At 44.2% G+C, this 72,089-nt stretch overlaps 1 protein-coding gene across 1 annotated transcript; it reads left to right on the top strand.

Annotated features, from left to right (window-relative positions):
- The first annotated feature begins 21,640 nt into the window (after positions 1–21,640).
- Positions 21,641–71,875, top strand: SRPRB (SRP receptor subunit beta). The gene is made up of 7 exons (XM_086943939.1): positions 21,641–21,947; positions 28,993–29,087; positions 30,304–30,381; positions 53,904–53,986; positions 59,495–59,631; positions 67,198–67,252; positions 70,521–71,875. The coding sequence occupies exons 1-7, from the start codon at positions 21,710–21,712 to the stop codon at positions 70,735–70,737; spliced, it is 903 nt and encodes a 300-aa protein (XP_086800065.1). The 5' UTR covers positions 21,641–21,709; the 3' UTR covers positions 70,738–71,875.
- Positions 71,876–72,089: the final 214 nt, after the last annotated feature.

Below are 72,089 nucleotides of genomic sequence, written 5' to 3'. Positions count from 1 at the left end.
TGCGGTTAGTGACTTCATAGGTCGTCCGCCATTTTCTTTCTGCCTTTTTGCATAGCAGATGCGCATTTGTAAGATCTGGAGTGAACCAGGGGGCATTGATTTTGGTTTTGCCTCGGGAGGTGCGGGGGCGCGAGGGCGGGATTCTGGATTTGATTTCTTGGGTGATCCAGTTGTGAAAAAGATCAACGTCAGTCTCGACGTTGCCGGAAAGGATGGGGGCTTGAGTTTGCATTGTAGGATTGAGGGTGATGTTGTCCTGGATCTTTTTCCAATTAATGTAATTGTCAAGGTTTGAAACAGTTTTGTTGCGCCTGGATAAGTTTTCTCTTGGAATGTGAAATGGGATCAGGAAGTGGTCAGACCAGATCTGAGGTAAGGGGGGTAGGGTGATCAGAAGGGGGGAATTTGTGCAGACACCATCGAGGGTATGACCAAGGGAATGGGAGGGTGAGGAAACGAGTTGCCTAAAGTTGAACATCTCGAGAGTTTGTGTGAAGTTAATGGTATGAGTGTCTGTTTTCGATTCTAAATGGAGGTTAAAGTCGCCGAGGAGGGTGAAGAAAGGGTATCTAAGTGAGAGTAGGCCTAAAGAGTCGTACAGTGAGTCAAGAAACTCAGATGCGTTCCCAGGTGGGCGATAAATAAGTCCACCTGAGAATGAGGTGTGCTCACTCAGTTTAATAGAGAAACCTAGTCCTTCGGTCTTTTTTAGAGGCTCTAGGCTGAAAGTGTGACAAGGAAAGGAGTCTTTAATGATGATTGCCACACCTCCGCCTCGGCCCTTGGCTCTGTCAGCCCTGAAAAGGGAGTAGCCCGGGGGGAGAGCAACAGCAATATCAGGGTTGCTGTCTGTTGTTAGCCATGTCTCGGTAATCATGAGGCAGTCGAAGTCGGACTCCAAGATCAGATCGTGTAAATCTTGGTTATGCCTGCACATAGAGCGTGCGTTGATCAGACCACCTTTAAAAAGAGGTAAAGGGGCCAGTGGAGTGTAGGCCGCAGGGGCAGCAGAGTAGAGTTCAGTGGACCATTGGCAGAATTTGCAACTGACTGGGTCTAATATAGACGTTGGGTCAAATGTAGCAGGACAGTGCTTGGGGACTTGTAGCTGGCGGAGGTCGTTGGGGTGATAGGAGATGCGAGAGGTATGTTGGGCAGAGTGTCCTGCGCCTGTCGCGGTCTTGTCGCGGACGGGCGCAGACGGGCTTGCCTTAGGCGCGCCTTCGGCGCGCAAACGGCGCTCCCGCTGCGCTCGTCCGCTGCGCGTCCTCTGCACACACATTTATGTTGGAAGGCGGGGGCGTGGCCTGCAAAGGGGGCGGAGCCTGCGCGCACGCCGGAGGCTATGGCGGCTGCAGGTAAATTAGCAAGAAGGGCGCGGTGCAGCCCAAGTGAACAGCTGAGCGCTACGTTGTGCTTAGGTTACAAGCATTCTTAAAGTGACATCCGACGAAAAGTACAATTTTGGTTAAAAATACAGTTTTGATTAAAAGTTCAGCAGAGTACCACCAGTGCCCGGCTTCCGCCTCAGGCCTGGGACCAGTTTATCACGTTGCCGCTGTTATCAAAGCCCCAAGAAGTATAAATACACTGTGTGGTTCTTTTTTTACTTAATCTATACCTATAAGATTGTGTTCTGGTAAAACAAGCTGCTTTACACTCCTTCTGGACTAAGCCTGAAGGCTGCTCTCCACAGCTACCACTTAGCTTTTTAAGATTGTCTAAGACCACTAAAATCACCATAAGGGTTGCCTGGATCAGTGCAAGGTGTCTACTTACATCATATAGTGAGCCAGTGTCTCACAGCCCTCATGGGCCTGTGATAGCTTTCGGTCCTGTCATCAACTTCAAAGTCTTTCAGCCTCGCTGCGATGATTTCACTGACGAGGATGTAATCAATTGTCAAAACATTCCGGAAAGTTAGTTACAAGGCACCAGGATGGGAAACAAGATTCCTTTAGTGAGTGGGTGCAGCTTAGCTTGTGATTTTTGAAAAGAGTGTGGAGGGTTTCTGTCCGACCCCAGCACCTGGGTGTAGTTTCCATGTTGTCTAAATCCCTCAAAAGAAAACCCCCCACTATAAATACTTCATGAGAATTATATTTGGTTAATAGATTGTCTAATGTGCTTGTCAAGGAACCCATGAAGTCGTTCCTGTTAGTCTGTGCAGGATTGATGTAACAGTTTATTAGCAGGAGGCGAAGGGGTTGAGAGTTTCAATTCAGGCCTTTAATCAGTAGGACCCAAGACTCTGGTGTTCTAGTTTGTATTTCGAGGCTATGAGTTTACAGGCATGCCTTAAAAAGACAGAGAGACCTCCAGTTGGACGGCCAAAGATGTTCTGTTTGGTAGCTGCCACACGATACTCATAGTACCCTTTCAAGGGGATGCTAGACATGGCCCATGTTTCCTGAAAACATAGTATATCACCCTTGTCTAAATAATCCTGTATATATTTTCCCTTGTCGATTTTATTGATCCTTGCAATGTTCCAAAAAATTATAGAAAATTGTTGATAGGGCGGTGTTTTGTAAGCCCCCTCCCTCCCTGCCACCATACTTACCATAGCTGTTGTTAGGAATAATGCTGCAGCATTCTTTGCACTCCTGTGGCTTCCAAGGCAGAGTGACTTGAGTGTACAGCTCGTTGGTTGTTGCTGTATTTGACCCTAATATTTAAAGGCGAGCATAGGCTGAGATAGCTGCTGCGACGGGCTACACAGCTGTTGGTGCCGTGCAGGACTGAGCCAGTCCCCCTGTCACCATTGTTACCAGCGAGGACATGTGGGTATTTTGACTCCCTGAGGGGGAGCGGGCATCTATGCCCCACTTAGCTAGTTGTTGTAATTCACCCAGTACCCATTTTGGAGTCACTTTTGCCTAAATCCAACAAGGGTCGAGTCGCAGTGGGTGTCCCCCTGAAGTTTCAAGAATTTGTCCGATTTTAGGTATTCTGATTGTATTCATTCCAGGGGGGACTATTCGTTTGAATAGGCAAAGAATATTGCTCCTGTTCAAAATGTCATGCTGACCCTTAATGTGGAATCTAGGAGTAAGTACTACCTCGTAGATGTTCATAGTTGCCTCTGAAGTTGATGCGCCTCCTGTTTCTTGATCCTGGTCTTCAGGGGTGGTCACGGAGCATGTGCTTCCTGGATTTTTCAGAATGGTGCCTTGTTGGTTGCTGGCTGGCCGCCCTGGAGTACTCGGCAAGCTTGCCTTCCTCTCCGCTCCCAGCTGAGGCTGCGAGTTGGGTCCTTCTGGGCTTGCTGGATCAACATTTTTTAGTAAAGCGAGTGCCATTGCCTGGGTGCAGGCATCTACCTTCACGGCGTGGCCCTGTTGCTATTTTAGGACCTAGGTTTATATTTGGTCCAGCGAGGGGTAGGGGGATCCAGTGTGTTATTATGACTTGGTGGAGTTGCCTGCCCCTGGATTTTTCCAACTGGTGAAACTGGTGAGACCCAGCTTGACCCCTTGGTTAACTGTGAAAATTGGGTAAAGATGTCTATCTTTGATTTCAATTTGTGGAGGTGGCTGATTTATGATAAGTGACTGTGGTAGTCTCCTTTTTACTTTGGACTTTTTTAGTTGTTTCCTCTGCTTTTTCTTTGCTCTCCTTGATAACGGCTTCTGACGTGACTAAAGGACTTGGTGCTCCCAAGTCTTGGCTGTTTCTTGTGGACACGTCCCTTTCACTGTTGCTGGTCCTCAATTGGCTGGGTGTAACTTCTGGCCCTTTCACTGAGCACCGGGACCTTTGTGCAAGGTCGTTTTCTGGACGTGTTTTGCTTTAGGGCTTAACGTGGCTTCTTCCTTCTCGCTTGGGGCCAGGCGATAGTTGCAGGGTGCAATTGGCCTAAAAGTTGGTCTAAGTGTCAGAGTTTCCCTTTGCCCTTTGGCTATCTCTACTATGTCCCCCGGAATCGCCGGAAGGGTAGCCCACTTATCGATAATTGTTGCACAAGAACATGAACAAGGTTTGATGGCCAAGTTCCTGACAATCTTGTCTTTCAATGCCTCCACCCTACTACTTAGGTTGACTAGTCTGAGTGCTATCAATTGCAAGAGGTCTATTTGGACCTCCATCTCCATCTTGGTAGACTTCCAAAGTAGGGCTCTGGTTATGGAGGTATGTGCTTCATTTGTGGGCCTGTTGAGGATTTTCCTTGTCGTTGTTGATGCAGCAGTAATATTATCTGGTAATTTCCCAATGCAAAACCCTCATGCTACCTCTATTTACCGCTGAAAAGGTGTTGGGCCGTTGACACCATGTATTACCTTCAGGAGACTTTAAATAAACATGCCCAGTCAAAATTGCAAATATTATTTAAGCCAATGAAGAAAGTTGTTGAGTATTTTAAAGGATTTTATTTTCTAGTCAAAAGTTAAGATTTTCTCTAACCCTTTATTTATTAGTAAAATATCAATCAGGTTACAGAATTTGGAAAAAAGGAAAAATAGCATTAATACAGAACATATTACAGTCTGCATATCAGTATCACATGTAGAAAAGAAAGTGTGGTGCAAAATGTCAGTCAAAACTCTTAAAGAGTTTCTAATAAAAAGAGTCTTGCAAGGCTAATCAATAACTAAATAGTTTGCAAAAAGCCCCCATAAAGAAAAATAAATGCATAAGACAAATAATTCTTTTCAGACCTAGTTAATTAGTCAAAGCATAAACTTAGAATTTTAGCATCTAAATCTGCCTTCTGCCTGTCTGTGTCTAAAAGAGCAAATAGCCCCTCCTTCACCAGTCCTCAAAGGAATGTGGCCTGCCGTGCCAAAAACATGCTGTGCCAAAAATATGACGTGCAAGGACTCTCTGAAAAAAAAAATGAGCAAGGAACCCCCTCTCTCCACGGAAGCAATCTCCTTCCAAGGCTGCAGCTATCTCCTGATACATTTCTTGTACCTAACCCATATGAATGAAGCAGAGCCTAAAAAACCTAAGCCAAAGCCAAATGAGCCTAAAGCCAAAAGAGCCCAAAAGCTAACCACGCCTCCAAGAGGTCATTATTTATACTCTAATTCTTGGCAGACTACACAAAAATGTTTTATATTAAAAAAAGCTTGTACCTGATTGGTCAGCCACGATGGCATGAGGTCTCATTATCCTGACTCATTGGAAATTCTAAACTATACCGGATTTAACAAAAGAAGCATAAATGATTAAATACATGTATATGCCTTTGCAACATTTACTAGGATAAAATGTTTCTGTTTGATTTTCCTTCCTGTCATATCACAGGCAGGAACGATACTTTAACTAACACTGGTACATTGGCACAGTAACAAGATTGTACAGTTCACAGTGGCCTTGACTACTTCATGTCTTGAGGCAAGGTGGTGTAATCTGCGCATGCTCTCTTCTTTTAATGCAAGTCACAGCCTTGCTGGATTCACAGGCGGACATATTTTCTTAGGCATAAAAAACAAACAAACACAAAAGAGTATTAACTTTATGTAAATCAGCTCATTATGTTTTCCCAACTCCATACTAATACCCTTGTATTATTTTTCCCTAGCAAAAGCTATTAATTTAAAGCAGCTTTTCTTATTATTTGTACTCCACCTGCAAAAATATAAATGTGCAACATAGCATTATTATGCATTAGTGTACATTTTTAAAGCGCACACAGTGTATACATACATCCTTTAATGTTTTTCATGCAAAAAAGCGTTTAGCCCCATGTGTAGTGTTTGGTGCATTATTAATTCACACACTGTAGCAGGGTTTCCGTTCTCCCACAGAACTGTGCACAGAGATCTAGAACCTGGGTGAATTAGGGTGACCCAAAACTCACCTTAGTATCAGAAATCCCCTTACCGAGCTAGCTACAGTGTCTCATTGGTCATAACAAAACTCCCAATGACTTAGACAAACCAGAACATGAACTTAGGGTACCTCAGGTATCGTGGAACACATGAACACTCTTTCGCTCTATAATCATTTCAAACCAGAGCAGGGAGTAAAAGAAGACACGTGCAAGTTTGAAATATTTATTTTTCAATGCAAGGTTCTTAAACGCAGTATCTTATATAATACCAACATACATATTATAAAAATCAGAGTTATCAGCATAGTCACTAGTCCATAGTAAGCGAACAGTGATAACATATTATAATGCAAAAATCTATAGAAATCTGTATATTTCGCGCACCCTATTTAGCATACTATATTATATCTAAGAAGGTCTCATTTGGGTTTTAGCAGGGCGGGCCCATACCCCTAAATGTCAGCAGAAGAAGATCACATCATCAGCTACCAACTCTCTGCATGCGAAGCACCATCAAGTGTGTTTGTGCATTCTCAGTAACTCTATCTTAAACCCGCGTAGAGTCCAATGCTGGCAGCAACATTATTTGTGTTATGTCTAATGTGGTGCGAGGATCAGGCCTCCCAGCAACCTTTTGTTAGGTTATTCTTAGAGGCTATAGCTCTCAGTGTGCAGACAGTGTACCAAATGTCCCAGGCACGACTGATATCAGAGCAAATAACATATTATTCTCAATAAATCACATCTTTCGTCTAGGTTGAAAGCTACAATAATAATTATGTGCCATGTGCAAACTGAAGCCGAAAGAAAATATGTTGTTTAAACATTTAATAAACTCATGCTAACTTAACACAATATATAGAAAAGCATTAACTATATGACACCCCCCCCCAATGATCCGAGGATGGTCAAGAAACAAGCCAATAATATAATAAAGGCATAACATGAAAGTAGAGTTCAATAATATTGAGCCAAGCTAAATGTATGTATATGTATATAAAAATTAACAATACGAAAATACTTATGAATGCCTATAGTGGCCAAACAAAAATGTAAAAAATCTCGAACTTGAGGCCTAATATAAAATCACAGGCCTAGAACATATGAAGTAGATTGTTCGTAAGAAAAACGGCACCATTCAGAATTACTAAAAAGTCACGTGCCAGTATAGTGAAAGTCTCCAAAGCCACTCATGGGTGGATAGAATATGCAAAATAGGTAGCCACAGCTTCCAACATGAAATCACTGTCATCATCTGAAAACAGTTCAGCCATCCAATTAAGCAATGGGAAAGAACATACGTGCTCCTCCAACACCGGACCCTCTAGCAACATCAGAGGACAACTCGGTGGGTTCTCAAGAACGCTATGTGCCAGAAACTCATGCGCTGCTGCGGGGATGTCCCACTGACCCATTAGTCCATGCATCGCTGCCAAGGCCATAATCCTTTCACCAGAACAAACCAACTCGTGAGCAACTACGGGGCCCATCAGGTGATTAAAATCGACTTCAGGAGATAACGGCAAGCAGAGACACAAATCAATGGCCCAGTCAAAATCGCAGTTCAGGCAATGAAACACAGGCTGGACACATGTGAAATAGGAAAATCGAAACGATAATCCAAATGCCGTGCTTAAAGTCGCAAGCGGCAGGGTGCCATAGTAATCAAGGATCCGGTTGCGAAACAATGTCAGAAGGGGCTGAGCGGCTTCTTGCGCAGGATGGGCATCCATGTTTTAGGAAGCAGAATAATATCAAAACGCCTGCAGCTAAAGCCAGCAAAACAGGAAATCCGCCAAAGAAGCTTGAAAATATTGAATGGAAGAAAGCGGGGATAACACCAAAAATCTTTTCAAATGTAGTCACGAGACCACTGCTAACCAATTTAAAAAAATGAGCTAAGCCAGACGTGGAGGAGGCATTAAAGATCTGATGAACTAATTCGCAGAAATGAAACGGCAAGTCAGTATTTAAAAGTGCCTGCACCTCTGTGCTTGTGTTAGCTATGTGAAGGACATAAGTTTCACGGGCCGAGCTCAGGGCCACTTCTTTTTGAGACAAAAGAGCCCTTATTCGGCTCATACCATTGAACTCCGCTTTCAAGGTTGGGATGCATGGCCAGATGGAAACATCTGAATTCCCATGCGTGGGTGGATATAACACGTTCTTGCAACACACCACACGTTCTGATACAGTAACCACATAGGCGATACCGACCATTAACCCACAACACTCCTCATTATTCAAAAGTAAATAACTACCGTTTGTCAATAAAGTAAATGTGGGAACTATTGCAGGAACCGGTGTGCCTTTTAAAACACAGGCTAAATTAGGCCGGTCCTGATTACAAGAACCATGCAACTGGATGTGTCTGCATATCAGCGAACGGTCAGGCGACTGTGTGCATTCTTCACCATTCAGATTCACTTCCTTTCCATCCTTTAGGCATCTGTACATGTATGGTAAAGACCATGCCACATGGAGGAAAGCACTGTCTAGTGGTTCATATCGCCCTATTGCAATATACCGCATACAATTAGTAAATTTATATAAAGCAAATGGTAAAGTAATAACACCATGGATAAGCCATGTAGCAGCAGCTGCCTCAGCTACAGAAAAGGGAAAGATTCTAACTTTTCAATGTGCAACATAGAAAATGATGCATCTCGCATGGAAAGCATGCGCTGCTTGTCAGTCAAATTAAATGGGGCAAATAGTGATGACACGTTCATGTAACTCCAAGGAACGCGACCAGCTTTCAGAGTCTGTAGTGTCCATGCAAACTGCATCATAGAACGCAATTGATTTTGTCCATGGTACAATACAGATACTTCATCATGTACAATGTCAACCACAGAAGAGACAATATTGTTCAACGTGTAAATTCGGGAAGAAAGCATGTTAATACTGTTATCGACAACTGCAAGCACTTTTTCCAAATTTGCTTGGTCAATCGACCTTAAGCGTTTAGCAGCCTCAATTTGTGAATATTTCCAAATTTCATTGTTAACCGCATAAATCCACCGTTTAGACCTACCATTAGCCGGGCCTTTTATAAAATCATTTAAATCCACATTATCATTCAACTGAGACAGATGTAGTTTAACTGCAGCTAACATGGAATGTTGTAGCCAATTCTGACACAATTTCCCCACAGAGTAAGTAGTGACAGTATAATCAGTTTCAAAACGTGGATCAGGTGTGACTTGTGTGAACCCTTCAGCCACACCCAAAAAACGACGTTGGCAAGAATCAGCACTTCTTTGCCACATCAGCCAACCCTTTGGATCCAAACTGGATATATTAAAGGACGAATTGTGCAATAGAGCCTGTAACTCACGAATGGACAATTCAGTATAATTACCCCATCCTGAATATTCTTCCAATTCGGGGATAATTGGTGTATTTAATTTTTTAGAAGTAGCCAATCCAAAGCATGTTGTCTGGGAAATGGATGAATTTAGAAACAACATGTGATTCGGGATGAGACATGCACGGTGCAAACCCTCAGTGCCTTGTACTTGCCAATCTTTGGTACCCCAAACCGATTTAAGGTCAATTGTTCCCTTCCAAAACTCGTAGCCATCTACAGCTAATCTGTCTAGAAAGGACTTCGAATACAGCATTTTTGTATCAGTAAGTCTTACTTTGGACATGGACTTTTGTGTCATTTTGAAATAAAATGACTCAGGATTTGATTGATTAAAATCTGTAAAATAAGAATATTTTTTCAGAAATGTATTGGAGCTGCCTCGCAATGGAGCAGGGCAATGTTCCCACTGTGTGTAATTTACAGCAAACCTCCTGGAATTTGTCTTATGTAAAAAATGATTACCATAATGTTGAAAACAAAACAAATCACCATAATTAATAGAATCTAAATATAAATCCTCAGCATCAAAGGCAGCATAGTATTTCAAATCAGAGAATAATGCTTCTACGGCCTGAATATCCCAATCATCAGAACGTATATTTTGTTTAATCACATCCCCCATGTTTACTCTAAGCACATTCGGAACATTAATCACTTCAGTGGGCCCATGTGTCTGAAATCTAACCGCATCCCACACAATCCCATCAAGAACAGGCCAAGCAGTAATGTTGACTGTATTCAAGTCTCGTTTCAGTCTGTGTGCTGAATGTGAAGAGGAAAGAGGGGCCAATGTTCCATTAAGGTACCGAATTCCTGTTCTTTCTTTAACATAGTGGCCATCAATCAGGCGGAAAAAATAAAACACAAAACCAATTGACATAAAAAGGTAAAATGAAAATAGAATCAACCAAATGTATGTCCAAGGGGGAATTAAAAAATGTTTTTTAAATAAGGTGGCATATTTTGCAATAGTTGAGGGTTTCTTTGAAAGTTCCGAAACAGAGTCAAAAGAGAATCTGGACAGGTCGGCCAAACGAGTCTGCAAACCTGGCATAGAAAAGTCAGCAGGATAGGTGTAGTTCAGCTCATCAATGTTAGTAACAGGAATAATATTTAATAAAGGACTTGATATGGCAGGCATCTCGAGGGATACCTCCTGTTCTGCACCAGAAGTAATAGCCAGCACAGAATGCCTCACCATGGAAGGACAGGATACAGCCGGTGTCATGCTATGAAGAATCGGCCACCCTGTGTGTCTTGACATTGTCAATAGAAATAAATCTTTTTTCCTTACGACCTGGAAGTGGTGGTAATATGACTGTTCTTGTGCCCTTCACTCCAAGAACTCGAACTGGTGCACGATATGAGGGACCAAACTCTTTCTTGTTATCGATCTTCTCTCGAACCAGTTCTCCAACTTGGGGTAGCCAGCCAACTACCGGGATCTGCAACGCATCATCCGATGTGGAGGGCAAATGTTCCTTTGCTAGACTGTCTCTGGTCTTTTGTAGATCCTGTAAAACATTGCAATGTTCATCTACGTCAAAGGCCGTGGCCTGGGCCTTGCAGTCTAGACCGTCGAGGTCAGGGACGTACATCTTGATACCAAAGAGCATTTCGTATGGGGTCCGCCCACCCAGAGACCTTCTAGGGAGATTATTAAGCGCACGCTGCACGCCATTGAGGTGGGCTAGGCAGTTTCTGCCAGTGCCTATAACTCGAGCTGTCAAAGATTGCTTTAAGTCACGGTTCATTCGTTCAACTATACTATTTCCCTCGGGTCTGTACGGAGACGAAAACATGACTTGGACCCCCAACGAAACCATAGCATCCTTATACGCCTTAGAGGCGAAAGCCGGACCCTGGTCCGAATGGAAGGTACCACAGGCAAAAATCCCTACAAAGACTCGCAAATCCTTAATGACAGTCCGTGAATCAGCGCTCCGATGGGGCCAAACCCACACAAAGCGTGTGCATGAATCAACTGCAACTAAGATATACTTATATGCAGTATCAGAAGAAAAAGGACCGCAGTGATCTAAATAAACGCACCCCAGTGGTTTATTAGAAATGTACAACTGTGTCTGAGGTGGACGCGCAGCAGTTGAAGGCTTAATCTGCTGGCAAATGTCACATTGAAAGACATAATCTTGCGTCTGTTTGTACAGTCCCTGCCACCAGAACCTCTGTTGTAGCTGAGTTACAGTGGCCGAGACGCTCGCATGCGCAGACGCCACACCTTCATGAGCCGCTGTAATCAAAGAAGCCCTGCGATCCGAGTTGGGAATTAAACGTTCGCCAACTTCAGGAATTTTCACATAAGGAACCTTATCGGGACTTAAGTGGTATGTGTATTTAGAAGGGAACCCCGCAGGATATTTACTTCCCTTCTCAGTAGCAGCAACCGCCGCCAAGATGTCATCATCTATCTTACTTTTGGACCTCGTGACTGCTGCAACTAAGTATTTTGATACTGCTGACTTCGCTGCTTCATCAGCAAGCGAATTTCCGACAGCGTGGACCCCCACGCGCTGATGGCCAAGAGTATGAATTACAAACACGAGTGGCAACTTCTCTTTGAGTTCTGCCACTCGGACCCAGATCATTTTATGTTTTATAGTGCTACCTTTGGAATCACGAAATTCATTCTGAATCCAAAAGAACAAGTTCTCATTGTAAGACTGGACACAGTAGTAAGAGTCACTTACGACCAAAATCGTCACACTCGGATCTGCGTACTCCAATGCAAGCATCAGAGCACGAAGCTCAGCCAATTGCGCGGTGCAGTCCTCAAGCGTCTGCGTGTGCACGACACTGGACTTGAACTCATCGTTCACCATGGCACCGACCACAATGGCGCAAGCGGAAACGTAGGCATGTTTAGAGCCATGCGCAACCTGCGCCGAACCATCAGTGTAAATGATGCAATGGAAATCCTCCAACTGCCGCATTGCTAAAGGAGCAGGATGAACAAACTCATACTGTAAGAACTCCTGCGACCGTAAAGTGGCGTCAAAAATAAACGTGACATCCTGGGATGACAAGGATGCAGCCCATTGAATCCACCGAGGGTGCAAAGCTTTAGAATTTGGTACACTGGCTATCGTAACGGCCTCCAAGGCAGGACACGGGGTAACAACCAACATGCGTTTTCCCTGTGACAGGGCACGTTCCTTGAGAATTGCCATCTGCACAGCCGTCAAAACTTTCTCCACAGTGGAAAATCGCAATTCAGCCGAAGTGTACAAGTGTGACTTATAAGCCATAGGTACTGTATCTCCTTCATTAAAAGTTAGGTACGTGAAACCTACCGTCCCCGGGACAATTCTTATCACCAGGTTGGTCTGGTTATCACGAGTCTGTAAGTATTCAGAAGCGAGCAAATCAGCTTGCAATGACTGCAGAATAGCTGAATGCTCAGGCAGCCAGCATGATTCGGAAAAAGATGGTTGTATCAAAGCATACAAAGGCTTGATACGCTGGGCATATTCCGGAATGTAAGTCCTTCCGAAATTCAAAAAGCCCAGTAAAGATTGTAATTTTTTCAGTGTTGTCAGAGATCGCAACTGTGCGCACTTCTCCAGGAAGTGAGGAGCCAAGCCTTTTCCTTCATTAGTTAGTTCATAGCCTAGAAACAACACTGTATATTCTGCAATGTGCGATTTTGCAAAATTAAACTTGTAACCCATGTCTGCAAAGTTACAAATAATACTGTTCACTCGACACAGATGCTCCCAAAGTTCGTCGTCTGTGAGATAGATATCATCCACATAGGAACAAGCATCTGGGTCGATCCTCTCCAACAGAGAGACAATGCGTGCGAAAAATACGCCAGGACTATTCTTATAGCCCATTGGGAGACGCCGAAACATTTTTGGACCCCGCCGCATGTGAAAGAAGTCCATTGGGAACTTAGACTGTCCAATGAATGGGCATGAAAACCATTGGAAATGTCAAGCGTGGTTTTGAACCGCTTACGCACAAGACTATTTACAAGGGCAGAGCCGTGAGTATTCTGTACTGCACAGTTACGGCAATGCGAGTTTAAATGCCGGTAATCCAAAACCAAACGGTAGGAGCCGTCCGGTTTGTTTACATTAAAAAGGGGGTTATTCATCGGTGACACACACGTTTCAATTACACCTTGATATTCCAATTGTTCAAGGATCGCTGCGACTGAAGCTTTGGCTTCATGTCGTATGGGATATTGAGGTTGAGGCTGCGGCTGAGACCGTAAAGGAATCTCGTGGTTTGGGGACAATTTATCCCAGCCACACTGATTACGGTACACAGCCGGTGCAAGCGCCAGAGCCCACACTTCTGCAAAGTGCAGCGCTTCCACTCTCGAAACTGTGTTCGCGAAACTGGGGAGGATTACCTCCTCCCCTCGTGGAGCTGCGAGCACAAAAGGTGGGGGCCAGTTAGCCTCCGAAAGCAAAATGTCATATGTAGACGAAAGATTTTCCAAAAATACGCCTTTAACGGTACGCTGTATGTCACCTTCAATTAACAGGACAATTTCAAAAAGTCTATCAGGGGGAGCAACTCTTGTATCTGCTGTTTCAATCACAACATAAGTGTCAGTCGCTGTCACCTTCAGTAGTGGACGGAGGGCCTCTCTCACTATGGTAATCTCCGCCGCCCTGTCCAGCAAGGTCAGGGCCCAAGTCAGATTTCGAACCCTCGTTCTCACAATCTGGGGCATATCGATGCACTGTCAAGGCTGTGACTTTCTTCTTGGCAAACTGCGGTTTCTGAGGCGTAGAGCCCTCCTGTTTGTCTGCACCGTTGCGCAGGCGGGGCTGACCACGTCCTTGCTGGCCACCCCGGCCCCTGCCGCCCCCTCCACCACCAGTTGACGGAGCCGATGAGTCCTGAAAGGAACGAGGAGAGCGTTGGTCAGAAGCCTGAAAACGTTCAGGTGATTTAATCATCGCGCGGTCGCGCAAATCATAAACTCGTTCCGACTGCGCAGGCAACGGAGACGCAGGGCGCGAAACCTGTGTTTGTTGTTGTTGTTGTTGCTTACCCTGATTCTGTTTTTTAGGCCAATTTTGTTTTTTGGACTTGGGCTGAGCGTTCGCCTCCGAAGACTGTCCCTGGGGCTGCTTTTTCTCCTTATCAGAAAAAGTCTTAAGACCCTTGGCATTGCGGCCAACCATTTTATAAGCCGCCACAATTATCCTTGCTAAATGACGGGGTTTGTCCGCGTCGGGAATCAACGCCAAGGCGTTAGCCACCTGGAAGTTCACTGCATCCCCCTTGACATTCGCAAGGATCAGATCGCAAACCACCTCAAAGGAGCCACACAGGCGCATACCCAACTCAACCGCTGACTCCGGTCCGTGATCATCTTGAACACGTTTAAGGACCGCAGACAGGTTGGACATAGAGGGGGAACCAAAGCACCTCGAAAAGACCACTGCAAAAGTCTTACCCCATGTTTCACAGTCAACAAGCTCAGGGGCCAAGTCTTTCGGCAAACTAGGCGTAAGAATCCGGTGTTTCTCACCAGGATTCGTATTAGGAAACACAGCCTCCAGCTGGTCGAATTTCTCGGCAAGCCAGAAAGGAAAGTCATTCTTATCCTGGAGCTTCTTGCCCATTACGGAATTCACCATGACAGGACTGATTTTCAAACCAGCCTGACCTGCTTGAAGCTGCGCACCCCTAGGGGCTGCGCCTTGAACATTACGACTCGTGTAATGAACAAGTGCCCTAATCACTTCAACCGTGACCTCGTGAAGACGTCGCAGGTCACCCACGTTACAAGTGGCGTGATTAGGGTGAGGAGTAAATCCAGCCAAAGCGGGCCAAGGTGTGCCCGGAATGGACAAAGGACCTAACCTCGGAGAGGTTAAAGCGTGTGGTAGGGCGCCACCAAACCAAACTCCATGCTGCCAAACATCAATAGGTACTTCCTGTGCTCTGTACGGAGCATATGCAGCAGGTACAGCTGACGGAGTGTACGAGTGGAACACACCAGAATTCGCGTCCACTGGCGGAAATGTCACCCACGAATAAAACAGTTCATAAGGGTAAGCATGTTCCGCACTTACCACCAGAACCACAGCCAAGCCTTCCAAAGGGACATCATAAGCCCGCAAATGGTCTCGCACCGCAATGCGACTATGCAGCGGGATGTCCACGGCTTGTGCCATGACTGCACAGGAACGTGAAAAAACAAAGATTACTTTGTAGCACAACAGGGTAGTAATTCAAGGAAACCGTTTTAGATAGATTCAAGCTTGAAAAGACCTATTTCAAAAATAGGTAGGTTTTTCCGACACCGCGGTTTTCCGGAAACGGGAATGAAGGGGTTAAGGTTTGAATGATATACTACTCGAGTGTCATGATATAAGGCCAACAACCGTTGGGCGCCATGTAGCAGGGTTTCCGTTCTCCCACAGAACTGTGCACAGAGATCTAGAACCTGGGTGAATTAGGGTGACCCAAAACTCACCTTAGTATCAGAAATCCCCTTACCGAGCTAGCTACAGTGTCTCATTGGTCATAACAAAACTCCCAATGACTTAGACAAACCAGAACATGAACTTAGGGTACCTCAGGTATCGTGGAACACATGAACACTCTTTCGCTCTATAATCATTTCAAACCAGAACAGGGAGTAAAAGAAGACACGCGCAAGTTTGAAATATTTATTTTTCAATGCAAGGTTCTTAAACGCAGTATCTTATATAATACCAACATACATATTATAAAAATCAGAGTTATCAGCATAGTCACTAGTCCATAGTAAGCGAACGGTGATAACATATTATAATGCAAAAATCTATAGAAATCTATATCATCTATATTTCGCGCACCCTATTTAGCATACTATATTATATCTAAGAAGGTCTCATTTGGGTTTTAGCAGGGCGGGCCCATACCTCTAAATGTCAGCAGAAGAAGATCACATCATCAGCTACCAACTCTCTGCATGCGAAGCACCATCAAGTGTCTTTTTGCATTCTCAGTAACTCTATCTTAAACCCGCGTAGAGCCCAATGTTGGCAGCAACATTATTTGTGTTATGTCTAATGTGGTGCGAGGATCAGGCCTCCCAGCAACCTTGTGTTAGGTTATTCTTAGAGGCTATAGCTCTCAGTGTGCAGACAGTGTACCACGTGTCCCAGGCACGACTGATATCAGAGCAAATAACATATTATTCTCAATAAATCACATCTTTCGTCTAGGTTGAAAGCTACAATGATAATTGTGTGCCGTGTGCAAACTGAAGCCGAAGGAAAATATGTCGTTTAAACATTTAATAAACTCATGCTAACTTAACACAATATATAGAAAAGCATTAACTATATGACAACACATTATAAAAGAGGTGTTATAAACTGAAATATATATATATATTTTTAAATATGCAACTAGCCAAAGTCTTTTAAGACAGGGACATGGGTGTACATTACACGGAAAAATTCGCTGGGGAGAGAGAGAACACATTTTATGGTTATTCTTCACAACTAAAAAGCCACTTAAATCACACGTTTTTCTCTACACTGCAAAAACACATGTTAATTCAGCAAAAGTATTTCAGACTGACTAGGCCTCATTTCATGTCCCATGTGCCATCTGTTTTCACTTGCACCAAAATGTGTGCGTCAATTTAAGTGCAGTCTGTCTGAAAGCACAAACAATAAAGCAATGCCTGACTGCAGATGAAATCAGCTCCATCATTGTCATTAGATGATTGGCTCTCTGACTGTGTGTCCCTTACTTCTTCTGATAGCAGAAACAGTTTTGAAGTTAACTCCAAAGTTCTTTCTATTTTTTCCACTAAATTTTTAAGAAAGGAGGTTGTTAAGTCACCTATCACTGGAGAGTCTGTTATCAGGTCACAGATAGGTGTAATGGGGCTTAAGGCAGTTGGTGATGGCTCAGGTTTCTGGTCTTCTAGACCTCGTCCTTCGTGCCGATGAATTTGTGCAGCTGTATCTAGGGCATGTACCGCATTGTGAGGCACTGCCCTGGTGTTTCCAGGATTGTGTTGTGCCTCAGATTACGGGGAGGTATGGGCTTACAACTCCCTTTGGCTCGCTGGACATGAAAGCATTGTCCTTTAGGAGCGGGTGAACACCAGCAGGGCTAGTTGTTCATTGTTAAGTTACAGTTAGCCCGTGAGAGCAGAGTGCCAGAGTTGGTGTTTGCTCTGTCCGATTGGCAATCCATTTGGCAGTCTGAAGACATACTGGGTTTTCCACTTATTTGAAAAAACTGCATGATGGAACCCCGTTGGGAGACATCCAGTAGGCTTTTTTAAGAGCTCTGTTGTTGGGTTGTGCACCTTGTGACGCTTTTAGTAGATGTCCGCGGGCTAATCCCTTCATCAGGTGCCATGTTTGGATGACCGGGGCCTTCTTTTTAGGCCTCATTTCCCTGGTGCCATGCAGATGTTGACCTGGTAGACAGCGGATAAATACTACTAGAAGCAAGTGATCCCCCAAAGTTCGTCCAGTAAGAAGGGGAAGGGATTCTTGTGTCTGCCTACAGACTCTCAGAGTTCATGAATTTGTAAGACACTCCTTTGCAGCTCTTAAAGAACCTGGACGCTGGAGTCTTTAGCCTCTCCTGTCGTCTGGGTGCAGTCCTTTTTAGGTCAAGGACAGGAAATGCTGGCTTGCCAGCTTCCAGGAGGAGATCTTATGTTTCTTAGTAGGGCTGAAGAACCTGCCTCCCTGCACTGTCTCTCCTCCATTGGCTGGCTTCCTAAACGGAGGCCAGCCATTGGAGGAGAGAGCCGTCCCTCCAAAGAAGCTCCGTCTTTTTCGGACTTGGTAGCGTAAGTTTTGCTGTTCTTTAGACAGTGACGTCGTCCGTCACTCAGGACAGCAAAACCACGCCCCCGATTCCGAAAAATTCGGAACCTTGCGGCACTGCAGTGTTTTGAATTACATTAGCAGGATCAGACCTGCTGTCTGCATGCATTTGCACGAAGCCCTCCTTTCTCGACCAAGGTCTGTATTTTTGTAAGCTTAATACCACCGAATGCATTTCATCTCTCGGGGGGCCTAGCTTTGACAAATCCGGGATACAAATATAATTACAGTTCATAGTTTCCTGTGGTGCACGTATGTTAATTAGTCGAGTGCATTAACGCGACATCATTAGCAGAAGTTGGGAGTTAATGTGCAAAAAAACAATGTTAATTAAGCCTTGTCATGCCCTGTCTGGTTGGAACCCTATGCCGTGGGGACTTGCTACTGCTGGTGGGCGGAAGGGAATGGCGGTGATCGTGCTGTGTGCCGTGGGAGCAAGGACCCGGAAGTGGTACTGAGAGTAGGGTACGGTTCCTAGTCCAACAGGAAGCATCTGATTGTACCCACTTTGGTTAATTAACACCAGCTGGTGGAAAGATGGTACCTTTCAATACGTGTCACTTTCAATCCTGTGGAAATTCATTATATGGAGCATATTTCACAAAACTCCCCATTAAAATGACATTTCAAAATCTGGACGCGGTGGTTATTGTAAAGTCAGTGAGCATATATTTATTTGGCTTTTTATTATTTTTAACCAGCCTGTTTGTCTAAGCCCAGTGAAACTAGCAGGTACACTTTTGACAATTGGTCTCGGATAGCTACATCTGTAACTGCGCATGTAGCCGTTTCCCGTCAAATGTTGCTCGAAAATGTTCCAAATGTACCCACATTCCCCTTGTTAAAAAAGTGATTTTTTTTTTTTACCTAAAAAAACTTTAAGACATTTTTATATTTATCTTGATTGGCTGCGGGTTTGATGATTTTAAAACGTGCATCCCTAAAATATGCCCAGAACTTCCTCTGCAGAATTTGTCCAAGCCTTTCCGAACCATAGTTAGTATATTTTTGTTGGTGAATACGAGGGCTTTTCCAAAATGCATCCTCACTGGGATCCAGTTATCCTGGTTAAAAATGTCCGTTAGGAGTGTCGGCTGTATGTGTATTTGAGGTAGCCAGGTCTGCTCTCCTATTCAAATAAGCACACTGCACTTTACCAAAAGTTGTGTAAATGCCCTGGCTGTGGGCACGTCCTGGGGAGGGGAGGTTTGGGGGGCAGGTCCTGTATTTGTATCGGATAGCTCGGCTGCTGTGACCCCGGCCGCTGGGTGCCTCTGTACATGGGTCAGCTGCTCCACGGCTGCTCCGTGCTTCGAGGGTGGACGTGTTTCGTTTATTCCTGCACCCCAAGGCCGCTAAATTAACCCAACGCACTTTGATTTCAGAAGCGCTTCTCTGTGCTCGTCTGACGTTTGGGCCTATATTCTACACAAATTGTCGGCTCGTTGGTTTTCTAGACAGCTGTGGCGTCTTTCACTTTTGTGCTCCTTTTATTAAAGGTGATTCACCTGAAACGACATTGTGTACTTCACAATATCTGTAATGAGCATCTAAGCTGGGGAAATACCACCTATGATTACCCATGTTTATACATATCCCTCCCGGCTCTCTGTATGTGTTGTGTGTGTTTATGTGTAGAGCAGGTTTTCATGTCTGTGTGTGTGTGTGTATGCATACGTGTAGAGCAGATTTTCCAAAAGCACCAACGTTACAAAATTAGCTTGGACAAAATCTATCCAAGGTTAGGGCCACGTGCTTTTTGCTTCTTCCCCTGTTACAAGCACATGCTTTGTAGTTCCTCATGTTTCAAGAGCTCCCCGAATGCCACTTAAAGCAAGAAAGCGTTGTTATAGATATGGGCGTTTCTCTCAATGGCCATAGATAGCTGTGACTTTGCACATGAAATAATAGCTCACATTGTAATGCCAGATGCCGTTGGTGGTGCAAGTGTGCCCAAATTATTTTCCACATCTGAGCACAATCGATAGAAAAAAACGGCAACCCCCCTCCCCCCACACGCACACACACACACATGCCTTCGTGCAGCATTGTGATGCCAAATAACGTTTTTCACCTCAAGCACAGGTGTTGCTCATTGTTGGACAGCCATCGCCGGGGGTTAAGCTCTCTATTTCTTTGTAGCATATATGTTTTACATTTTGGAAGCAGATGCACAAAATAAGCTTCCTTTGCTTGTGTCGTATAGCAGCCTTCCGCTTACATAGAACAAATATGACATTACACGGTCTACTGGTACATACGTGTTAGGGGCAGTCATTTCACTGTCCCCCGTGAAGGGCCTGGATTCGTTTATTCTCCCCCCCCCCCCGTAGTATTGCCTGCTGGGGACTTTATTCTCTAATTAATGCCAGTATGTCTCTGTACTCCACACTGCCAGCAGTGCTACACCAGAACTGGCCGACAACGGCCACCGCCTCATGGATTACATTTGAGTCCAGTGCATATACTTTGAGCAGCTGTGTGAAATCTCTGCGTCCACACACTATATACCTGCACATATAGCCCGTGCTCTCCTGGTACCCCATGCAGGTGCGCACAGTGCCCCTATGACTGGGCAGGTTGTGCTGAAGACCCAGTTGGGAGAGACGGTGCAAATAACACTTGTGGTACAGTCTCGGGCGAGGGCCCGTGCCTCCACTGAGATAGCAGTGATGGTACAGTCTAGGGCGGGGGGCCCACAAAGTGGAACTCTCTCACTACCTCACTCTCTATCTCACTACCTCACAACTTCACTCTCTCTCTCTAACTCACTACCTCACTCTCTCACTACCTCACCCTCTCTCTTTCTATCTCACTAACTCACTTTCACTACCTCACTCTCTCTCTATCTCACTACATCACTCTCTGTCTACCTCACTCTCTCTCTCACTACCTCACTCTCACTCTCTCTCTATCTCACTACCTCACTCTCTCTCTCTGCTAATGCAATAGGTCTCGCATATGCAAGCAATTAAGCTATTGCCAATATAAATGACAATGCCATTTATTTAGGGATACAAAAAAAATAATAATGAGCAATGCCAATAGCTCTACCTATAATATTGCCGAGACCATTGCATTGTACCTGCTTGTTTTGGGAGGTTTTGTGACTTGAGCAAACAGTGACTTGGTATTTATGGTGCTACATGATCCCAGGCTGCAACTGAGAAAGCATTGCAGCTATGCAAGTCATCATTTTGAAATTGTACTACACACTTAATAAAATATGTGTGACTCAAAGTGTCGCACATTTGCTGTACAATCTCACTGATAAAATACACTGAAACCATGGAAATGTCACACATAAGCAACGTGAAACCTTGCCAGCTATGCTTTACGCTGTTCCCACCATGCGGAAGAAGCTTGAAAAAACCTTCTACCATGTAAAATGTAATAAAAACAATTTTAGATATATCCTCAAAATTTTCCAACTCATTATTTATACGTCTTCGAACACTCGAAGGATAGTTCTGACGTAGTCTGCTTTCGCTTTCCATGAACTGTAACCCCCTTACCCATCCCATGAGCCTCTTTTATATACGTAGATCTCGTGTCCATTTTTTGACACGTCCATGTATAGCTTGCGCACGCTCAGTAGCGTTTTTTCCTGTTCGTTTGTGACGGTAAAGTTAAGTAAGGCGCATGCGTACATTTGTGACACTGTTCTCGCGTTCACGTTGCGCATGTGCCTTGCTGCAATACTAGGTTCATTCTACACTGAGCATGCGGAATGCTCCTTCATCCCAACTTACTGGTTTATGTATCATCATGGTGCCTGAGGTGCATGGAGCTGGACCCGGCCAGCAAAAGGTAGAGGGAGCTGGCCAGGGCTGGCAGGAGGCGAGCGACACCCTCCTTAGCCTCCGGACGTATGTGGAAAGTCTGAAGCGGGAAATCGGGGAACAGAACCAGACGCTGCTGTCTGTGCTAGCGGCACTGCTGTTAGTGCTTATCACCGTTGGTATGAATATGAGAAATGAACTTTCCTTACTTGCAGGGATTTCCAATTGAGTATTATAATAAAATGTTAAAGGCTGCGTCGGTGATTTGGATGGGAATTTGCTCTTACTAGGTGTGAGGTTTCATTGAATCCCCCCCCTTTCAAAGGTGACCCATTTCCACGTGTGAGTAGCTCTTCCAGTCCATGCTTTTTTCGTTGCAGCTGTGAGCTGGGATCTGTAGCCCTGTTTAACACATTATAAAACCAGTGTAAAAAAATTATTGAAACTATGATCTTGATTACATTGGAAATGGGGGCACACAGAGTGTGGGTAAGTGGGTTACACACATGGCTAAAAGTAAATATTCAGTAACTATTGTGTTGGCCTTTCACCTACAGGTAGGTGCACATATAATTAAATAGATACACCATAGATGAATATAAGTGTAAGTTAAACTTGTGTGGGCAATTCATTGTTTTGGTAGAACTCTCACTTGGTTAATGTGAAACTTCAATTGTCTGTGTGAGTGTGGAATCCTGCTTGGCACACTAAAAATTAGTGGCAAGGGGTTTTATAGTATTGATAAGTCCCAGTCTGTGACAGAAAACACTGTGACAATCTGTTAAACGGTAGCCCACCCATAGGCTTACTATTTGCTCGCCTCATCATCTGTTTCATATCGTTTGTCCCCATTTGTCCGTGGCATGCATGCGTCATGCCTTTTCTTGTATTTAGTTCTCCCCCAGAGCATGGACCAAGTATTAGTGTCCATCCCCTGCTTCCGTTTTAGGAGCCATTTTCTTTATGCATGAGCACTTCACGCAAGTGCTTGTGTATTTACAAGATCCGTCTCTGGCCGTTGTTTGAAACAACTCTCCACGTGCCACCCTCTACTAAACAAATATGTATTTGAGAAAAATTGTAGATCACCTCAATATATATGTCTCAAAATTTCACATGCAAGAAAAGATTTCTTGTCTTGCAAATGCCATGTTGCATATCAGGAGAGGATTTTTAAAGCATCTATAGGTGAGGATGAATTGGAGGCACCCCTTCTCTATTCTTAAAGTGTATTCTAATGATTGTCCTGCTCTTCTTCTGTTTTCTAAAAAAAAAAAAAAAAAAAGAACTTGGTGGTATGTGTTTTTAACCGTGCATACACTATGAAAATGTAATTGCTGTATACATTGTGTATATACTTGGGAATTGTCTTTTATGCACTTTTATGGCCTGAACGGCCAAAATAAAGTTTTTACAAGACAAAAAAAAATTCTGATAACAGGACACAATAATTTTGTTTCTTCCAGCCACCGAACAAAAAATACAAATTCACGCTCCCCTCAGAGATGGGTCACTAGAATGGAGCTAAATGACCAGCAGAAAACCACAACTACTCTCATTTATAGTAGTTGGCATATACTGAAATTACATGCTTTGTCTTTCTCAAAGAGCCCTCCCTAATATTAAAGAACTTCACTGAGAAAAAGCTGTTGCAAAGTTCTCAATTGTGAAGCAACATATTAAAAAAAAAAATGTTTTACTAATATAACCAGTTGTGCAAGAGGACAGGCCAGGAAACCCATTCAAGACAAGCTTCTTTTTGCTATTCAACATTTATACAGCGCAAACTTGACTCAAATGTCTTGGAGCTCTATACATGAGCACCAGTTACATTACACAAGGATGTACTTATTTTTGTTTTTTAGGCACAGTGAGGTAAAGTGATTTTACAGGAATCGCAGGATGCTGAGCTGACACTCAAACCTGGTTCCCCAGTCGGCAGCTCTAGCTGCAACACCACATCCTCTCCCTAGAGGAGAGGGTTACTTGCCACCTCCAACCACCTGCACTGTTGAAATGCGTTTACCAGGGGGTGCTCTTCAACATGCCTTAAAGTAAGCAAGCATTGGCAAAGTCAATAAGTCTTGCCTTTGGGACCTATTGGCTTTGACAATTGCCTTTTGCAGTACCTTACAGCATCGAATATTGATGAAGCCAAAAGCTTTCACATAGGGGAGACCTATTTATGTTGCCAGGGCTAGTTTTACTAGTACGAAATCAGACTGTACCTAGTGAAAATCCTTTTTTATTGATTGTTCCATTAAAAGGCGCTCTCAAGAATTGGTAACACCCTTACAGTACCTATGAAAAAAGAATGACTGATATCATGACGTTCAGATGCTTATATCAATTAAAGCTCATTGACTCCCAAGCAGCTTTTAGATTGGCTGATTAACAAGTTGCGCACATTTACATTATTTTCAAGTAGTAGCCACTGTTTCTTTTTCAGCTATCTGTTCCTCCTCTTACTTCATAGTACAGGAGACAACAGTCTTCCATTTCAGCCTGAGGCAACTCAAGGTAACATAAACTGGTCAAGAATGGCTGTTTGTTAACAAAAATCATAGGAACTGCTTTGGGGGAATTTAAAAACACAATTTTAGTAAGATTGGATCTCATGTATAAATGTGCTTTGCAAGTGCGAGAGTATTTTGTTATCTGCTATATAACTTTTACTAGTCAGGAAAGCTTTGCCGACTTTTCAAAGGGGTAATGCTTCTCATTTCGAATCGCTAATAGAAAGGGGTGTTTAAAAGTGTTGCCCTCCTATTTGGGAGTTGCATAACTTCACAAAAGTGATGTGGTGCAGACGCTCGGATAAAAAGAGACTGCACTCCATTCCATGAGCACACACATTTCTCTCTAGGTAGACGTACACTCGGCTCCATGGTTAGCTGCTTTTGGCTCGTCTTAGACGTTCACACATCCTGCAGGGTATCTGCACTCCTTCCCTCTCAGCAGGCAAGCTTCAGGACATGAAGATTACCCATTTCCAGTTCGGACTCCAGGTGATGTCTCTTCATGTCCGGGAGGCGGGCTGTCGGGCAGACTCCAGCGCTCATTACACAGCAGTCCTCGGAGCAGACTGGAGCATTTCCGTCCTTGGTCATAGAGGACTTGGAAACTGGAAAATTAAGCGGGTCAGCATCTCTACGTTTTTACCGTCAAAGGAGACTAGGGTTTGGCTTCTCTGGATTATCAGAAACAGCTCGTATTGGGTCCGTTTTCATGTGTCCTTTAACGTCTGTTGTATTGTCTGATCCGCATCCTTTTCCAGTGAAAGGACCTAATTAAATTTCTAAAGGGACCTTTGCTTCCTCGTAACCCATTTCAGTAACTTGGTCTCCGCCCTCCAGCTCCAGGAATTTCACCAATGCACATCTCCTGTCTGGGAAAGTAGCCTGGCCTCCATAGGCCTCTAATACTCTGGCTTACGCATACACATAATGCAGGTACCATACATCGCGCACATATATTGTGTGCCCTGGCATGTTGACGCTAAGGCCTGGGTTAGCACATAGATGCAGAACTTTACACGGGTGGGGCAGTAGACAGAGAAAAACAGTCTAGGTTTTTTTTGTTTCTTTAAAAATGTGTATTTTTTGAAAAGGTTGTTTTTTCTCAATCAGGTTGAAGGATAACATAATAACAAAGGTTATCAATCAATGTTTTCTCTCGTCAGGTGAAAGTCTGAGTGTTAGACATTCTGACCTGAAATTAAAGCCTTTTTCCTAGGAACAGTGCTATAGTGTCACTCTGCAAGAAACAATACTTTACCCCTTATTGCCTACCAAGGTAATATTCAGCATAGCATTCAACACTCCATTATTCTTATTCTTTTAACTGTTTGCATGATGATGACACAAACCCTATGTCCCCATCCTTTATAAACACCTTGAGCGACTTGGGCTCCATACAAATACCTACATAGCTTTCACAACGTAAAGGGCATATCATTGATCATCAAAAAGAACCATGCCATAGTGAGAAGAGTATCATGTGTGATATGAGGGGCTCCTTATCTAATTGATTGTATCATTGTCACTGCCCCCTCACCACCCACAATTCCCATAATGATGTGATCACAAGACTTAGACTGTAATAAAAAAAAACATGGTTCTATTGAAAAGAATCAGCTGGCAAATTGTAATAAGTCATATAGCGTTATATTTCAGCTATATTCCAGTTATATGTTCAAAACTCCGTCCATCATCTTTTTATGTTGCATTTTTACACTAAGTGGGAAGGGCAATGCTCAGACGTGGGTCCCCTGCTCGCTGTGCCACTGGTTTCAAGCTAGCATCGCTGATGAGGGGTGATGCCCAAAAACCGGTCCCAGGATGCTTGTTTATCGGTCCAAGGAGGACCTGGCCTGGCAGTTCGAGCTGGACTGTTCCCATGGGGAACAGGGTCAAGGCTGATCTGCATGTGGCTGGGTCCAAACTGGAATGGCGAGCTGAGCAAAATAACGATGGATTAAATCCATATCTGTGACTGGGGGTGAATGTCTGACAATTATAAACATTCCGTCCATCTTTTTGTGTTGCATTTTTCCCCCTAAGTGGGAAAGGTATGTCTAGACGTGGGTCTCTTGCTAGCTACACCACCTGGTTCAGCCGGGGTGATGCCCCAAAACTGGTCCTAGAATGCTTGTTTTCTGGTCCAGGGAGGACCTGGCCTGGCAGTTCGGGCTGGACTGTTCCAATTGGGAACAGTCTAGGCTGATCTGCATATTTCTGGGTCCAACCTAGAATGGCGTGGCGAGCAAAATAATCATGAATTAAACCCAGATCTGTGACTGGGGTTAATGTTTGACAATGTTCCAGATTCCGTCCATCATCTTTGTGTGTTATATTCCAGATACCCTGGTTCTTATGCGAAGTTTAACATCTATAAAACTTCTGGAGTCCATATCCAATACTTAAATCTCATACTACCTCATGATTTTAATATAGAATTCAGGTTGTTGAAGCAAGATCTAATTTGAACGTACATGGAGGAAGCATAAGTACCATGAAGGCAGCTTTGTTTAATAAAAGGCAAGTGAGGTCTATAAAAACCCACTTGACTGGTAAAAACCCTTTTTGGCAAAACTATATCAAACCGTCTGAAAGAATCTTGCACATAGTGCCAAACTGATTTGAAGGCAACTGGCAACACTTCAGCAGATTTAGTGCTTTCTCCCAGCCTGCCCCCACTTCCTTTAATCTTTCTTCCTCCAGTATAACAGATATTGGAAGGATTCTTGGTACACTGAAGAAATAGGCATCTTACATCAGCTTGGCTGTTAAGGATATCAATTTGTGATTTTGTTCCATTTATTCTTAAAAACAATCCTAGGGCTTTGTACACCCAAACGTAATGACTGAATCGGAATACTCCTAATGAAAAAAACAAACTGAATGCTGTCAGTTGTTAATGTTCCAACTTCAGTACTATCAGTCATGATTTAAATCACTGAGTAACACACCAGGGGTCTGAAAGAGCACTGCTAGGACTTTGGAATTACACATAAGGATGGGCAGATGAGAGGACGAGCTGTCTTCTGGTCATTCTCGACTTGTCTTCTACCTTCAATACAGTTAATTATAGATACTATTATATTGTTTAATAGGATTGTGGCAGTGGTGCAAGCGGGGCCTTTGATCAACTGCTATAGATCCTCCTTCTAACATAGATCCCAGAGAGCGCACCTAGAACCATATCTTTTTTCACTACTTACCCCTAAACATAGGGTTCTGCAATGCTCAACCCTGTCTCTGGTCCTATGTAATATTTACACAATTTGTGAGTTTCACCGTTAACTCATTCTTGATATAACATATACAAAGGTTTACATTTGGATCACTAAATACCCATTTTCTTATGTTTTTCAGCACCATCTGGGTTGGATCCACATTCAGATGTATCAGATCTAAATTCATTTGAATAGTAGTAAAACTGAGTTTTACACCTTTGAGAAAAATCTATGGATAGCCTGAGAGTATTTACTCTTACTCTTTTTCTGCACCACCATATACCTAGCCCATGTGCCAAGGTTAAAACTTGGCATTTACTTTTTATTGCAGCATGAATTTAGATATCTAGAGACATAAAGTATTATGTATTTGGTTCCATTAATTTGGAAAATTATCACAGATTCTTACTTTCACCTAACGACAACATTTTGGTAGTAGTGTCAATAATTTATTTGAAACTTGGCTACTTTAACATTTTTATATCTGCCTACCCGGCCTAGGCGAAATTTAAATTACGTCAATATAATTTAAAGAATTTTACTATTTTGCTTATTACGTAAAATTTCTGAAATTAGGCCATGTCTTGTAATTATATGCCATTTGCTGTAAAATATTACAGCAAGGTCTTGCGAATAATGTGAACAGCCTAAATGCATGTGGCTGTTGTTCACACCGCTTTTGTTTTCTGCGCATTTTTATTTCTTAGAGCAAAATGCCCCCTCATGTCAAACATTGATATGGAAACTCATTTCAGGCCGAAATATAGTTCTAAACAACTTTTGCAGTTCATATAATTTTGCATATATTTTCACAAAATGTTATGTAATAACAACCGTGCTGCCTAACAAATACTTTTACAATACTGTGACGGATGGTAAGAAATGCATCCCTCTGTTCCATCTTAGTCTTAAATGGAGAAGTGAGGTTTCACAAGCAAGAAAAGATTCAGAATATCCTGCTGGATGTACAGATGTCATCATCAATCTAGCCTCTGTGCATGTATGGTTGCTCTTCAGAAGCAATCTTGAATTTTATGCCGTGAATAGTTTTCCAGCAGCAGGTCCTGTTCTCTGGAAGTCCATTCTTAATCAACTAAGAACCTGTCCTGCCTATTTAAGTGTTCATTCCCCTCTTAAAGCTTTTCCATTCTAGATTTGTATAAAACCTCGCCAAGAGACCTCTACAGCGGTGTTATGCACCTTATGAGCGTTGGTATGCATTCATGATATATTGTGGTACCTTTTGCATTCTCTTCCTGTAGGTTTTATTAATTTCATAGTATCTTTGCCTTCAAAAGCGGTGTATCACAATTTCTATCCCTAGGAAACGAAATAATTTAACCTATTGTTCTGCTTCTCTGTACTACATTGCCTTTCTGAGAACTTTATATTTTTGTGACTGGCACGTTTGCTGTAGGTGTGACTCTGGTCTGTACTGCTTTGATGTGTCGGGCATCTTCTAATCTTTTGCTTTTTCTCCCACCCAGTTCTGTGGAAAGTAGCCCGTAGCAGGAAGACTACCAGGCGGTCAGTGCTTCTAGTAGGACTTTGTGATTCTGGGAAAACTCTTCTTTTCAGCAGGGTAAGGTTACTCCGTTTGCTCAGCAAGCAGCTTTTACCCATGCATTTATACTGACAAAGAGACTGTTTAGCACATGTTTGCTTTTCAAATTTACATCTACAGCCCTGTGGCAAATACAGCAGTCAATTTATGTGCCTAGATGTAAGCAACTAGAGTTTACAATAGCATCCAAGTATTTACTAAAGGGTATCATTTCAGTAGCGTGTGTTTTAAATATAGTGCAATCACTTTCTATAAATGTTAAAGGCTAGCCAAGGGAATGCTAATCCTCTAAGAGAACGATCTGTAACTGAATGTTAGCTGCATTCATAAGTTTCAGAATGTGTGAGGTTTGAAATCTCATGTTTAAAATGGTATCAAGACTTTACTTCAGGTTAAGATTTTGGAGCAATGCGTGCTTATTCACTGTTACCCTTGATAAATGCTTCCTAAACCCCTATAAGCTGGTTTGGTTGAACTATTGTATTTTCAGTTTATAGGCCAACAGTTGGATTCTGTACCGCCTCTACAGTTGCGCTTTAGAATGTGGAAAGATACATGAGTGATTGTTGATGTATTATCAACAATGGCTTGTTTATGCATTCTCTGCATACATTTTACTTGTTTCCTTGCACATTTTATCACCTCCTTTGACTTTGTGTGCATAAATAGGGTTTTCAGATAATATCCTTTTTTGCATTTATTGCATTATGATCTATCTGATTCCAATGTCCGGATTCTTAATCTGTGTATTCGGTACACGGTTTTTACCTTATTTGTGAGGCTTTGACAACATGTTACTGTATTTGGTTGCAGCCCGTAATCAAACCTATATTTGCTGTTTGTGTATGTTTGATCATAGAGAGGTTATCTTGATAGAGTAAAAACATTCTTCTGGTAAGCCTCGTATTGACCGCTCTTATGCTTTGTTGTCTATCATTCTGTGACATTAGGAGAGTGTAGTGCCCAACCGGAGTCATATCACGCCATTGAACAATGAGGGGTGGGGCTGATATGTTCTTAGATTGCTTGAGTCAGATATCTATGACTGAAAAGGAGAGATATCCTTTGCTTGAATTTAATCAGAAATATGTACTCATGCAGAGGGTTTCACAGTCTACATCTACTTTTTGAAGTCTGTAGAAAGTTGTTTTCATTACCTTGGTGGAAGCATGTGCTGCATGAGTTAAGCATACATTTCTATGTTAATCCACACCCTTGTTTCTGTGTCTTTCAGCTGCTAACTGGAAAATTTGGACTCACCCAGACGTCCGTCATAGAGAATTCAGCACTGTATCATGTCAAGAATGACAAGGTGAAACTTTGATTAATAAAACATTTCTATTATTGCTGGATAGTCTTGTGGTAAACTCTTCTGCTTATTTAATTTACTGTTATTTTATTGCCAACTATAAAGATGCCTTGGAGCGGCTCTGCTTTGACCTGTTTTCTGATATCGCACATGCAATCCACACATTTTCCACTTCGTTTTTTTTTTTACTGATGAGTTCCCATTTTCTGCCAACCTTCTTGGGTGATTTTTTAATAAGTCTTTGTTGATGTAAAATATTTCTCGAGATGTGCAGAAGAATACCACAGTTATATCAGTGGTTTGCACAATTTTAATGGTTCAGGAGAAAGGCTGTACATACAGCTGTTTTATGTTTTGCTTTGAGTGAACTTTGGCAGAGGAGTGGGTGATTGCAGGGAGCAAAGAGGGGGTTTCCTGATCTCTCTTCAGGGCTAGTTTGCATAACATTCTGAAATCTTAACAGTTGTTGACCTAGTGATCTAATTTGTCTTGTCTGGCTTTTCCATTTTCTCCTAGCTTACAAATAGCAAATCTTAGACTGAATCTTAGAATTATTAGGATTTTATGTACTAATGCTGAGATTTATAAGTCCATTACTGATTACCAAAGGCTTCAACAATCCTGCAGCTAAACATACTTTCAAACATTTGGTCCCCTAACCTTTGGAGTAGATGTTTTTCATATTGTGACCATTCCATAGTATAGGAATAGAAAATTAATATATTTCTTCTTCTTTACATGGAAACCATTTTGCAAAAGTTCTAAGTGTGGAATGAGCACCAACGTTCCCCATTGCATTGGAAGTGAGAGGCAGTGAAAGACCTTATAGGAAAGAACAATTTAAGAATATACCTCTGATGTCTTTATGCTTAAGCAGGGTTGCAGAATCACAAATTTGCTAGCATTCGCGACAAGAATTTGCAATTCTATTAAGGACACGGAGGCGAGGATTATGCTTCTCAATCTTTACTAGAAGCTCACAGCAGCCAATGAAAATGCTTGCTTTTCATTACAATAAACGTTAAACTGCATATCCCATCATGCTTTACATATTACCACGCCCCTTTAGTCCATAAGAGTCCTTAGCCTGCCGCCATCTTCCTCTTTCTTGCGGCGAACAGCTCCAACCGAACATGTAACTCCAGAACTCTTCCAACGGGAAGGAGAACCTTCAGGCGAACCATCTTGTCATACTTCGAGACTCAATCACCCTTTTTTTCCGAACCTGAAAGAAAGGATACGAGACCGTAACCACCGTAACCATCTGGGTGGGCAAGCATTTTATAATTTCATATACAATGCCGGGTGGGATAATCCTCGCCTCCGTGTCCTTAATAGAATTGCAAATTCTTGTCGCGAATGCTAGCAAATTTGTGATTCTATGTCAGGACCGGAGGCTTCTGATTATGCACGTTTAACGCTTACTAAAAACAACAGAGGTAATATCCCCCACCGGCCTATAATAAAACGCCTTGAATGTCGATTCAGACAACCAATCTGCACAATGCATAATATCATGAATGCTGGATCCCAACATGAACGATTTCGATGCCATAGCACCCCTGACGGAATGCGCACCAAACATGGTGATGTCAATGCCTGCTTCTTCCATCACGAAACGAAGCCATCTGGCAATGGTGGCTGCAGCCACAGCTCTGAACGGCTTTTGTAAGGCTATCAACAGCTGCGAACAGCCCTGAGGCCTAAGTGTCGCAGTACATTCCTCATAAGTCTTAAGACAGTGAACGACACATAACTTTTCATTCTCCTGAAATGCATTATACGATACATGTGTAGACAGTGTTTTTAGTACGCCTAAAAATCTGAAAAGAAACTCCTTCCGGAGTGAATACTCTACCTGTTATATCCAGTGCTCGTACATCCGACGATCTCCTACCCGCCGAAAGGCAAAGCAACATAGCCAGCTTGGCTGAAAGCTGTTTTCTGGAAAGATCTTTGTTAGCTGGCCATTTGTCGAAGAGGTCCAAGACTCGCTTGACATCCCACAAACCAGAATATTTAGGTTTAGGGGGATTCTCTACCCTAATACCCTTCAACAATTTACACACGACCGGGTGCATACCGATAGGTCTTCCTTCCAGCTGAACGTGGCCCGCTGAGATGGCAGACCTGAAATTGTTGATGGACCGATAGGCCAGGCCCTGCGATGCCTTATCCGTCAGGAAATTCAACACATGGGGTAAGCCGGCCCCCACGGGATCCAAATGTCGTTCCACGCACCAACCCACCCAGCCTTTCCAGGCCGAGGAGTACCGTTTCCTCGTGGAAGGAGCCCAGGCCTGCTTGATGAAGTCTGCAGCCCTGCTTGAAATCCCTGGCACTTGCCACTGTTGCCTGAAAGCCTCCAGGCCATCAGCCGGAGCCTGCCCTCCGAGATCAAGGGATGTGTCTCCTGATGAGGGCCCAGCAACAGGCCCGTCGACTCCGGAAGGAGTCTGGGGAGGTCGCAGCTCCACTGCATCAGTTTAGGGAACCAAGATTGGGACGTCCACCAAGGCGTCACCATGACCACCTCCGCATTCTGTCTGATTACCTGCGACATCGCTCTGGGGATCAGCAAGAAGGGGGGAAATGCATAGTGAACCCCCACCGACCAGTCCTGTAGAAAGGCGTCCGTCGCCTGAGCTAACGGATCCGGTCTCCAACTGAAGAATCGAGGGATCTGGAAGGTCAACCTCGATGCAAACAAGTCCGTCCCGAACGGACCCCAAATCTTCTCTAGCCACTCGAACATCCTCGGGCTCAGCTTCCAATCGCTGAAGTCCCGGAGGTACCTCGAGTTCCAGTCCGCCACCTGATTGGACTGGCCTGGGAGATACTCCGCAATGACCGATATCTGGTTGCGGAGGCAATAATGCCAAAAGTCTTTGGCTGTTTGAACAAGCATGGACGACCTCGTGCCTCCCAACTTGTTGATGTACCTCACTGCCGAGATATTGTCCAGACGCAGGAGGATACAGCAGGATGTCCGCTGAGGGGACAATGTTCTCACCGCGAACGACCCCGCCAGCAGCTCCAGGCAATTGATATGGAGGGAAAGCTCCTCCGGGGACCAACGTCCTCCTGTGGAGATGTCTCCACAACGCGCGCCCCAGCCCCATCGGCTGGCGTCTGACTCTATCGTGACTTCCGGGAGTGAACCGAAGATCGCTCGGCCGTTCCAAGCGTCGACGTGTCCCAACCACCATTGCAACTCCGACCGCACCTCCTGCGTGAGGGGAATGCTGTCTGAGTACGAGAGACCCTTCTGAAGGTGTCTGATCTTCAGTTGTTGCAGGGCCCTGTAATGAAGCGGGCCCGGGAAAATCGCCTGGACTGAAGACGCTAGAATTCCTACCATTCTCGCCAGTGCTCTCAAGGAGACAGACTGGCTGCTCAGAAGTCTCCGGATCTCTTTCTTCAGATCTCGAAGTTTGTCCTTTGGAAGGCACATTTGGGCCATTACCGAATCCACCGTGAAACCCAGAAAATCTATAACTTGTGAAGGAACCATGACTGACTTCTTGGTGTTTATAACAAACCCCAGATCCTGCAACATAGTCGTGGTCAGTTGGAGGTGTCGTAAGAGAGTCTGCCGACACTGGTCCACTATCAGAATGTCGTCGAGGTATATGATAAGACGAATACCTCGTTCCCGGAGGTACGCCACTACCGGCTTCATCACCATGGTGAAGCACCAAGGTGCCGAGGAGAGCCCGAAAGGCAGAACCAAATATTCGTACCATCGGTCTCTCCATTTGAATTGAAGAAACCTGCGATGTGGGGGAAAGATTGGAATAGAGAGATAAGCATCCTTCAGGTCCAGCCGGACCATCCAATCTCCCACCTGCAGTAGATCCGTCAAAAGATGGATGCCCTCCATCTTGAAATGATTGTAAGTCAGGAATTGATTGAACTCCCTGAGGTTTAAAACTAGTCTGTTTCCACCCCCTTTCTTCTGAATCACAAATATGTTGCTGCAGAAGCCGTGAGGGCACCGAATACTTGGTGCAATCGCGCGCTTCTGTAGCAAGGCAGCAATCTCTTCGTCTATGAAACTGGCCTCTAGTTGGGAAAAAAGGAGAATTGGGGGTGCGCAAGTCTGAACCGGACTTGAGTAAAACTCCAGATGAAAGCCCTGAATAGTCTGAAGGACCCAAGCGTCCTGAGTAAGGTCCTCCCACCGCCCCAGGCAGTGCCGAGTCCGACCCCCCAGGGGAAGAAGGGAAGTATCTGAAATTCTCACCTGAGCTCTGCTGGTGCTTGAACTTCCCTCGTCCATCTCCAGTCTGATATCTGTTTTTGTTGAACCTCCTCCGGGAGGGGTAGAAGGTTCCTCCTCGAGTTGAATCAAAATCATTTCTGCCCCTTCCGAAGTCTCCTCTGTGGGGGCCAGGAGGACCTCCTCGGCCTGACGAGCGACCCCCGCCTCGTCCGGCCCTGTGAAAAACACCCTGGCTGAGGGCGCGCTTGATGCCCGACTGGGCCTTGTCCAAAGCTGTAAAGGTGCCGACATATTTGGAGACGTCCCTAACGAATTTGTCACCAAAAAGAAGGCCTTCTGCAAGGGGTCCCGGCTCCGCGTCAGCGAGCTCCGTAAGATTCGAATCCATCTTCATCAGCAGAGATTTTCTCCTCTCTGCCGAGACAGCGCAGTTCGCGTTGCCCAAAAAACATATGGCTCTCTGAGCCCATCCAGCGAGCACGTCCGGGTTTATGATGACTGAGGTCTCCTTGGCCACAAAGGCCATCTCTAGGATCTTTGCCAAGGGGCCGATGGCGTCTAACATTTTGTCCTGGCACCCCCGCCATGCTCTATCCAGACCTCTCTTCGGGTCCTTGGTGAACTTCTTCAGAAAGGTGAGAAGGTTAGGATCAATCTCCGGTGTTTCCGCCACCTGATTTGGGATTTCCGGTCTAGGGCACTCTGAGCGTAAACGATTTCTTACATCCCTAGGGAAGCACTTGCGTAAATTATCATGGATGTAAGCCGTGACTGCAGCAGGCGGCATCCAATCCTGTGATCTAGGGTGTACAATCTCCAAAGGATCAAAGGTGAACGGTGTATCATCCGGCGCGAGGCTCTTGGGCTGCGCCACCTTTGCCTTCTTTGGAGGATTGCGATCCTCTGAGGTGTCGGTGTCCGTATCCGCGTTCGTGCCAGTATCCGTGTCCGTGTCGGTGTCATGGACCCTACGTTTACTGGTGGCCTTGGCTCCAGCGTAAGAATGGTCCGCCGTGTCCGGCAGGGTAGCTAAGGCCTGCATGTGAGGCCAGGTGGCCGAGTCCCTTGAAGGACCCGAGGTGGATGCATCATCCTTCTTCTTCTGAGGTTTATTAAAGCCATGTCTTTTGGCAAAACCTTCCAGTTGTCGTCGGATAGGACGAAGGGCTGAGGCCAGTGCCTGATGCACTGTCTGAGGTACAGTCGTTTCCATCGCCCGGTTAACGGAGGACTGGACCGAAGCGTCCAAAGCACTGACCAGGTTGTCCTCCAAGGCAGCAGTCTGCCTGTTCTCAAATTCCTCCTCCTGATAGTACCCCTCATTAAACTGCTCTTCCGACATTCTCACTGGGAATTCTGTCTAGGTTGTGTTCAGACAAAACCAGGTACTAGGAGGGTCAGGGGGGGGGGGGTCAGCCCACACAGCACACAAACTTTCACTACCTAAAACCCCCTCAGCAAAGCTGTAGTCAAGGCGGGCCAGAGACCCAGGCCACTGAAATACACTGAGCGTGTGCGCGCTCAAATTGGCCCAATTAGTATTTATACCACCTCACCAGGCGATCGCTAAGGCAGAGGGATCCTTCCTAACACTCCGATATGAAAATCCAATTGAAACTGACAAACGCGGTTCGCGCCGCGACGTGCAGCCCAAGCGCGACTGAAAACCTACCAGAAAATACCCCAATTCAGCGCGCTTTGGGTGCACGTCGCGGCCGGGAGCCACCCGGCCTGAATGAGCGTCAGCGGCGATGAGGGAAGCCGTCTGCGCATGCGCTAACGCGCGTAGCCTACGGGGACAACACCGGGCTCCAGCAGGCTCCACAAACAAACTACCGGCATCCGTCTGCCTCCGGTCAACGACCGTCGCTACCCTCGCGCGAATACAGCGCGCTCCTGCCACCTGAGGAATGGATTACCAAGACGACGGGCACAAAGGTGCTCCGCCGAAGGACAGCTACTCCCCCTGAAGAGGTAACAACCTCAGCACAATAAATAGCAATACGATAGCAGAATACCGCTAGTAACAGTATGAACAATGTATAAACAGAATGAACAGTGTATACAGTGCCAAGTAATGTCAATCAAACATTAACAAGCGCAATAGAGACACAGAGGGAGTAAACAAGGTTGTACTTAGCTCTGTGAGCAGCAAAGAAAGAGGAAGATGGCGGCAGGCTAAGGCCTCTTATGGACTAAAGGGGCGTGGTTATATGTAAAGCATGATGGGATATGCAGTTTAACGTTTATTGTAATGAAAAGCAAGCATTTTCATTGGCTGCTGTGAGCTTCTAGTAAAGATTGAGAAGCATAATCAGAAGCCTCCGGTCCTGACATAGAATTAATTATTCAAGTCAAGTCAAAATTTGTATAGCGCACTACTCACCCAGAGGGTCTCAAGGCGCTTGGGGGAGGGGGTTCGCTATTTATCAAACAGCCATGTTTTGAGTTGTTTTCTGAAGGAGAGGTGGTTCTGTGTAAGTCGGAGGTGGGTGGGAAGAGAATTCCAGGTTTTGGCTGCTAATTAGGAGAATGATCTTCCTCCCATGGTGGCTCTTCAGATGCGTGGGATCGCGGCAAGGGCTTGATTGGACGATCGTAGATGGCGGGTGGGGGTGTAGAAGGTCAGGCGTGTGTTGAGGTAACTGGGTCCTAGGTCGTAGAGGGCCTTGTGTGCGTGGGTGAGGAGACGGAACTTGATTCTCTTGTTGATGGGGAGCCAGTGAAGGTCTCTCAGGTGACCGGAAATGTGATTATGGCGTGGTATGTCTAGGATGAGTCGGGCGGAGGCGTTCTGAATGCGTTGGAGTTTTTTCTCTAATTTGGCTGTGGTTCCGGCATAGAGGGTGTTTCCGTAGTCCAGTCGGCTTGTGACAAGTGCTTGGGTGACCATTTTTCTTGTTTCGGTGGGGATCCATCGGAAGATCTTTCGGAGCATGCGTAAGATGTTAAAGCAAGATGACGAGACGGCGTTGACTTGTCTGGTCATTGAGAGGGAGGAGTCTAGTATGAATCCTAGGTTGCGAGCATGGTCCGTAGGTTTGGGCGCGCTGCCTAAGGCCGGAGGCCACCATGAGTGCGGAGGTGGATGATCCAAGGATGAGGACTTCCGTCTTGTCTGAATTCAGTTTTAGGCGGCTGTTCTTCATCCACTCGGCTACGTCTTTCATCCCTTCGTGTAGGTTGGTGTTGGCAGTGTTTGTGTCTTTGGTGAGGGAGAGGATCAGCTGTGTGTCGTCAGCGTAGGAGATGATGTTAAGGTTGTGCTGGCGTGCGATGGAAGCGAGGGGGCTCATGTAGACGTTGAAGAGGGTGGGGCTGAGGGATGATCCTTGTGGTACTCCACAGATGACTTCGGAGGCATCTGATCTGAAGGGGGGGAGGCGGACTCTCTGGGTTCTTCCAGCTAGGAACGAGATGATCCAGTCCAAAGCTTTTCCTTGTATCCCGACGTTGCTGAGGCGTTGTACGAGGGTGCTATGGCAGACCGTGTCAAACGCTGCTGAGAGGTCCAGGAGGATGAGGGCAGCTGTTTCCCCGTTGTCGAGTAGTGTTCGGATGTCGTCTGTGGCTGCGATGAGGGCGGTCTCGGTGCTGTGTTTTGCTCGGAAGCCGGATTGTGTGGGGTCGAGGGAGCCGTTAGACTCGAGGAAGGCGGCGAGCTGGTTGTTGACAGTTTTCTCTATGACTTTGGCAGGGAATGGGAGGAGCGAGATGGGGCAGTAGTTCTTAAGTTCGGTGGGGTCTGCTGTAGGTTTCTTCAGGAGGGCACTGAGTTCGGCTTGTTTCCAGCTTTCCGGGAAGGTAGCGGTGTAGAAGGAGCAGTTGATGATGTCTCGGAGTTGGGGTGCGATGACGGAGACGGCCTTGTTGAAGATGTGGTGGGGGCATGGATCGTTTGGTGATCCGGAGTGGAGGGAATTCATCAAGCGGATGGTGTCTTCGGTGCGAATTGGCGTCCAGGCGCAAAGGGTGGTGGTGGGGGGCTTCAGTTCGGAGGTGAGGGAGTGGATAGTTCGCCGAAGCTGTTATGTATGTCAACGATCTTGCTGTGGAAGAACGAGGCTAGAGAGTCGCAGAGATCTTGAGAGGGGGTGATGTCGTTGGTGCCGGCTCTGGGGTTGGTAAGCTCTTTGACGATGCTGAAGAGTTCCTTGCTGTTGTTGACGTTGTTGTCGAGTCGATCCTTGAATGCTGATTTCTTGGTGGATCGGATCAGCTGGTGGTGTTTGCGGGTGGCGTCCTTGAGGGCTATCATGTTGTCGGTGATTGGGGTTTTTCGCCAGGCTTTCTCGAGGGTGCGGCCGTTTTTTTGGGGAGTTTTTTAGGTCGTCATAGAACCAGGTGGCTTTTTTGTTTCCTGGCTTGTTGTGGTGGTTTTTCACGGGTGCTAATTCATCAGCGCAGCGGATGATCCATTGTGCGAGATTGATGGCTGCATGGTTTGGGTCCGATGATCTGGTGGGAGGGATTTGGTTTAGCGCTGTGGTGAGCTGGTCGGTGGTAATTTTGTTCCAGTTTCTGCAGGGGACTTGTTGTGGGTGGTGGTGTGTCGTGGTTTTTCTGAAGTTGAAGTGGACGCAGCTGTGGTCCGTCCAGTGGAGTCCTGTGGCGTGATTGAAAGAGATGTGTTTGCTGGAGGAGAAGATTGCGTTGAGCGTGTGTCCGGCGTAATGGGTGGAGGTGTTTACCAGTTGTTTGAGTCCGAGATTGGCGAGGTTGTCCAGAATGGTGGTGGTGTTGCTATCAATCTCTTCCTTTTTTGTGCCATGGTGTAAGGTGGCAAATAATGGCAGCATTCACTCTGATTATGCCAGGCCTCTTATTGTATCAAGTTTTGGATTCCAACAGGGCTCTGATTTGTTGCCTTTTCGTAAATGTTCACACAGAGGTTAAGAGTTGACAGGAAAAGATAGCCTTTGAGTCTGCCTACCCACATGTTTAAGGGTATTCATCAACTTCTCTCAAATCTCTTCCCACATTTGAAAATTACCCCTGGACACGGAAGGAGTAAAACCTTCTCCAGCTTGTGGTACAAGGGGTGTTAAGGAGAGGGCTTTAATGAAAGTAAGTTTATAATCAGCCAGCAGACTTTCACATTATCAAATATACATATTTGCTCATTCATACATTTATTAAAATACAGTTTCCAGGCCTACTTCTGTTAACCTTGAGGTTTTTTTATATTCACATTTATTTCATGTATACAGTGCCACCAGCCAACATTGCAAGCAGTAGGAGCTGAGCATTCAGAATCACAACAATACACAAGACGACCCCGCCAAAGATCAGTCTTTTCATCAGGACCGTTCATAGTAAGACCACCACTTTCCGCACACTTTATCATGCTTATGAGGACATTCACGTCCCTCATAAATCGTTTTTTCTTGCTGTACGGACCAGTCGACTCTTGTTCGCCACAGCTGTATGTGAAGGGGGTGTAGGTTGCTTCCGCAGTCTGGCAATGTCCTTTTTGGCCACCTGACTGGCCAGGTCCCAGCACCGCAGCTTGGGGACTGAATTCGATCAGGCGCCCCAGAAATGCTGAGATCTCCTGCTCCACCCCAGCCCTCCCCAGAAGGATCGTAGCGCTGGGCAGTCCCGTGCCATATGAAAAAAGCATCAGCGGAGAGTGCACAGCATGCACACTCTGCATGTCCCTATTGAGAGCCTTTATGATCGTGGACCCCCCCCAGCTTCTCTACAACTCCCAGCACCACAGCCTGGGGACTGAATTCGATCAGACGACCCAGAAATGCTGAGATCCCCTGCTCCACCCCACCCCTCCTCAGAAGGATCGTAGCGCTGGGCAGTCCCATGCCATATGAAAAAAGCATCAGCAGGGAGTGTGCAGCATGCACGCTCTGCATGAGCAGCAGAAAATATCCGCTGCATGCGACGTTGGGATAGATGGGTAGTGTAGTGTATACGTAATTCACCTGTACCATACGCAGGCATACGAATATTGCCAATTTCTTAGGAGCCAGCACCCCTTACTCCAGTCATCATCTAGCTCACCCACCAAGCCCCACCCCCCGTCCCATTTCTTCCAAAGGGAATCAAAGCCATCTGGGACATTGATAATCAGGGAGCAGTAGATCTGAAATATTGCTCCCTTCTCTAGGTGCCCCATTAAAAGCTTTGCCTCGACGGGCTGTATTCTAGGAGCTGGGTATCCGTGCGAAGATGTGGTCTCAAGGCGTGCTTCAGCTGACGAAAGTGGAAAAGTCGAGTGTTAGCTAGGGCGTACTGATCTTTTAATTCTTGGAAGGACATCAGGTTACCACCTTTGAATACCTCTACCGTATGCTTTTTTCCTTTTCGGTCCCACTGGTGAAAGCCCTCTAGGTTGGGGAGCTGCCCAAGCCATGTGCCCTTACACAGGGGATCATTTCCGTCAAACAGCGGTTCCACCGAATAAGGTGCAACACTGCTCTTCAGCAATGCACTGCCACTTGTGTACATGAGGGAATTCTATGGGGCAGTCGGCTCACATAGAGCTGGCCAAGGTGCTCCTCAAAACCCATCAAGTGAAGTTCCAAGCAGTAGACTGGGTCACCCGACCTCCGCTAAACCATACATTGATTGGCTGAAACTGTGCTGCCAAGTAGTACACATAGATGTCAAACACCCTGTGAGAAGTTGGCCTGGCATATGCTGTCCACTATTCTAGTGGGCACCTTGCACCAGTCCAAACGACCCTTATTGATGGTAGGTTGTAAAGTCAACCTTATAGAAAGATATCCTAGTGGTAGCTGTGGAGAGCAGCCTTCAGGCTAAGACTTAGAGGAGAGTTGAGCAACTTGTTTTTTCCAGATATAGTCTCTTGAATAATCAAATGAAAGCACACCACACAAGGTATATATCAAATATATATGTATTTAATCTAAACACAACCCCTCTGGACTCTAAATGAGGTCAGAGGTAAAAGTACAATACAAGGAAATTAATTAGCATACAATAGGTTGCACAGTATACGTTTTGCCCTAGGGCCTCACAAACCATATACTAAAATAGTGGTATAAAAACCACATGAGGGATAGAAAGCAGGAACCCCGAAACACTTGTGGAGTGTAGGCCTCTAAGCTTTGGTGCAAAAGATGCTCAGGCAGGGCTTCAAGTACCCCAATGCACAACTTCAGGAAGTAGGTGCAGTTGCAAAAATGCAGGATGTCCAGGAGTTCCGGTCCCACGTCTCTCAAGTCTGCCACAGGTCTCAGCATTGCTGGGAGAGCAGGTCAGCTTCAGAGATGTCTGGAAGTTCGTGTCCTGTGTCTCAGAGTCTTCGGGATCCGGCGGGAGCCTCAACAATGCAGACTGGCAAAGATGCTTTTGTTGCCAGTTTGAACAGGGTGGTCACTCCTTGACCACAAGGGAGATTTCTTCCGTCTTCCAGTCAATATGGAATGTCGAAGGTCCAAGATATATGTTGCAGAGTTTCGTCCAGGGTAATCTAAAGTCCTAGGGACTGGGCTCCTATTCTTATAGTAAGTTTAGAGGTTGAACTAACTCTAGGGTCCCACCTATGGGAGGACCTGGGGAGCGAGTAGTTACACCCCTTCAAATTTGGATAGTTTCGCGCCAGAGCTGGGGCTGAGTGCCCCAGCAACCGGTTTGAACTGGGAAATGCATGGAGCACCTTCTGTGCCCCAGGCAGTGTCTGAAAAATATTCACTAAATGCAACCCACCCTGCCCCAATACACTAAAGCCTGTCTGGGGAGGTGCTAGCACCTACCTAGACAGGAAACCTATTGTCCAGGCCTCCCCTGCCAGAATTGCGTCCAGCAGCAGGAGGCCAGACTCGTGTCTGTGGCAACAGCATCCATTTTGTGATGCTGAGGCTCTTTTAAACTTTCACCGGGTATACCAGTGTGCACATGTCTTCTCCCTCTAGAAGGGTGGAATGCTACCCTCGCCGCCAGAACTGGCGGGGGTAGTATTCCAAAGTGTTTGACACCTTACACAACATGTTTTGATAAAGCCAAACTAAAGTTAGCATTAACCCCGAGGATAATAATGCACTTAAGAGTATATGGTATGGCTATATCATAGAACAGCTATGAGGAGATGGTTCCGAAAGCTGCAGAGGGGCTCAGCTCATGCTCGAGCACCCTCTCACACAAAACCAAGCACTCTGCCTTCAGGATTGTCAAGGCCTGCCATAGGAGTGACTTATAGGTTACTATGTGTCTATATGTAAAGGTAGATATAGGAATACTATATCTAAGTAAGGGGTGTTTACACCACCTTACCCAGGCTGCAAGTGCAGACCTGTGGTGTCATTTTGGAAGGCTGCCCAGGGGTAGCATAATACATGCTTCAGCCCCTGGTAGGACTCTGGGTTACCTATGCCCTGTGTACCTAAGGTACCATATACAGGGGCTCACAAGGGTGACCCAATTACCAACCTGAGATGTACCTAAAGTACTTGGTATCCATTTTATAGAGAAAGCAGATAGACTGGGGCCCTGAATAGCAGGGTCCCAGTCAAACTAAGTCGAAAACCAGCAAAACACCAGGCAAAAAGTGGGGGGTAACCATATAGTCCGATTCCGCCTTTCAACACACACTCAAACCGGCGTCATAGATTTGTCTGTGTTGAAATGAATGCCACTCTGTGGTGCTTACCAACCCAAACAAAAGTGGGGATTTTGGAGTATTGAGAGCGGCAGCGCCTTCGGGGTATGGAATACGAGAAGTTCGCTAAAACATACAAATAGCGGGGGTGACACATCATTTTTAAGGTTGCGCTGCGCCTGATGGGGTTGAGAGGCAGGCTATAGGAATAGAATGCCATTCACCCGAACTTGTAATATTACAAAAAACAAGGGAACCCAAAAGGTATGCCATAGGGACCTTGGGCAGTATCCTCTTCTAGAGAACAGTGGTCCCTATTTTGAAAGGGAGAATAGAAACAGACAGTAATCATACGCTGAATAGTTAGTATGTCTTTTGTCCAGCCGGACAAGAATTTATTTTTCATATAGATTTAGTTTCAAGGAGTTGTTTTTAAACCAATTGATGACAAGTGGGCACAGCCGTGACCCACGGAACACAAGACAAACCAACGAAAACAGAATGGCCAAAGGCAGGGCAAAATACGTCTGTACGCTTGTACTCAGTTTAACAGACTTAGATCAGTATTTTTACACCATTGCACATTACAATATTGCTTATTCATATTGCATATGGCGTTTAGGTGTCGACGACATTTCGATGCCAACGTTACATACAGGGCATCATTTTCAGGACAGTTAAATGAATCCTTGTTGTCTTTAGAGAGTTAAATACACTATGCCTTTTTTGCATTACTGTACATACAATACATATAGGGAGAAAAGGGGAAAAAATAAAACATATAATTGGTGAACATAGGGTCTGCTAGGCAAATTAAATGATTATCAGTGACTTAAGTGAATTTAAAAATAAGACGAGCGGTGTAAGTAGAGGGGTAGTTCGTAACCGGCGAGTGGTGTGTGGCGGCGCGGACCATGGGTGCTCACAGTGCTCCTATACCAACAATTGCACTGTCTGAAATTACAGAGTGAAGGAAGACCGAGGCCAGAATAGCTAGTGACACATTGAATGCAATCTCTGGGTGGACGCACTTAGTTAAATGACTCAAGTGAAAATGACGCCTCTGGAAAGGTGAAAAGGACTCTAGGTGTGATGTTCGTAGTGTCTGGGTGAGTTAAAAACGCAGCAGTGGTACGTCCGTGCGGTAGAACAGTTATGGCGGGTCATAGTAGTTATACGCTTTTATGCCAAGACGTGACCGCGGAGTGGTGGGGGGTAACGGGTCACGGAGAGCCATGGTTCCTTACGTTAAAGTTCCGAGACCGGAATGGGCGCGGTGGCTCACGTTCGGTGCAGTGGGGCGGCCAGCTAGTAGGACCTGGTGGGGAAGCAGGAGGGAGGAGTTAGAGTTTCGGTGCCTACGAGCAGCACATGGAGTGCGGTAAATTAGGTGGATAAAAAATTACCGTAACTGTTGGGAAATCCGAATCAAGGGGAGTGCTGGTACATCCATGGAAGTGCACGATCGCACCGTCTGGAAAATAATGGGTTCGGGTTAGTGGTTGGTAACAGAGTTAGGGCAGCGGGGGTCTGTGTGGAACCTGGTTGTGACTTACTTGGACAGCGGGAGCTCAGTGGCTAGTCCTGCTGCACGATGGCGGTGAATGTGAGCGTGTTGGTGAGGTCCATGTTTATGACTGCCCGGCCGTGGAAAGCGAGGACGGTCTCTGGTGCCTCAGGTGGAGTGGTTGGGGCAGGAAATGTGCCAGCCATTTTGAGACGGGGTTCAGTGACCTGGTTACTGAAGGATTGTGCGGTTGTGAGGTGGGTGAGAACGGCGCATGTGACTTAAAATTACCATACATCAGCAGTGAGAGGATAGTGTGGTTGGTGAGAATGGCGCATGTGACTTAAATTTACAGTACAAAGGAGCAGAGATGCCATACTTAATACATGAACATCATTAGAGCAGGGAGGTCCAGTCCTCAAGGCGGTTTAGACTGCTTCGAATACTGTTAGTCCTTAGAATCCAGTGTAGTTCTTCTTTGTTTAGTAGCAGAGATACATCTGCTCCCCTAGGAGGGGGTTTGATCAATGTTATTATAGTCCAGACCAAATCCTTCTCACTATGTCCTTGTTTCTGGGAAGTGATCCACGAGGGGGGAGTTGGCTTTTTTGCAGCGAATCCTGCTGCGGTGTTGTGCAATCCGGAGTTTTATCTTCTGGCTGGTATGACCTACATAAATCAGCATGCAGGGACAATAAATAGCGTACACCACGTTTGACGAGTTGCAATTTGAGAACTATTTTCTACCAAATTTGATGGTGCCATATTCAAAACTTTTCCCTTCGATTGTTGAATCACAACAAACACAGCTACCACATTTGGCATGACCTGTGAGGGTGGGCAGACCCCATGCGTCATTGTGTGTGGTTTTGAGTGGTTGTTGGGGGAGAGATGCACGCACCAAGTGGTCCTTTTATATTTTTAGCCGTTTTCATGCGAACATTACGCGTTCGAGGTTGAGTGGGCCAGCGTTGAGTACAGGCCAGTGTTTTAACACACTTTTCCTGATAGCAGTGGATGCTGGGGAGAAGGTAGTCACACAGATAAGCCTATCCTGGACTCTTTTAGGTTTAGGTTCGAGGAGGGTCTCTCTAGAACAGTCGTCTTCAAACTTTTTGATGCCGAGACCCCCTATCAAAATTCTTTAGGCATAAGGACCCCCTCCCGACACAAAAAATGTCTAGAACCTGGTATTCCTGATCATTGACAACCATAAATGTTCTCCAGAGAAAGGATCAATCTCATTAGCACCAGTTTAACACCAAAATATATCAATAAGCAACAAAAAGGTGACCAGTACAGCTTTACAAAAGGTCTTATACAGAGTGGCAACACCTGTTGCTGCTTTTTAGTAACTTTTAAACCTTTTGACTAAATTATTTTTTGTTGTTAAAACCAGCAGATACTCTGGCAGATGATGGATTATGTGGCAAATGCAGAAAATCTACAATTATGCTAACATCGCTGCAGCCGCACATTCACATAATTCCAGTGGCCCTTGGTATTATAGTGTAATGCATGGGCTGCAACTTTATTGCACGGCATTAGAGGAAAACTACTATATTTCATGAAATGCTGACAGCTTGGCATTTACAGCTGCATGGAACTGGAGGTAGCTGAACATCAGTCATCATAATTAAAACACAAGTACATTTTTTAGGTCTTCCACCACCAGGTATCTACATATAAAATAACAAGCAGCTTCAATGAATAATAAATATATTTTTTAAAGTTGTTACTCAGTGGGAAATGAACTATAATAAATGCTGGAACCTCTATTAGTTAATGCACTGCAAAAGTCTGTGTGATACTAGAGAGCCGCGGAATTAGATCGTGGTTGATGCAGTGGAGAATAGTGACTTGTGTATTTTTAGTGCTATGAGGTCACAGCCTGTGACAGAAAGCGATGTGAATATGTAAGTCGTTTTTTTTTTACTTGTATTACACACAGTATAAGATAGACTGCTACAAAATGCGCAAAATGTTTTACGCTAAAATAATGCCAAAATATATGGGCTGCTTTCAAAATATACGGGCTTATTTATAAGCCCCTTGCGCTGCCAGTGTGTCATTTTTTACGACGCTGTGGTGGGCAGAGTGCAGACCCATATCTACGAGGCCACACAAAGTCACTTTGCGTGGCTTTTCGTGGCCTGCTAGATATGGTGTAAGGCAACGCAGCGCAAGTTGGTGCGTTGCCTTACACTGCGTCAGGGGGGTGTCCATGGGTGTTGCGGTGGGTTTTCCTATGGGCTTTGACACACTCCTAAATTTACAAGGATGTGTAAACCTGAGGATGCGTCACAACTGTACGCTGCCCCAGGGGATGCGTAACAAGGAGAAGTATCTTTATTTCTCCTCAATGGTTTCCGCTTTCTATGTGTGGCACACATAGAAAGAGGAAAAGGCCTCCATGGGTTGTTTTTGCGCAGAAAGGTGTGCCTTCTTGCCCAAAAACAATCCTGCAACAATGCAGACACTTTTGCACCAAGGTGCAAGGGTGCCTGCGTTGGCGCTAGGCACCAAATTGTGCACTGGCAGAAAGGACAGGGGTGCACCGTATATTATAATACAGTCTATTCCGGCCCTTTTTAATTGACATAGGGGAGTACAGCAAACATACTTGCAGAGCTGCCCTACACCATTTCATTGTAAATGAGACCCATAGATTTTAGTAATATCCAGACCCTATGTAATGCAATATTTTTTACATAACTGTTCCTTCAACACATTCTCGGGGATAGTATGCACTTTGTAAATACAATGAGAATTAATAGCAAGCACTTCACAGCTCAGTAAACTCTGTGCACTGCCACTCAAAAGCTTCAAGTGAGTTGATCAATTAACTGCAACAGCACTCTCCTGAGAAATCAAAGCCAGACAGACAGCTAAACATACCTTTCTGCCATTGTGCCGCTGCTGGCCTGATAGAAATGCAAATGTGCACAACGACTTATTCTGCAAATCCCTTACATTTGCAGATTAACTTGTTGTGCACATTTACATTTCTTTCAGGCGAGCAACACACAGGTAGAAAGGCGTGTTGGGCTGTCTGTCTGGCTTCGATTTCCAAGCACATCTGGGATGTTTCCTTTTAGCAAATGAAGAGCGCGACCCCTTCCCATGCCTCCATGGCCCCCCTGGGGGTCGCGCCCCACAGATTGAAGACCGCTGCTCTAGAACAATACCAGACCCGTTTTAATGAGCGGCGCACAAGTTTGCGTGGATATCCCCTGCTTCTAAGTTTGTGGCTAAGGGTTTTGGCCTCAGTGAAGTAATCCTACTTAAAATAACAGTTTCTCCTGATGCGTAAGAACTGTGAAAAGGGAAGGGAATCTCTCAGAGGCAGGGTGAGGGTGTGTGTGAGTGAGTGTGTGAGGGTTGTATGGGTGAGTGTGTGTGTGTGTGAGGGTGAGAGGGTGAGTGAGGGTGTGTGAGTGTGATGGTGTGTGTTTGGGGGTGTGGGTGTGTGAGGGGGTGGGTGAGTGTTAGAGGGTTGTGAGGGGGTGCGAGTGTTAGAGGGTTGTGAGGGGGTGTGAGTGTGAGAGGGTTGTGAGGGGGTGTGAGTGTGAGAGGGTGGGGGGGTGTGAGAGGGTGAGGGGGTGTGAGAGGGGGAGGGTGTGAGGGAGGGTGAGGGGATGTGAGGGTGTTTTTTCTGTACTATATAAAAATATATGCCCGTGTTTTGCGGCGTTGTAGACTTGTTCCCTGGGTACACGTGTTTGGGTGGCCGTTCTTTGTGCCATCGACATAAGTACTCCCTGAGGTCCTTACTATGTCAGTGGGTGGTAGGCCTTTCAAGCCCTCGTTTCTAGTTAAGCGGGCGGTCGGAAAAGAGGGTGCCTTTGTGCATGGCTGTGTTTTGGGGGAGTTAAGAGCGTAAGTCATCCTCTATGTTGCTGGAGCGTTTTGCAGACCTTTGGTGTTGTGATCAATGTGTGCTGTAAAAAAGACGGGTGGGCGAATTTTTTGCCCGGCATTGTTTAGTGTTATGTACACTCCTCAAAGGCAGATGCAGACAGGCGTTCCGGTTGTGATTGATGTGGAGATTTGTTTCTTGTTAAAACCTGTTTTGATGGTGATCTCCCAGTTTGAGAACGTGGGTGCCTTCCTACTGAGCTCTGAGGGCATCGGAAGAGAGCGGCTCCTTCCCACTGTGATTAAACAAACATATGCCCCTATTTTTGTTGACTTACTTTGGATGGAAGACCTGGAGCGATGGCGCTTGAGGCCGTGCAGGAGGACTGGGCTCGGGGACGGGCAGGAGGCTGAAGTTTTTCACAATAAAACATGGCCACTAGATGGCAGTGAGTATCCATCACATTAAAAAAGCATGCAGTCAGGCTGATACAAAGAAGCCACTCGGAGCAGTGAAAAACACGCTCCCAGCATTGCATTGGGGAGGGGGGGGCAGAGCGGATTCCTTTGAAGTCTGATGGGGGGAAGCGGATACTTTGAAGTCTGATGCCGAGGCTCACAAGCTGATAACAAATGGTGTGTGATGTGATGTGCACGCGCCTTGCTCACATGAGCTGTATCGAATCTGCTGTTTAGGGAGACTTTTCGGAAGCCTACTATAATCTCGCCTACCATCCCTACGGGATGGAATAGACTAGACCTAAAAATGAGGCAGCTCACAACATAAACCAAGCTCCCGGGGAATATCGCGTTAAATCCACATTGCAGACGTACTCCGACAGATGGCTAGTGTCATTGGCAGCACAGGGAGGTGAAACGCTAATCTGGCTCCTCTGTTCGGCTGGAGCCTGCTAATTGATTGGGAGGGAGTAGCCAAAAAAACACAATGAAAGTAAAACCAACGCAGCACTCTTGTGAAAGGGGCACAGTGCTGATAAAGTATGTCCGCAAATATGAACAAGCAATGGGAGCCACAGTGGGCGAGGCATCAGTAAAACAACTGTGGCATTGGGAAGAGGTGGGAAGAAGGCTTGATCTGAATGTAAGCTGCTAAGGCACTGAAGCTGCACACAGACAAACAGTAGCATATCAGGAAACCAAGAGAGAAACTAGTCCCCCAAAAAACATATGAAGAACTATGGTGGAATGAGACCGTACAAAGTCCCTGCTCTGTGGGAGGAACAGAAGAGAGAAAGGAGGGACAAAGCGGCAGGACTGACCACTAGCAAGCAGGGATTATTAAAGGACACTGACATACACTAATGAAAATGAGTGGCAAGAAAGGGGATGGACTTGATGCACACAGACTGATTACTACGATTTCTATCTCGACCTGAAAAGCAGAGATTAAACTCTACCACAAGACAGCCATCTGAAATCTGTATGCATCAAAAGCTGATGATGATCACTATCCATAGATTGACAAAATTGCTTAAGATTTACATTTAGGGACATAGGTTTGATAAAATTTACTGTTTTGACTGACTCATTGAAGATCTTTTTTAATTACTATGGCATCTTATTAGGGGCTAATGTTTCTCGGTGAGTGCGACAATGATGCCATACAACTGAAGGGTTATATTTTTTCCTTATTTGTGCAACAAGTCCAGTTAGTCTCCTAGACACGGAATCTCTACTGATTCTATGCATTTGAACCACTGAATTCCATTTGTAGTAAGAAATTAAGTGCTGTAGACCTCTTCTGCAGGTGCATGTATCAAATAGTGGCAGAAAAGTAAATCTTCAATAATGTTCAGCTCCAATTTGTTTTTAGCGTAACACAAGAGATAAGATTTGCTATGTCCGTACTTTCATCTTCTTGTAGGCTATAATGCTTACATTTTCACATTCTTTCAATCCACTGTTCTTTTATGTTGTCTGATGTTTTGTAAATTCGCTTTTTACACAGTTTTTAGATAATGCCACCATATTTAAATCTTTTTTCCTCTTTTTCTCCAATCATTGCATTCACCATGGCTTTAGCAGCAGGTACTATAAGTTATTCAGCAGTTGTATGAGGTTTTCCAGTTTTTGCAATGGGCATGTACACTTCATATGAAGCATTTTTATTAATAGACCTGTTGCAGGTTTCTTAATTGTTGTTCTGCTTTCTCAGAGCTTTTGCTCATTATTTTTGAAGAATTCTCTTGATTTCGTACCCTGTTCTTATTGCTTAGTTTCCAGGTGTCTTTGTAATTTAGAAGGTTTCATGGCCTCATTTGACAAAGTTTCATAACATAGCACTCATTGTGTTTGCTGTTCGTGTTCTAAAACTGAACATTTGAAGCACATTAATAAACATTCACCATCCTATTTGCGACACTTCGTTTTCTTTTTACTTAAAACACTTTTTTTTAGCATACTTAGCCGTCATTGATGTCTTCAGTGGCTTTAGGTTTAAGTGTAATCTAACTATCCATCGTCCTTATGTTTTTTTAAGATACCCACAAATGACCAGTCTATTAAATAACAACATTCAGTTATGGAATCGATATTCTTGCAAAGCTATTTGATAATGCACTTAGACCTTCACTACTTTACCTACTAATACAGGTTGCCTTCATTAGATGTTTCCAAACTACATATGTGCCGACGTTTAAAGATGAAACCTCGCGTGTAAGATGATTTTAACACTATATCAGCACTGGTTTTGTGGAAAAGACGGACAACACTAGCAAATCATATGCATGAATTTGCCCATCTTATGAACGCTGCATGCAGATGTTCATGTATGAATTTGCCAGAACATCCACCCTCCCCAATATCCTAACTCTCCCTGACTGCAATAGCTATGAATGTGTGGTGCAACACTGCAACTGGAAATGACGCATAGCATGTATGCTGAATAAGAACTAGTTTTTGTTGCTAATGCTGCAAGATGGCATAGCATTGCAAGCAACCCTTTCTATTACCCAATTTTTCAGTGCTTCTATTAAACCAACAAGCAATTCTTTGAACTTGCAATATAGAAGTCCTGGTACTCAATATCCCAGAGTTACTTTGCTAATGAGCTGTGATCGTAATCTCTGGTTAAATGTTATGAATTCCTCCTGAGAAGTGCTGGTATTTACCATTTCTAAACAAAAAACGTGCAGTAACTCGGTACCTGAGAGTATCTCCACATTTAAAGTATTGCTGAAAGGTTTAATGATAATCCAACCAGTGGTGGCTGGTGAAATGTGACATGGTAAGACCCAAATAAATGGCCCAAGTTTCTGTGAGTGAACAAACTTATCTCTTCCAAGGGAGGATTGCGAGGGGAATTTCGCTTGGCAAATTACAAAACAAAAGGTGCCAAAATGGAGCATTATAAATCACATTTCCCAAAACCTTGGTGTATGTAGAATACTACTCTTGTGTTCCATAAAATAAATCTGTGTAGATTACACAGCATGCCTTCAAACCATACTGCACACAACTGCAGACTGTTTCTCAAAACAGAGCTGTAATAGCTCTTCAGAGTGTACCATAGAAGTGTAGCCCCTCTCATGCCTAAACTTCTGCTTTGGAAGGAGGCACCTGCTTGTGCACACCACGGTTTTCCACATCTCCTTTCCACTTCATTCCTAAAAAGAAAAAACTAGAAAAAAACTCTCCAGCGAATACATTTACAACAGAATCTGCTCTAGATGTGCTGATCTAATGGCAGGCCCTATGTTACTTCTCTTTCACTTTTAGGAAATGCCCTGCTAATCCATTGCTCACAACAAGCTATAGCCTGGGAGGTTACATAGCAGAGATATAAACTTTCTGCATAGTGGACACTTAGATGAATTGAATTATCTGTGACTGTACATGCCCAGTTGCATGCGCCCCGCAGTGGCTCACTGTTCTAGCCCTCTTAGCAGCCAGTGGCTCCAGGATCAAGCTGCTTGAGTCACCCTCTCACGACTGATGAGATATCTGCTCAGTCTAGAATGTTTTTTTTCACCTTTTCACAGAGAAAATATAGCATTCGGTGTTTAAGACGAGCATGCACATAGAGAACAAGGAGCTATGAGATAGTGGAAGCCCAAAATATCCCTCACAACATGTCAGGACTCAGTCCGGGAAACTAGCATATGTCAGGGACTCTGGCAACGACTGGTGCCAGGGAAGACAAAGTAGACAGAATACGGGGTACAGAGCTGCCCAAGATCACTCAGTGAGTCAAAGGAGAAAAGGAATCCTAGGAGGAAGCTCTGTACAAGAGAATAAGAGAGTTAGAGCTCAAAAAGGATATGCCCCCAGAGGTGATTTAACATTCAGAAAAACTACACACAGAACTGATATGGAAGCCCTACATATAAAACATTAGCAATAAAGGGAATTAATTAAGCTTCAGCAGTCAAGGTAGCACTGCAAGCAGTGCTAGTTCAGGAACAGGGAAATTACTAAAGCTCAGGAGTCAAGGTACCCCTGCAAACAGTGCTAATTCAGGAACAAAGATCTAGTTACAGTTCAGGAATAAAGAAATAACTAAAGCACAGGAAACTCTGGAAACAAGGCTATCAAAAGCTCAGAAACAAGGGTTGCTCTCACCAGTACACAGCTACAATGACCAACCTTGGCCTGAAGGGAGCTGGGGCTTAAAAGAGGTCACAGTAATCACAAGCATCAGATGTGAGCAGGCTAGCAGCAGCCAGCCACAGGTGAGCTAAATTCCTCCACCCATCCTTAGCCTGCAGGGGTGGAGACGAAGCAATGATCAGAGAATTCTAGGTAATTGAGTTTCCGGCATGAGCAGGCTGGCTTCCGAAAAACCTGGCATGGATTGGGAATGGATGGCAATTTGCAAGTAGCATCCAAATGACTGGAAGTCAGTATATGCATGAAGGGGAGGGTCTGGAAGCTTAGTAGAACACTGGAGAGCCCCACAAGTCAACCCCCTGGTGGTGGACACGAGAATGCAGGGAGCGGGTTGTGACCGAACACTAAATGAAAAGTTACTTGAACAGTACGTCTCCAAGTGCTGGGCTCATTGTCGCTGCTCTGGGCCCACCAGTCCGCTGTAATAAATCAGATTGCATACATGAGCAAGGAAGAGAAACGTGAATTTACCCCACTCATCACATGGATGGTCCATACTTGGGAAGTTACCCGTGTTGGAACATTCTTTATTTAATTTCATAGAGGAAGCAGTTGTTTGGGTAAAGCAGGAAAGTATCCAAATCTGTTCGGTGCTTTCAAATAATTTGTTAGTCCTAAAAATGCAGCATTTTTACTGGGGGGTGGGAAAGTTGGAAGATATAGAGATTTGTTTTCTGTGTGTCTGAATCTTCAGATTGAATAACATTTGTTTTTCTGACCTTTTCCAGGGGACCAGCCTAACCCTTATTGACCTCCCAGGTCATGAGAGCTTGCGAATACAGTTTTTGGATCGGTTCAAAGCCGCAGCTCGGTATGGAATGGCTTTTAGAATGTGGTGTTTGTTCTTTTGTTTCTGTTAATCTTTGTAGCATGTTTGCATGCTATACCTTCTCAACCTTCTTAAGCAATAGATGTTGAATTTGTGTTCATTCAAAAAGATGTGTTGATTTTCCTATGTTTGAAGGTGCTTTTTTTATTTTTAAATTTTTCCCATAGACTGATTTTAGGGCAATAAGTGGTACAGGATTTCATTGGTTCTACATTGTGGCTGGGGCACGCCCGTGATGGAATGCTAAATATATAAATATATTTTTCTTTTCTTTTATTTCAGTTTATTCGATATGTGACTTGATAGCATAATTTGACATACATTCGTATATGCAATCTCTTATTGACTTTCAACATTACATTCCCGCTTCCGACTTGTTTGTTTGGAAATTCACGTCACCCACAAACACCCTCTTCTCCTTTCCTTTTGTTATGTTTGGATGCTTGGATGCAGGGCCCCTGGTGTCTTGGCAGGGTTTGAAGGAAGGGTTTAAAGCCCTTAGTGTCCTTTCTAGCAAGGAGTAAAGTTATTTACTTTGGTTGCGAGTGACTCCATCCCTGAGATCTGTTTTTAACTTCTGCCCCGCCAGTTCTCAGATGGCTATTATCTGACCACTGGACACAGATGAGCAGGTACTGAAAGCAGAGAATTCTGCATGATGGCTTTATGACACATGCCCTTTTTCATCCTCTGAGAGGAGCTGAGGCTCAGTACACCGAAACCCTTTGTTGGCTCACCATGTTCTGTCAGTGGAAGGTTTTTTTTGATAGAAGATTGCATAGAGAATGGAATAGACATCTAATCGCTTTACCACTACTCCTTCCTATCTCACCATGCTACCAGGGAAAACCAGTGTGATCAACTGCACACTACATACTCTTCCGCTTGCTAGTTGTGGGTGTTTCAGCAATTGCTTAACACATTCCACCCCCTGCCATTGCACCTCTTTCAGAAAGTGGCCCTCGCAGTGGGAGAACATGGCTGTTACTAGGCAGTTTCTGGTCTTGGGCTGCAGGCATGTCTTTGGATGGAAGACATAGGGAGCAGCTCCTCTTCTTTAGTAATACAATGGATTGATCATTTGTCTCCCCTGTTTTTCTCAGTGAAACAGAAAATTAGTGATTTCAATGGTGGGAATTATTCAAGACGTTGATGTATTAGCAACAATGGTGAAAACTGTACTGAATGTAGAAAACGAGATACAGCAAAGACAATGGGAGCATGGGTGTCGTACTTTAAAACTCTCAATGCCTCAGGGCAATGGACAAAACCTAAGTTTCTGCATAGTTTAATAAGCCAGGGTGCCGAGGTATTTTATAGGCGGGGCAGAAGAAGGGAGCATATAACTCTAGTCTCTTCCTTGCAATCGTAAGCAGGGCATCCACGTGAGCAGGTGTTAATCCATTTATTTATAAAGGCATGGAGCAGTAAAGTACCTAGTCTAAACTGCACATAGTTTCCTGGCCAAATTTGGTTGAAAGTCATCTAGGAATGGTTCCAGGCTATACTCGTCTGTGATCTGCATAAAGTCAGCTGTCAAACGACCGCAAGACGAGCTTTCCTTGGTGACAAAGTTTGTATGTTCTGTGAGATCTTGCCAATTCTACCCGTAAAATCAGGGGGCATGATTTCTCAGGTGTGCTCCATAGATCAATTTTATCCAGTTTGTATCAAAAAAGGTCCCTTATGTGCTCGAGCCAGGGTATTTTTGTAGTGCCTGGTAGGCTCAAAAGCTCTCTGAGTTCCGATCGTGAAGTTGCCAGTTCCGGGGTTGCACACAACCGTCGCCAAAAAGTTACGGGTCTGAGGGCGATCTCTTCGCTAATTGGCCTCATGCCCAAATCCAACCTTAATGGAATAAGGAGGGTGCTGGGAGGGAGGCCTAACAGCTGCCTCATAAAACTGTTCTGTACCTTGCTCTGGATAGTGGTCGAGCAGTGCCCCCACAATTCTGTCCCATAGAATGTAGCACCCCTTGCTTGGATTTTGTACATTTCAGCTATTGGCCCGCTAGTTTGAATGTAGACATTCTGTATAATTTCGTATGCCCACCCACTGTCTGTGCTAACAAGGCTTGCCTTGATAATCTGTGGGCCCCATTCAAGATGCTCTGACTAAGTGACGCCCAAATAATCAAAGACCGTCCCTCTTTCAAGCAAGATGCCATTCAGAGATGGGTTGGGGCGAGACTTGTTAGCAGGATTGAAGACCATATATTTGGTCTTCAATGTATTGATCTCCAACCCCCTATTCTTGCAGAAGGCTTCAAAGCTATCAAGGATATGTTGGATTCCAATTGGCGTCTTCAGATCTTTATTGGCTAGTGCAAGTTTGAGGGTTTTCAATCTATCCCGTTCCCAGTCTTTTTCACTTTTAAAAATCTACAGAATATTTTCAGAACAGTTAAATGTTACCCCATGGGGAAAGCAATATCACAGTATACAAGTATGTAACACACTTACAATTCCAGTCTTCGGGATTATTATTATTGTTATTATTACATTTATTGAGCGCACAGCTACCCGGAGGTTTCCCGGCGCTTGCCTTGGGAACCCGTCCTGGCTTTTCCCTGTGAGATAGCCTCTACAGGGCATCCCCAAGGTGAAAGCCAGGCATCCCGCCGCAGGGGGCCGTTGTGGAGATTAAGCAAGCTTAATGCCCAGAGTTGCAGAGTGAGAACCCATGATTAGAGCAGGCACCGAAGCGAGAATTATCGAGTCCGTGGACATATGAGCTCAAGACCCTGCCGCGTCGGGAATTGAACCCTGGTCCCGGGTCTGACCTCAGCTTCTGGGTCTGCCTGCTCTACACCGTGAGCCACACTTCTCCACTCTACACCGTGAGCCACACTTCTCCACAAAGGTCAGCAGTTGGCAAGGGTCAGGGGAGTACCAAAACAGCATCAGTATCACTAGTGGCTTAGGGACGTCTGGGTGCAGAGGTCAAACGTCTGAGAGTGGCCCAATGCTTTTCAATGGAGACTGGGGGCGCCTGGAGCCACACTGCTTGCAGGTGGCTACATCTGATGGAGGTGCCAAGCTTTGGAGGTTAGGACAAGCACCGGGGTGGCCATAAAGCAGCCCCAAACATACATCACCACCCAGCGGCGACTGGGTGCAGGGTACAATTTCGGCATCGGACGCCCAATGCTTTTCAATGGAGATTCTTCTTTTGGCAATCAGGCTGCAGGCATTACACCCGAGATTGCAGGAGGCTGCCCAATGACAGCAGAGGTAAGTAGAGATGTAGGGCACCATCGGTTCAGCTCAACAAGGCCTAAGGGCGTCAGTGTAGGGGTGCCTTTCAGCATCTGAGTCTTCTTACCAGAGCCGGTTGGGTCAGGGGGTAGCCTCTGGAATTACACAGCAGATGCCACTGTGGAGATCAGGAGAGGTCAGCCAACGCTGGACTCAAGGTCCGGATCGCTGGGGAGACTTGACTGCACAGGTGAGCCACTCCGACTCGATCTGTGGCCATCTGGTGCAGAGTGGGTAGGAGACATGGATCCGCGGTACATGGTGTAGATTTCTTCTTAATAGGTTGGCTTTGCACAGGAGATTGGAGTCTTTTTCTAAAGCAGCAGTCCTGGAGTTTTCAAAGGTCGCTGGCTGCAAGACAAGTTGCAGGTTTGTAGAACCTGGAGACAGGCTGTTATGGCTGCGGCTAAGGCAGTCGTCATCTTCAGTCTTATCTGCATGGATCTCTTCTTACTTAGGTTGTCACAGATCTAGTTTTCAGGTCTGAGGGAGCCACCTAAATACTGAATTTAGGGGCTTTTTAGGGGAGTAGCTGGTAGGGTCATTGGGCACCTTACCTGGAGGGAATAAACCCTCCATTATGCCACCCTCCTGTGGGAGGGGGCACAGGCCTAGCCCTAATTGGAGGGGTCTCCCCATCTTCAAGATGGCAGGGACTGAAAGATGGGCCTCACCTTGCCTCCCTCACCTTAGGGGCGGAGTTAACAATGGTTGTTACACCTCCTATTCTAAGTTTTTTGCTCAAAGTGGAGTTGTAACCCGGAAGGTGCCATTGCTGCTGGCAGCACAGACCGGGGGTCGCATTACATGAACAGCAGGTTTTTGAAGCTTCCCCCTTCGAGCACTGGCCCATCCGGGGGGAGGAGTTATGACACCTCTGCCCAGGATGTGAATTAATAGTTTGAACTAGGAAAATTATATCATCTAATGGCTTTATTGCTTATTCTTTTGTTGACAAAGGGCCTTATTGTTTTGTTTATGTATAGTTGCGTGAATGAAGTATGAATGTTGTTTGTAGGATGTGTTTAAATTGTAAATGTATAAAGTTGCTGGTTTGATATGTCTAACCTTCTAATTGCCTATACATGCATATTTAATTTTTGACATGGTTTCAATTGCAATGCTTAACTAGTGCATAAAATAAAAATTGGACTAGTGACGCAAAATGGACCGTTATGCTTGATTCATAAAGGTTACCACCAGATTACTTTTGAAGTTTATCCAGTATTGGCCACTGTTTTGCTCTTTTGTTACCAATAACTCCAGGCAGTGCTGGCTGCATGGCACCCAGGGTGCCATGTTGATTGTCGTTTTTCACCTTAGAGGGGCATGCAAGCTGCAAGGGCAGTGACATGGTCCCAGTGAGGTGGCTCCCAGGGGACTCTGTACATCTCCCAGGCCTTAGGTACCCAGGGTACCACTTACTAGGGACTTGAAGGGGGCAGAAGTACCAGTTGTGAGTGTTTTTTTAGGGAAGAAGCGCTGGTACAGAGGACCTGGAGGGCAGAGACCCTGTACACTACAATTGAGACAACATCAAAACCGAGCAAAAAGCGGGGGCTTACAATGTAAAAAGGGGCACTTTCTCACACCCATCTATAGAGAAAATTGACTTTTTTCCCAACATACACTGTCGCCTCTACTAGCACACATTCCCCCAAGTCCTACCCGGAAGTGCCTGCTGTTTCCTCATCCCAGCTCCACTTCCCAGTTGGCAAACTGTAATAGAAAAGCTCTTCTTTACAAAACTGTTCTGCTCTACATGCCTGAACAGTGCTTATTAAGAAGAATGTATTCTGTATAAGCACGCAATAAAACACTGGAATTTGTTTTCTGTTATGGGTTGAAGTATTTGTTGGATCCTTCCGAATCTAGTTCTTGATGGGAGTTTGAGTGCAACATTGATTCATAAGGCTAGAACTTTGGATGGCAGCTAGCGGTGTTTCTTTTTCTTATTATGGGGGTCGTGGGATGGGGCTTTCGTTTAGTTTTTGCAGTAATCGTACCCATCGGGATTCAGCAGAACTGCACCTCTTTATGAGAGTATGTTGTACAACATATGTGGATCCCCCTGTGATAGCAAAAAGAGTGAAATAATTGATAGATGTATTGTGAATGTGCTTGAAACTATTGCTAATAGAATAAAGAGTACATGTTTGAAGAGGACCCTTTATCTTTCTCTGAGCGTATCTAGAAAACGTTAAATTAACTTTCATATTTGTTTTACCCACAGGGCAATTGTGTTCGTGGTTGATAGTTCAGCCTTCCAACGGGAAGTGAAGGATGTGGCAGAACTTTTGTACCAGGTGCTTACTGACCATGAGGTGCTAAAGAATTGTCCTTCCCTGCTGGTAGCCTGTAATAAACAAGGTGAGAAACTGACTTTTTCTGGGTATAATCACAAACACAAGATGATGAGGCGTGGGGGGGGGGGGGGGCAGAGGCGACATTTCATTAATAGAGAAGGAACATTGCTTCACTTCCAATGCAATTGCCATGCATTATTCAAAGTAGAGATTTTTTGTATTTAAAGTGGCTTTAACTATTTTGTAGGGCAGATTGGGCATTTGATCAGGATGTCTGGGTGGGGAGCTTGTTGATAGGAGCACAATTGACAGACACTGGCAAAGCCAATAGGTTAGGCTTTATTATAGTGCAGACACGTCACATGACATACATATATAGAGCATAGGACAAGCAACACTACAGGCACGTGTGTGAGACCGCATGTTACATGATGGATCGTCCATACATTAGGAAGCCTCCTAGTTTAGTATGATGTTTTATTTATTCTATACATGTCCTTCTTGCACTTACTCATGTGTAGTCATTCAACTTTAATGCAAGGATATGTTAAATCATACTCTGAATTTCATCACTCTATTTGTGCTTGTTTATGTTGCACTAATGGCATGTCGAACACAGTCTAGAAACATGTCTGATATATATTTTTTGTAATCCTCATTCTTGGTGTGTCACTCAGCAACCAGGCATGTAGAAGGCTTATAAGGTAACTCATTGGTTTCGTGTGCCGATTGCACAGATCTCTCTGAACCTACCATTTGTAGGTTCAAATCCTCGTCACGTGTAAACCAGAGTTATTTGAGTTGATAAAATTAGTACTATTGTGTTGGAAAACAGTAAAGTGTTAACTAAAAAAAATCCCAAATGTTTCAGCTATGTGCATGTAGGATTAACTTGATTTTATTGCTTTTAATTTTAGTGGAATCAAAACAAAACAACAAATTGTCTCGCCTACATCCTCCCGCAGGCGAGAAAAAAGAACCAAAAAGATTCACAACTGGGAAGGGAAAGTGGGGGAGGAGAGGTAGAGGTGGGGGTTGGTATCAATGTTGTCTGGAGCCATAGAAAGAGGGAAGGGGGTGAGCAACCAGAAAGGAGGTAGGATGCTAGCAAGAACTGTTATCTCCAAACCCAGTCTAAACTGAGGACGACAACAGGGGGACAATCAAGTCTGGCTGGGGTTCTCCTCCGTGAGGCATAGTTTTTCACAGATACGCAGCACATGTCAGCTCCCGGAAGATCTGCGCCAAGAGCTGAAGGCAAGGATCACATGTTTTCACAAATTGAGGAAGCTTATGCTCGACAAAGGCCGTCAGTTTAGCTATGCAGATTTAAAATGAAATTGCCATTCACAATAAAACATTCTAGAATTCAGGAAACTATTAAACATTACAGATGAATCCATCATTCACAAAAGGGTAGTTGAACTTGAACCCTAAACTTTGCACATGTCCCATACGCCCCTGTTTCGTACTATACATAGTGATTAGTTTTCTTCCACATGTGCATGACTTGTGATTATGTTGTATGCTTTTTGGATGCCAAACTTTGGCTACGAAGTGGCAGAACATGAAATGCCCTTTTGCCTCTGCATTGTGTGACAATCGATAAGAGAAAAATGCCTACTGATAATTTTGTTGCTTGACAAAGCTAAAGCAAATGAATTACCACTATTTTACCATATACTGAATAACCCTTGATGTGAGCAGGCAAAAAACAACATAGTACTAGGCAATTGGCTGTATTAGGTATACTTGTCGCCAGTTAGGGATCTTGTCCTTTTTATGTACTTTAAATGAAATGAAATCGTTTGGAAAAGCTTGTGGATTGGCAACTTGATATGGAGAAAAACATGTATTGCACAACCTATACGAAATGTTGGTTCCTTTCACATGGTAGGGCATTTTCATGCTCTCATGAAGCAGATGTGTCACTTTCTGTTGGAAATCTGGATGTAATGTTTTTATCTTTACTAAAAAAAATAACTTTGTTATAATATAAGTTTATCTACCAGATTGTGAGCATAAAACATTAATTTCACGCTGTGCAGCACAACTTCCTGCAGAGTGATTTGGGCTGCCCTGCCAGTTTATCCGGGGGGTATGAGAGAGTGAACAACATATAGCAGATGAATACTCGTTTCTCAGTTTCTGTTACCAGTTTTAGCCTACAGATTGTTGCAGCTTTGACTGGCATGATGCTCAAACTACAGTACAGCACGCAGCAAAATTAAGAACTATTGCAGTCCCGTTGTAGGAGAATTAATATTGCAGAATCCTGTGTAAATCGAGATTGCGGCATATGCTGTGTTAAAAAATCTTGCATCATAATGTGATACGAATGTAAGTGCTGCTCCATACGGTGTAGAGCAGATTAATTGCGCAGTATTTGGTGGTGTAAGCCATATTGTGCCATTGTTTGCCATGTTACAGCATCCAACAGTGAAGGTAGTATTAGAACAATAATTTGCATGAGTATTAATACTGGATGATTATGTAGAGGGAGCATTCATTTTGCAGTGTGATGTTGTGTAAGTATTAACATTGGAGGATGCCATGAGTGTGAATATTGCATTTTCTTTTTTAAATATATTTTATTTAATGGTGTATTGGAAGTAGTAATACAACGACACAGAATTGATACATGATCAATCCATCCCTAGGAGGTTGCCACAGTGTAATCAATGATGAACAATGCAATATACAACTCCCAACAATCCCTCCCGCCCCCTCAACCCTCTGCCCTGATAGCAATCTAGTCAGGGCAGCAATTTAGTGTAAATATATTCTGTGATAGACTAACACAACACTATGGGCAGCATAACAATCACTGCAAGGTCTTGTCTCGTTCACACTTCTCCCCTGTATCAGATCTTCCAGAGAATAGTAAGAAATCCATTTACCCCATATTTTATGGAACTTTCTGGGGCGGCCCCTGTTAAGATAAGTCACCTGCTCAGCTGTCATGTACATGTTCATAGCATTTCTCCATTCCTGAGCCTTGCTGATTCCCAAAGACGATTTCTATCCCTTTTAGCCACTATCAAAGCAAGTTTACAGAATAACCCCTGGAGACGTGGCAAGTGAATATCACAGGGAATCCCATAACAATAAACCTAGGGTGAATAGGGAGGGGAGAGTCCATTCTAGCAAAGAGTTCCCTTGTGATTGCTCTCCAGTATTTCTGGATTCTAGGGCAACTCTAGATCATGGTAGAAGGGGTCCTTTATGTCAGCACACCATAAGCAGGAGGGATCAGGCACTTTCCCAGCGGCGTGAAGCCGCATTCTATAATAGTTGACTCTGTGCAGGACTTTAAACTGAACCATATTTGAAATATTGGGTGTCATGCATGCTATATTCATGCTTCAATGAGTCACATGGCATACGGCCGCCCCCTTCCAGCATATCTACTATTTTGGTGATCCCAATCAGATCCCACACTCTGAAACCTTTTAGTTTACCTGCTTGATTAACAATTTCCCTTCCCACCGTGGTGTTTCCCTGGCGGGCCTTCTGTACCATCCCATAGCTGTCGTATCTCTGGTCCAGCTCTGTTTCCAACCTAGTGGCAAGGAGGAGGCATGAGGCCTCTCCAGCCCCCATATAGGTAATGAAGGCATGATTGTTGAGTTCACTTGGAGTGTTCAAGGCTAAAAGTTGAAGGACCGTCATTGACGTTAATGAGATGGGAGGCTCAGGAATATCCTCGAATATCAGGTAGGGTTGATGCCTCCACTGTATAGCTTACGCTGGGGTGTGGTCAGGGCATTCCTGGGGTTTTTACCATCCCACACAAAGTGTACAGAAGTCCACCCTCTATGCCCGCGATATCCCAGGGAATCTGATAATACGTATGATGATGGGCATAGAGTAGCACTATCATCTTGATCATTGCTGCTCTCCCCAGTAATGTAAAAGGGAGCCCCTTCCACCTGCCCATGTCCTCTCTGCAATTGCACACAACCAGGAAAAGATTTACATTATCTTCAGCAGAGGTTTGTATATGCGACATCACATGTACAACTTTCATCTATGATGCATATGTTTAACTGTTAGCGTAACCTTTAAAAAAACACCCATATAACCGACCAGTTCAAATATTCACACCAGACTATATCAAGCTGAAAACCTATTTGGTGCTCAGCTTTTATTTTACTTTTTTACAATATACAAGTTGCACGTAATTTATGAGCACTTCGTTATTTCTGAGACCCCCATTATTGATATCTCAGTTAAAGAGGCTTACAATATGAAATCAGGTTTGATTAAAATATCGTGAAAATTGCAGTACTGAATATTAAAATAAAGTTATCTTTAGTTTACTCCCTTTTAATTACTTGGGGACCCAGATTGGAACATATTCAATACAAATGTAGTCTCCATTTCACTTAACTAGGTCTTTTTCACACATGAGATTGAATTTGGCAATCGATTACATTCCAGACATTCCTGTTTCAAGTCCTCTCAGCTCAAGTATTATGTGCAGCAAATCTTATAACCCTAGACTATAATTGACACTTGTGGCTGTAGCTCATTAGCGTAGGGCAACGAGAGGGAGGTGGCAGCCCACGTAGTAGGCTGCTTTCCCAAACTAATTTCTTTAGCTGAGCTGGTGCAATGTGCATCAGGGTAAAGAGGCATGCAGTGTCTAGGAATGCAAAGCTTATCCAGTCAAAATCCATAGGTTGATGCAATTTGACACTTCTGAAATATGAAGAGTAGGCGGTACTGTCAGCTGTGCAACCACCAATGGCAAATTGTGGAATGGTGGGTATGGCTATCACTGCACTCTGACAGTAGGTGGGCAGTGATCTCATCTGACAAGTCCTCGGAGAGGAGAGTGGTATTTTCATGATGATGGAAACGGAGTACTTGGTAACACAGTATGTAACTCACCGGATGCACTGCATATGCAGGCTTTGAAAAATAATACTTGAAAAGTCTTCTTGACCTAACTGTAATGTACTTGACCCAAAAACCAGTCCAGTGATCCTAGGTAAATATTTTATTTTGTAGAGCCACCTTTTTTTCTTCATTATCCCTTATAAGAGCAACTTCTAATATGTGAGTGCAACATTCCTTCTGTACAAAACATATATATTTAATTTGATTTTATAGGCTAAATGTTTTCTCTATACATAATTAGAATCTAACCCATATATAGGGTTCACATGACGACTTGCCTCTTAGTTCACAAATAGCATTGCCATCAGGTTAGGGCCAGACATATTTCTTAGTTCATCTTTAAAAACTCACTTTTATGATATATTACTAAAGCATGAGATGGTAATGCACGTCATTTACAGACTGCACATTTTCCATTGAAATAGGAAAAAAAGTTCCCACTAACTTTTTACGTATAAACAATAATCTGTGGAAATTGAGTTTCAGCAAACCTATTTATAATTGTACATCACCGAGTAAAGTGTTCGGATATGTTTTAATCCTATGAAAACATTTTTTGATCGCACTACCGAAATGTTTTTTGAAATGTTTGTACAATTCAGTTTCCGTTTTATAAGTCTTTATTTCGGTAAAGTTAACCATAAAAGACATTAAAAAAAACACACAATTTAAAACACACAATGCAGCATTAAAACCGACATAATATATGATTTACATGATGCATGGTACTTCACTAACTGTACAATATTAAAAATGATAAGAGTAAAAATAATAACAATAGACTGTCAAACTAACTGGTGCTGTGCAAATATTTCACTCTAATTAGCCAGGACCAGCCTAGAAATTTGGCTACTGATATGGCCACCGGGAGAGATGTTACCGTCCCTAACAACCTTAGAGCTTCCCCTGCCCCTCTCGTTTTAAGATTCTGGCAAATCGGTTTTAGCCATTTTTTCCGTGGGCCAACATATGCAGGGCATACAAAAAAGAAATGGCTCACAGTTTCCTTCTGAGCTAGACACCATGGACATGAATCCCCTGCACCCCCCCTCCATTTGTGTGTAAACGACCTCAAGGGTAACATTCCTGCTCTAAATTGATGGAAGAGTTTCCTGTCACTGCTCTTTGTTATGGCATCCCAGTAGTTCTCCAAGCTTGTATCCACTTTATGGGTCAAAAATCTACCAGAGAGGGTTATAGAGCTATGTTCCAAAATCAGTCTGTTTCTATAGGCGGCCCAAAACTGGTCTTTGAGATCCTTCTTTCCAGGAAACACGCTGATCCTGGGGTCGGACCATAGCTGAATAAGACCCATATCTGCCAGGGTGGTTTTAACCGCTTTGAACCAAGGGAGATTGCCACTGCCCACTATTTGTCTGAGGGCTTCTATACCCTCAGCAAAGGAGGCCAATTCAGGGGTTACCAAAATTCTCCTCCATAATAGGATTATTCTCAGTTTGGCTAATTCCTCTATTGGATAACAACCCAAGTCCAGCATAAGAGGAAGCATGGGGGTCGATTGAGGGAGACCCACCAAGTTTCTTAAAAATGTATTTTGTATTTTCTCAAGTTGGGACATATTAGCGTAACCCCATAGATCCGCTCCATAGATAATTGCCGATCTAATCTTAATGTTGTAAATTTTGAGTGCTGGGCTCACTCTCTCAGTTAACGAAGATCTCTGCTCCTTAACCAGTGTCCCACTCCACTGTGAAAATATTAGTGACAATGCGTCTAGCTGAGCAGACCATCTTAATCTATGGTCCAAAACCACCCCCAATTCACTTTTTAGCGATTAAAATGTGTGTTAGGATAAACCATGATATCCCAAGGCCTTTAATTTCTCTCTTTTTGTACAGCACGTTTGTCAGACAGTTCTCTTTACAACATTCTGGAACTTTGCAGTCAGAGAAAGAAAAGTAACTGTAGATGTAAACTGACTTTCGACCTCTGTCTCCCAACACAGAATAAATGTGACAAGATAAAAACAATATTTAAAGCCATCTTTAATGCTTCTTAGCTTTGTGATTGAACAGAACACCTGTTGTTTGTCCGCTCGCCAGAGGGGGCGAGTAGGCTCGAAATATATTTCTTCTTGATAAAAATCTGACACGCCATAGCGAGATTTGTCGAGGCCAGATCTAAAATGGTAGCTGAACAGGGAAGTCACTGGGCAGACTGAAAATGGAGGGGAGACTTGCAGCAATACCACTAAGATGCTGGAGATTTACTTCTTTACGTTCAGTTACTAAGGCAAAATGTAGTATAAGCATCCATAAAATCCGTTTTGATGATAACCAAATATAAACAACAATCTTTCAAGCATAATCCTGAGGCAGGGCTCCCCAATGTAATCAATAGCTAAAGGGGACGGACCCTAAACTGCTTTGTACTATGTTGTCAGTTGTACTGCATGAGATCTGGCAGTCAGCAAAAGCTGTAAATAGTCAGGCATTTCAGTGTATCCATAAATGTGATGGGTTGTAGGTTTTTTTTTGAGGTAGGGAAAAACTAAGGCTTGTTAAATAGTGGGCTTGGAGGGAATTGTTTGGGAAAAAAGGGAACTCTGGAGGAAAAGTTATGTTTTCTTCGTCTCTTATAGAGGGTAAAGCTTTATTTCACTATGCAATGTAAATTCTGATTCAGGATTGGTTGTTTTACAGGAAATTTTGCCTAATTGCGTCAGTATTGTTCCCATGCCTTGTATTTTGCTTCTTTCCCACAGATATCACAATGGCAAAGTCTGCTAAACTGATTCAGCAGCAACTAGAGAAAGAGCTGTAAGTTTGTGTGTGTGTGGCTATTTTCATTGTTGTTATCTTGTCTCCTATTGCGCTACTGTAATTTTTATGCTTTTGACCAACAGATTAAAGGAGGATACTTGGAGTAAACTCCTAATCGTTCTGATCCTTCGAGACACCTTGTTTGCCGTTTCATTCAAAGAACACACCACATTTAAGTGCTCACAGTGAATGCAGTGTTTTTGGTACAATCGTGTCCGAAAGGGCTCTAACTTGACATTGTAATGTTTGATGTAAAATGTTAACTTCAGCTGTAAAACATTTAATCCCAAAATTAAAGCAGAGAGCTACTGCACTTGACATATGTGAAAGGGAAGAAACCATTATATTCACATCAGCATGAAACGTACTGGTGTGGATGGACCCATAGGGTAAACCGTGTGAACAGTCGAAGAAGAATAAGCTATAGTGTAAAATGTATTTGCTTTTGTGACAGAAAGTCTCAGTTCTAATAATTCATATTCCAGCATTCCAAAGAAGGACAGTAAAAACATGTAATCAGTGAAAAAAGAAAACTACATTTCCCAGGAAAGCCATCATCAACATTCTCAGATGACCAATCAGAAAATTGAGTTCCACAATCCTTCTTCCTCATTTCTGACTACAATCAATTATACACATCCTCCAAAGCAAACATTTCTCTTATTTATGTTTAGCACCTATGAGTAAAGATACGTGGGGGCAAGAAACAATTACATCTTTTACATGAATCCATGCGTACAGCCATCAAACAGGGCGTTAAAGGAAATAGTCTTAAACCATATGTGGTAAAAGGATTTCAAATGGTGGGGAAAAAGAAACCCTCACCAAACTTGTTACTACTTACTGGGTGCAAAAATCACAGGAAAAATTGGCTCTTATTCGACACCATCATTCCCAATATTGAGGCCCTATCAGAGATCGTGAAGTCTGGAGACCTTGCCGCCTCTCTTGATAAGGTTGAAATGATCAATAAATCTACAACCACAAAGTTGGAGGAGACGTTTTGTATAATAACTGAAATTGGACAGTTTTGGGTAGCTGAGAAAACCATATGGCACCATTAATACACCTCTCCTACCCTCAAATAAGACGTCACAGGTGGTTTCGCAAATTGCATTATAGATAACCTCATATATCATATGACCGTTAATATTATGGAACGCATCACTATCTGCATTCTCTTCTTGTCTTGGGGGAAAGTAATAGAGATGTTTTAGCTCATTTTGGTCAGTGGAATTGGTCCTGGGACCGAATTGTGACTGGGTGCAAAGCCTGGATGAAGGCAAGACCTTTACCTCAACCCACGCTGTGCTTCGTTGAAGGTTATGTACAATAAGTCTCCGTACCCGGTTGGGTGTTAGACCTGGCCAAAGACCACACCCTATGCAAGGCTGTGGGAAGCCTACTCTTGCAACCCACGCTGTGCTTCGTTGAAGGTTATGTACAATAAGTCTCCGTACCCGGTTGGGTGTTAGACCTGGCCAAAGACCACACCCTCTGCAAGGCTGTGGGAAGCCTACTCTTGGTTATTTGCATATGGTTGCTCATTTCAGGACCTCGCAAAATTCCAACCCTTGCCCTTAATACCCGCTATGCAAATTTGAAGATTTTGTCCATACAGTAATTTATCCTAGTCTTCAGCAAAACTACGCGGTCAAGTCAATCCCCATAAAGCATAGCTTAATGTAATGTGCAATGAGTTAATTACAAATTAAACACAGGCTGGACAAAGGACCAGGCCAGTGGACATACCTTGCACCCAACCCTGTAACACAAAGCCGAAGGTCCTGCACGGTGCAATATGTTTGGAGTGGTTACAGAGTTTAGCTGTAGGTCAGATGACTTAGATCTATAAATAACAGTATACACCACTCCATCAGTAAATAATGCACTCAAACAAAAAATTGCATTTCCATAATAAATAAATTGATTATGTTAATGGTGAAGTGATGCAATTTCACCTGTGTGGTCATTGATAATGACGTTTATGATGCCATCTCTGGCATTATACTTGAAGCCTTGAGTTTTACAATGCATCTCGAGGTAGGGTTTGCTCGGCTAACTATAACTTACCAGTTTCAAAGGATTTGATTTAGGTTTGTTCATAACGATAATCTCAATCTAAGTGTTACCCCCTCAGTGGAAAAAGGATATGTGATGTGTTCCCGGATTTTACGGATGGGCAGCTTTGTTTGACTATCAGAGATTTTCTTACGATGGAGAGTAGTTAATTGTACTGCTTCTTAAAGTAATTCTTGCGAAGTACTTTCAAGAGGATAATGTAGATTGTGCAATATTAGTATAGAAGATGTCTTGAACTAATACCTAGTTCACTGCCTAATCATAGGTCTGTCTCACACTCGGTTTACTAATGCACTGTGAGCACTTGAATGCCAATGATGCTCTTTATATTAAAATGTTTGTGAAACTTTGAAATTGAATAGTTTTATGACCCTTTACTCCATCTTCTAATGACCTAAATACCGCCTTCTTCTCTAGTTTTGCATGGCATGTCTGCAGGTTAAACTTCCCTTCTTTGCTGTTTGTGTTGGTTCCCAGACCCAAGGGAATGATGGTGCTAGGGTCTTGTATACAATTATATTTTGATTTGAACTGGATGTGTTTTTTTCTTGGCCAATGATTCATGTGTTTGAATGTCATCTCATAAGTAACTTGCATTCAGGCTGGTGTTGAAGGACTTGAGTACTCCAAATCTTACAAGGCAGAGTTTGTGTCAGAGTACACATTGAATCAACTCCTGATTCTGATCAAACAACCACTTGGGGGGATATTGTATTCCTCTTAGCTTTCAATACTTGTCATTGCTTTCTTTCCTCCTCAGAAAATTATCTTTCTCTTTAGCTCTCTCTCTTTGCTTTTACTAATCTTTGTCCTGTGCTCCACCTTTTCCTCCTCACCTTTCACACTTCTCCATGTGTTCCATGTTGCCTTTCTACTGTAGTTTTCTTTATCGTGAGGCAATGTTAGGCGACATAACAGGTGGGTCTAGTTCTACCGTGCCCGGGGGGGGTTCTCTTGTGTGGAACTGAGCCCAGTCCTAGCTCCTACTCGCATTCCTTGTCTTCTACAGGATTCAGTTTTGCCTTCACCGTCACCTTCAGCTTCTCCTTCCCTCCCTTCTCAGCACAAAACACACGCATCACACAGCTACAACTAGCCACACCACTCACTACAAGATGGAATCTCTTCTAGCAGTGGGATACACATTCCTGCATATTAATGTTTTTATTCTTTTCTCTAACAGCAACACATTGCGGGTTACTCGTAGTGCTGCCCTTAGCAGCATGGACAGCTCAACCACAGATGGAGTTCCTCAACTTGGAAAGAAGGGCAAAGAGTTCGATTTTTCACAGTTGCCCATGAAGGTTGAATTCTTGGAGTGCAGCTGTAGGGACGGTAAAGAGGTCGAGGGGGGCGCCAACCTTGGCAGTCTGGAAAAGTGGCTTGTGAAAATTGCTTGATGACTATCCAGCTGGATGAACATTGGAGGGCATTCCAAAAAGAAAAGGGAGGACACCCAGGTGGAAGTTCAGTTGTTAATTTATTGGGTGCTGGTTCGTCCCCTTGTGAGCAAGTTGAGTGGATGTTGTAAGATGACTCCAGCTTTGGCATTGTGGAACTGGCTTGCTTCTTCTCCAGTCCTTATGCTTCTGTTCCTAGGAAAAGCACCGCCAACACTCAATAGGACTTTTTTATAGTCCTGTTTTATTGCCACTGGGCATGTGGCCTTTTGCATCTCATTTTACCATCTTGCTAAACTTCATTATGTCTGGTTTGATATTGCGATTCTTCACCTGGTTTGAACAGTACAATAGAAGTTTGTGAATGTCAGCATTTCTGTGGACTTCACCTCAACAAGCCCCCAAAGAATATTAAGTGTTTATTCTCTTCTGCACTGCAACGCTTCAGGCATGTGTCTTTTGAACTTGAAATACAACTTTAAAATACCCAGTAGAAAATAAAAATTGCATTTGTAAAACCATTATATTTAGCACTTGCCCAGATAATATCTGACTGGCATGATTTAATGATGTGTGATTCACATAACTTGCATCCTTCAGAACGCATACACCAATCATTTGTGTCATGACCCTTAACATTACCAAGTTGGCCAATGTTCATGGCCCTTCTCTAGGATGTTTTCGGAAAGTGACATTTCTGTGTTACTACACAACTTTCCAGGCAAAATATGGATGCTACCGGATGCCCATTCTCAAAAAGTACTTTACGTTTTTGCCTTGCTTATGAGACTTTTGGAGAAATATTGAGTAACACTGAAAGCGACAGGACTTTCAATTCTTCATTTCTGTGTTCAATTGTAATGGATTTATTAAATTAATACAGGCATAAACTATATCATGAAGTGGGTCATTAAGATCCCTTGAGTGCTGTAACCATGATGGCTCAACTACCAGTGCAGCACAACTGTGTTCATATGAGGGCTGTCCGTAGTCTGGTAATGTTTACAACCGCTATATTACAAACAAAATTATAAAAGTGTTTCTGTTTTGGCCTCTTAAATAAGTTAAAGGTAGCCAAGCTGAGTGTATATTTGTTTCTCACATTTTATGTTGATCTCATAAAAACACAATGACTAGATTATGCGTTTGCATTTTCTCTCCAGCTGCTGTGACTGACTCGAAGTATTATGTCTGTGGTGGGCACTCAGGAATCATTAATGTTGCAAAGATTGGGTTCAATAAGGTTTTTCTTCTGCTTGTGATTATGAATATGTGGGCATATAGATTGAATATAGCAATACAACTTCATCTGTGTGCCTCTGTTCAACAACCACAATGTGCAGCTTGTGGTC

Source organism: Lissotriton vulgaris, chromosome 11 (genome assembly GCF_964263255.1).
Source record: "Lissotriton vulgaris chromosome 11, aLisVul1.2, whole genome shotgun sequence".
Taxonomy (NCBI): Eukaryota; Metazoa; Chordata; class Amphibia; order Caudata; family Salamandridae; genus Lissotriton; species Lissotriton vulgaris.
This window is presented reverse-complemented; position numbering and strand designations above follow the sequence as displayed.

Excerpts from the sequence above, each read along its gene's own strand:
- SRPRB (XM_086943939.1), top strand. The coding sequence starts at position 21,710 with ATGCGGAATGCTCCTTCATCCCAACTTACTGGTTTATGTATCATCATG. Across the intron at positions 29,088-30,303 it reads AAACTCTTCTTTTCAGCAGG|CTGCTAACTGGAAAATTTGG; the intron begins GTAAGGTTACTC and ends TGTGTCTTTCAG. Across the intron at positions 53,987-59,494 it reads CGGTTCAAAGCCGCAGCTCG|GGCAATTGTGTTCGTGGTTG; the intron begins GTATGGAATGGC and ends TTTTACCCACAG.